General features: G+C 32.2%; 7 protein-coding genes across 10 annotated transcripts in view; 4 read left to right on the forward strand and 3 right to left on the reverse strand.

The window, feature by feature from the left end:
* The first annotated feature begins 1,144 nt into the window (after positions 1–1,144).
* Positions 1,145–12,050, forward strand: LOC111682015. The gene is given in 6 exon segments (XM_046953436.1): positions 1,145–1,270; positions 3,086–3,353; positions 3,356–4,681; positions 4,740–5,306; positions 7,279–7,405; positions 7,469–12,050. Coding segments are annotated over 6 exon segments (2,802 nt in total). The 3' UTR covers positions 7,857–12,050.
* A 4,814-nt stretch (positions 12,051–16,864) lies between these two features.
* Positions 16,865–17,912, forward strand: LOC111682011 (extensin-3). The gene has a single exon (XM_023443922.2). The coding sequence runs from the start codon at positions 17,084–17,086 to the stop codon at positions 17,678–17,680; it is 597 nt and encodes a 198-aa protein (XP_023299690.1). The 5' UTR covers positions 16,865–17,083; the 3' UTR covers positions 17,681–17,912.
* Positions 17,913–22,418: 4,506 nt separating this feature from the next.
* Positions 22,419–34,612, forward strand: LOC111682004 (mucin-5AC-like). The gene is made up of 3 exons (XM_046955303.1): positions 22,419–24,030; positions 34,099–34,383; positions 34,457–34,612. Exons 1-3 carry the CDS (start codon positions 22,650–22,652, stop codon positions 34,594–34,596), a joined length of 1,806 nt encoding a protein of 601 aa, XP_046811259.1. The 5' UTR covers positions 22,419–22,649; the 3' UTR covers positions 34,597–34,612.
* Positions 34,613–38,976: 4,364 nt separating this feature from the next.
* LOC111682009 (organic cation transporter protein) lies at positions 38,977–50,983 on the forward strand. 3 transcript variants are annotated; one of them, XM_046955304.1, is made up of 12 exons: positions 38,977–39,114; positions 45,560–45,919; positions 45,996–46,248; positions 47,077–47,183; positions 47,267–47,866; positions 47,939–48,059; positions 48,117–48,210; positions 48,446–48,466; positions 50,201–50,301; positions 50,360–50,440; positions 50,509–50,619; positions 50,716–50,983. In XM_046955304.1, exons 2-12 carry the CDS (start codon positions 45,777–45,779, stop codon positions 50,854–50,856), a joined length of 1,773 nt encoding a protein of 590 aa, XP_046811260.1. In that variant the 5' UTR covers positions 38,977–39,114; positions 45,560–45,776; the 3' UTR covers positions 50,857–50,983. The 3 variants fall into 3 exon arrangements, with proteins under 3 accessions (XP_046811260.1, XP_023299688.2, XP_046811261.1); XM_023443920.2 differs by lacking the exon at positions 48,446–48,466; XM_046955305.1 differs by lacking the exons at positions 38,977–39,114; positions 45,560–45,919; positions 45,996–46,248 and adding an exon at positions 41,894–42,033.
* Positions 50,984–52,963: 1,980 nt separating this feature from the next.
* Positions 52,964–53,832, reverse strand: LOC111682012 (transmembrane protein 186). The gene is made up of 2 exons (XM_023443924.2): positions 53,721–53,832; positions 52,964–53,665 (listed from the first exon to the last, which is right to left on the reverse strand). The coding sequence occupies exon 2, from the start codon at positions 53,663–53,665 to the stop codon at positions 53,027–53,029; it is 639 nt and encodes a 212-aa protein (XP_023299692.2). The 5' UTR covers positions 53,721–53,832; the 3' UTR covers positions 52,964–53,026.
* A 529-nt stretch (positions 53,833–54,361) lies between these two features.
* LOC111682007 (aquaporin-11) lies at positions 54,362–59,006 on the reverse strand. Of its 2 annotated transcripts, none has more exons than XM_046955544.1 (5): positions 58,800–59,006; positions 55,448–55,663; positions 55,105–55,379; positions 54,909–55,047; positions 54,362–54,791 (listed from the first exon to the last, which is right to left on the reverse strand). In XM_046955544.1, the coding sequence occupies exons 2-5, from the start codon at positions 55,623–55,625 to the stop codon at positions 54,583–54,585; spliced, it is 801 nt and encodes a 266-aa protein (XP_046811500.1). In that variant the 5' UTR covers positions 55,626–55,663; positions 58,800–59,006; the 3' UTR covers positions 54,362–54,582. The 2 variants fall into 2 exon arrangements, with proteins under 2 accessions (XP_046811500.1, XP_023299687.1); XM_023443919.2 differs by having other exon boundaries at positions 55,448–55,666.
* A 6,234-nt stretch (positions 59,007–65,240) lies between these two features.
* Positions 65,241–72,089, reverse strand: part of LOC111682010 — a 19,225-nt gene continuing 12,376 nt past the window's right edge. The window contains exon 5 of the mRNA XM_023443921.2: positions 65,241–70,360. Coding sequence (XP_023299689.2) covers positions 65,553–70,360 — 4,808 coding nt within the window. The 3' untranslated portion in view covers positions 65,241–65,552. The remainder of the gene's footprint in view (positions 70,361–72,089) is intronic.

The raw sequence follows: 72,089 nt of genomic DNA on the forward strand, positions 1-72,089 counted from the left end.
CTATCTATCTATCTATCTATAATGTAATGTCAATTACATATATAAAAATAATACCATAATTATAATTATTTACATTATTCCTCGAATTACCAATGTGTAACCCTAAGAGAGATCACCACAAAATTAAAGAAAAAAATAAAAGAACATCATGAATCATTTCAATTTTTCTTTTTAATTTTTTTTATAATGAACCATTACACGAAATAATTGAAACCAATTTAATAAATAATCATAACAAAGAAAATAACAAACGTTACGGATAAAACACGCAAACTTTCTAAAAGTTGGCAATAAAATAAGATTATCAAACTCCTACTCATCCTTTTTTTACTCCTGCTGCTACATTATCCTTGCAATAATTGTAACTAAAGCGAATGAGAAACAGACTTAAAGAATAATATATTTCATTTACTACGTCTTATCGAAAGTCAATTGTTTGTTGTCTGCACATGTTATACTCGCGTTTCCTAATGGTTACGTGTGCATTTGTATTGACTTTGTAATGTATCTATGTACATAGTTTTAAAGTAGACAAAGATAATTAAAAGTAATAAACTCGTGATAGATGTTTCTGTTTCTTAATAAATAAATAAATAAATAAATAAAATTACGTCATTTTAATATCCTGGAAAATAAATAGCGGCATTCGGAATAGGTTAGGATAGGTAGGTAGGTCGTCCTTGCGATATCATCAAATATATATCGTCCTTGCGATATATATTTGATGCCTTTGTGGTACCTGAAAAGAGAGAAAGCGGTCGGCGTATTAGTACACTTCGATCTAATCACTCTGGTTTTCTAGACCAAACTAGTTTGTCGCACGAATATAGGAATCTATCTTTCGGAAAGCGTTATACCGACCTTTTGTCGGTATGCTGTCTTGCAAGCGTGAAACCTAAGCAAGAGAGTTCCTGATGGTATTACCAGGAATTTGTTGATGTTCTGTAGTGGAATGTTTCGCCATCTCGTTAAGGGATGACCGATGTTTGAGGACTAAGTTTGAACCTTAACGGCTGTCTGACTCTAGGTATAAATTCGAATATTTATGGCTGATACTTCAACCTGAAGAACGCTACATTGGTCGGGAAGTTTGAAGGAGACTTCCGTTCCCGAATGCGCTATGTAGAAGCCGCCGTCTACACCAATGTTTGATTTTGAGACATCGGTGAACACCTTATACGATTCATCATCGTGTTGGATATTCACTGAAAAGCTTCTATCAAAAGACGGTTCGACGATGCGAAGGGCCCCCGTTATCAACGGAGCTGATGTACGAATGATTCCCTCAAAACTTTTGAGGTGTGAGTCCTTCCACCACACAAGTGCACCATACACTTGTATGGGCTTGACTACCATGTCAAGGGTATTGGTATTCTTAGGATTTACCAATTGCTCTTTTCCACGACTATAAGGCCGCTGCCGCTTTTGACACCATAGATTGAGTGTTCACATGCCATGATAGTTTTGAATCCAGGATAACTGCCATATTTTTAGCACTATTTGATAACTTCAATTCTAACCCATTCAATCGTGGTAGAGTGAAGGTGGGTATCTTTTACTTCTTAGTGAAGAGAATAAATTCCGATTTCGATGGATTTACACCAAGGCTACAGACGACGTTCCTCGTGCTGAGTGACTTGAGTGCAGTTTCCATCCTTTGCGATATAGTATCCAGATATTTGCCAAATACTACTACAGACACATCGTCTGCATCCCATAGATCTAAGATCCATGAGAAGTGGGTTCAACGCTAGGTTCCACAGAAGTGGGGATAAGACTCCGCCTTGTGGGGTACCACGATTTGCTTCTTTCGTGATATTTGCTGCTTCCATATCAGAGATAATGATCGGTTGGGTCAATAATCACTTTATTAAAGCCAGTTTATACCCAGACCAGTTAGGGCCGTTGTTATCGACTTAGGGTGAAGTAGTTAGTTAGTAAGTTAATTAGTTAGTTAGTTTATTAGTTAGTTAGTCAGTTAGTTAGTGAGTTATTGAGTTTGTTAGTTTGTTAGTTAGTTAGTTAGTTAGTTAGTTAGTTAGTTAGTTATATACTGCTGTGGTGGTTGACAATCTGCCCTCCTTAAGATTATGTTATTTCATACACACCCTATCGCTCACCTTCCAGTGTATGACAAATATTACCTTCGAGAGTTCGACCTTACAAACACTAGATTCTACATTACCTTTGTAAAACTTTCCACTAAGTTTTAACTGCAAGTAATTTCACATTTGACAATTAAAACATTATTGTCAGCGATGTTTTCATTTTAGTTTACAACAGTTTTATTATATGCAAATAAAACGTGAACATAAAATCCCAACAGTACTGGGTGAGCGTTCCAATATAGAGTTTAAGCATAACATTTAGAATATACACTTTTTACAGGGCCGATTACAAAATGATAACTATGTTCTCAGTATCAAGATTGAGAGACACATAAGTAAGTAAGAATTGACTCTTTGATAAATAACTTGTAATACGTTAAATAAAGATTTGATTAATAAGCATTACTAAAGACTTCTGGGTCTCCATAGTTTTAACTTTTAAAGTGATTTATTGTTATTGTTAAATCGATTAAAGTTTATTTACAATTTTCTTTATTATTTTTTTGGAAACAAATACAAAGAAAAACAGTTTTTAGCAGGTACTTTTGTTGTTGTAGTTGTTGTATTATTAAATAAAGATGACTATTTGATTTTGCTGACTAATGACGAAGGGAAAAATACAAATGTTTCCGTTTTAAAACGCCAACATCAAGGCCAAGTTTATGGGTATTAAAGGGAGGGAAAAACCTTGAAATGTTTATTAAAAGGAATTAAGAAAAAGTGCAAAATAAAAGCAAAGCAATTGACAGTTTGTTAGCAAATAAATGTGGGCGCTTTTGTTGTTGTTGCCTTAATAATAAGAATAATATAAATTAATGTAAACATTTATGCCGCTGCTGGCACAAAGTACCAACAAAAAAAGAAAATGTGTGTAAAAGGAAAAAAGGCCCAATTTTAACAAGACATTAAATTCAAGATAATTTTTGCATTAACATATTAAATAATGTAGTTTCTTTCTTTTTTTGTTATTCTTTAAGGATTCACGGGGATCGATGTACTGCGCGAGTGAACCGGACCCAATTGGTCGAGTCCAGTACCAGTCGGGAGGGATCATTTACTCCAACAACAGCAGCAGCATTGGCCAAGCGACTTTCAACCGCCCTCATTCTGCACTTGAAGGTAATTCCACCGAAATCATTGAAGTCGTCTGTCAGCCACACTATGACGACATGGAGCGGGAACGAGAACGCCCCATTGTTGCCTGTTCACAGCCGCCAGTCCCGTCACTGCTTACCGAGTGCCAGCAGTCAGTGGATCCCTCTTCTCAATTGTTTCAGCACCGCCGGTACCGTTGGCCGAGTTGGATGTCAAGCAAATGGATACGTTGGGTACGGGTCTACAGCCGGGAATTGGCTATGGTCTACAAATGGGCGGTAGTGCACAGAACCCTTTCATTACCGCTCACTCGAATGTTTCAATCGCTGATGCGGCCGCCTCGGCCCCGGGTTCGGCCACGTCTACCATACCCCGGCGTCCGGCCAGCTTACCCATCGATCAACCCTATTGTCCGGCGCCAGCGAGTCGCACGTTGCACGCCAGCCTGCTGGAACATCAGATATCGGAAATTGAAGAAGATGACAATGAAAACCTATTAACGGTCTCGAGTATTACGGCACGGCCCTTAATTGCCAAATCCCGTGAATTACGCTCGAGTCGTAATTTATGCAGCAGTGCCGGTAAACGGAAACGTGGCAAAGGTGGTCATAAATTGCCCGCTGGCATCTCGAATATACCCAGTAATACGGATTCGAGGGCCAGTTCTGGTCATCCGCCATCATCACGTTCTTCAATCAGCACTGATCCGCCAGATGGCGGTTATGGTTGGTTTATTGTATTCGGAGCATTTTCGGTACAATTTTGGGTAGCGGGTTTGGTGAAATCCTATGGCGTTTTATATGTTGAAATCATGGAAACATTTCCCAGTTCTACTGCCACTGTGGCCTCTTGGATACCTGCAATACTATCGGCTTTGTGTTTGGCCTTGGCTCCACTCTCAAGTGCTTTGTGTCAGCGCTTTTCCTGCCGGACAGTTGTTTTTATTGGTGGTCTTTTCTGTGCTCTCGGCATGTGTCTTAGCTACTTTGCCACCAGCCTGGTACATTTACTCTTTACCTTTGGCATACTCACCGGTATAGGTGGTGGTCTCTCCACCACTCCCGGCATTGTTATAGTTTCGCAATACTTTGATAAACATCGGGCTTTAGCCAATGGTATCTGTGTTTCGGGTACCGCCACCGGCAGCTTTATTTTGCCGGTACTCATCAAACATTTAGCCGAGAATTTTGGTTTTCATGGCACCATTTTAATATTGGGATTCTGTATGCTGGACGTGTGTATATCTGCTCTGCTCTACAGACCTTTGGAATCATTTCACACCGACGATGATAAGAATATCGAAGAGGAAGATGCTACCAAGCCTCTGAATGATATAAATCCTAGCAATATTGATATGTTAACTAATTCAACCTATTTGGATACTTGTGATGACGGTTTGAATACTAAGTTCATAGAACATTTATTTATGGAAGAGTCGAAAAATCGTTTAAATGATTACTATAATAATAGATATAATGGTGAGTAGAGAACCAAAAATACCAGAGTAGCTTTATAGTATAACATTTCTTTCTTTAGCTTCTGAAAAATCTGTTCCTAATTGTGCTCAAGAGAGCGATGATGAGGTTAAGGATATTATAGGCGAGACCACTTTTATCAAACCCATTAAAAAAGTACGAAGTTCCGGTATTATGCACTCAGTCGAAGACTTAAGCACCACCTCTACTTGGGTCTATCGCAAGAACTCGGGCACCGATTCAAATCGTGGTTCTCGTCGTCGTCGCAATGTTTTTGCCAACGATGAAATCATTTCTAAAATACAAGCCCATTTGGAAAAACCACTCTCACCCCCCGCCGTTGTTACACGTGGTCTCAGTAAGAGCATGGAAATACCTACACCTGCCAGTAATATGAGTGAAATCAAGTCATTGGAAAAAGAACAGGACGGCAGTTTAGTGGGTGCCAACTCCATAGAGGAAGATGTAGATGATGCACCTTTAACTTGCATTGAAAGGATCGAAATTTATTTGGATATTAGTTTATTAAAGGATCCAACATTTATATTGATGTGCTTGTCGGTGACCCTAATGTCAGTGGGATGTCCCTATATGTTGTATTATTTACCCGCTCATGTTATTTCAATTGGTAAGTATGTTGGCAAATGATAAGAATGTAAAGAAGAAGATTTGGATTTTATTGGGGTTTTGACTCTAAAGTGATAATAAAACTTGGTTCAATAATGACTCGGTACCCGTAAGTAAAATTAGATGATAATGTAACTTACTACGTAATATGCATATACATAAATTTTATTATTGTCCAATTCACAATCAATGTCGTATCGTTGTATGCCATAAACCTTTTTATGAATAAATTTGTTTTAAACAAAAACAAATCAATAATACAAAATTACGATATATGACGATATAACTGTACAAAACCGATTGTGAATAGAACATATATATTTAGAATCTTTTCGGAAATTATAAAATTTCTTACACAAATTTTATTAAAACATAACACTATACACTGTGTTCACAAAATGTACCATAGATTGGACCATAAACCTTGCCTAAATACTGGACTATGTATAAGCTAAACTAATTACTAATGGCTAGCTTTATAGACAGGGATATATGTTAAGTATGGCCTGATGTAAATATCAGGTTAACTATTATTATACATATACTACGAAATATATATGTATAGATAGTAGTCTAAAGTACAAATGCGACCACAGACTATATTTTATACTAGACTATACTATAGACAATACCAGAATAGACTACATACCGTATGATAACCTATACTATATAATAGACTATAGACTAGACTATGGAATAGACTATAGACTGGAATATAAAAAAGACTATACACTAGACTACACTAGACTAAATATTAGATTATAGATAAGACTAGACTATAGACAGACTAAAATATAGATTAATATATTGCCTATACTATAGACTAGATTAGACTATTGACTAGGCTATAGACTAGACTATAGACTAGACTATAAACTAGACTATAGACTAGACTATAGACTAGACTATAGACTAGACTATAGACTAGACTATAGACTAGACTATAGACTAGACTATAGACTAGACTATAGACTAGACTATAGACTAGACTATAGACTAGACTATAGACTAGACTATAGACTAGACTATAGACTAGACTATAGACTAGACTATAGACTAGACTATAGACTAGACTATAGACTAGATTGTACAAATTACTAGTCTATACCATGACTAGGGGGACTATATCGTGACGCGCCAAGACTAGCCTGAAGACTTGACAATAGATTAGTCTATAGACTAGACTATAGACTGAACTATAGACTATACAGTAGACTGGACTATAGACTAGACTATAGACTAGACTATAGACTAGACTATTGACTAGACTATAGACTATACTATACTAAACTATAGATAAGTCTATAGACTACATTACTGACTAGACTTTATAGTCTAGTCTGATTATACAATTGACTTGACTATACAATGACTTGTGGAGACTATACCATGATTAGCCCAGACTAGACTATAGACTATACTACAGACTAGACTATTGACTATACTATAAAATAGACTTTAGGCTAGACTATAGACTTGTCTTTAGACTAGAATATACACTAGATTATAGACTAGACTTTAGACTAGACTATAGTCTATTCGATGACTAGTGTATAGACTGGACTATACAGTCTATAGACTTAAGACTATAGGCTAGACTGAAGACTAAACTATTGTCCAATCTATAGACTAGACTATAGACTATGCTATGGACTAGACTATAGAGTAGACAATAGACTATAGATTGGGCTACAGATTATACTATAGACTAGACGATAGGTTAGACTACACTATAAATTGAAGACTAGAATATAAACTTAACTATAGACTCAACCATGACTAGACTATAGACTAAACTATGGACTTGATATAGACTTTAATGTGACTAACTTATAGATTAGAAAAGACTATTCTGGAAATACAAACTTGGCTATACACTAGTCTAAAGACTAACCAAAATTATACAACCTTTTGAGATTTCTATTACTTAATTGTTTTCTCTAATTTCATATTTTTCCAAACTTCCTTTGCAGGTTATAATAAAAGCGAAGCTGGCTATTTGGTAACCGTTAGTGCTGTTTTAGATCTTGTTGGACGCTTAGGTCTAGGATGGCTTTCCGATTTGCAATTATTCGATCGCAGAAAGACTTATATATTTTGGTAAATATAAGAATATTTTTAATTTGATGTATAATTTAACATTTTTTTACTGTTATAAATTAGTATACTAGGAGCTGGCATTGCTGTACTCACCATACCCTCGGAATACACTATTTATCTGGTGGGTCTATCGGCAGCCATTTATGGTTTCTGTTTAGGCAGCTGGTATGTTTTGATGCCAGTTTTATTGGCTGATATCTTCGGCACCGATCGCATAAGTTCCAGTTATGGTTTAGTGCGTATGTTTCAAAGTATTGGTGCGATATCAGTGCCACCTTTAGCCGGATTCCTAAGAGATTTATCGGGCAGTTATGCTATTGTATTTTATTGTATGGGCTCCTGTATGGTCTTAGGCTGTTTGCCGCTATTAGTTTGGGCCATTTTAGATTGTCGGGAGCGTAAACTATATGAAGATAATGATAATAATGAGGATACATCATCAGTATCTTAGATTGTTTAAGAAACAGATAATATTTGGTATTATTTGAAATTAAGTTATATATTTTATTTTAGTAATTAGCATGTTGAGCGTATTAAGTTATTTAATTAATTTTAGACACAGCAGCAAATACTACAGTTTGTAAACCCATTTCATATGTATTTAAAAAAAAAAAACTTAGTGGAAATTGTTAAAAATTAGTAGTTTGCAGTAAAAAACAAAAGATATAATTTAGTTGTTGCTACCAATACCAAAACCTATGAACTTATAGATTTTAAATAGCATTTATCTTTATTCCAGCTGATTTATAAGACTATATGGGAAATTTCAAGTATTTTTATTTCGCAAAGAGAGGATTCGCAATAAGTTTTGATAATTAAAGGAATTTTGTGAAAAATACTTACTAAACATATATAGCTTTATGAAGACCAACGTTTGTGGTCTCAATAGTAAAACAAAACATAATATAACTTTGTTTAGATTTCGTTATAACCCCGATTTAGTATTAGTTTTTTTGCATGATAAACTAAATATTTCGGATTTACAAATACCTTAGTTAATACCCAGCGTATAGTGGGTAATATAGTTGTTTACTCCAATCGGAAGTTAGTGACCATTTATAGTTAAAATATGTTGGTCAAAAGCTATAATTTATTTTGGAGAAAAAAATACTATTGTTTAATTGAATTAAGAGTAAATATTTATAGTTGTTTAAATTTAAGAGAAAAAATAGGTCGCTGTGTTAAGTGCCTGCCATTTTTTTTGTATATCATATCTCCCCTCTCCCTACCTTGTATTGATATTTATCAAAATTCCTATAACGTATTTCATACAAAAATCTTGAAACATACTATCGATGATTTCTGGATCGTTTTCTCACTAATAAGCCAAAAGATTTATTTTTTGGTAGTTCAAATTTTATAGTTTTTATGTTTTTTTTAATGCCCAGAATATTGGATCTTATACCGACTCCCCTCATAGCCTTTAATGCTTAGTCCACACACCATTTCCCTATGTATACAGGGTACAGAATATTAACTGAACTATTGTCTACCTGTCTAAGACTATAGATTGTACAATAATCTACTTTAAGTCTAAACTATAGACTGTACTATTGTCTAGATTATAGAATGAACAATTGTCTTTGATCTTCACTATTGGCTGGGTTAACGCCTATGCAATAGACTTGTCCAAAGTCCAGGCTAATTCTAGATTAAACTATAGACTATAGACTTAACTTAATTTAAAACTTAAATCTATATATAACTCAAATAAAGACTTAAGTCTATAATAAAGCTTTGAGTAAAGTCTAGACTATAGATTTGACTAAAGTCTGGACTATAGTCTAGAAGTTTTGACTATAGTCTATACTATAGACTTGCATAAAGCCTAGATAAAGTCTTAACTAATGTTTAGAATATAGACTTAACTAAAGTCTATATATTAACTAAAGTCTAGACTATAGATTGGACTAAAGTCTACACTATAGTTTAGAAGATTTGACTAAAGTCTAAATACAGATTTGTCTAAAGTCTACACTATAGTCTAGAAATTTTGACTAAAGTCTAGACTACAGATTTGACTAGAGTCTATACTATAGACTTGCATAAAGCCTAGATAAAGTCTTGACTATAGACATGACTAAAGTCTATATATTGACTTAAGTCTAGACTATAGATTTGATTAAAGTCTATATGATAGATTTTTCTAAATTCTACACTATAGTATGGACTAAAGTCCAAACTAAAGTCTTGACTGAAGTCTAGAAGTGTTGGACTATAGATTTGACTTAAGTCTAAACTATAGAACTGACTAAACTCTTGACTATAGATTTGACTTAAGCCTGGGCTATAGACTTTACTTAATTCTGTATTATAGAATTGACTAAAGCCATGACTACAGTTATATAAAGTCTAGATTATAGACTTTAGTTATATAAAGTCTAGATTATAGACTTTAGTTATATACAGTCTAGACTATAGATTTGACTAAAGTCTATATTATAGATTTCCCTAAACTCTACACAGTATTATTGACTAAAGTCCGAACTACAGTCTTGACTAAAGTCTAGAAGTTTTGACTCAAGTCTAAACTATAAACTTGACTGAAGTCTGGTTTGACTTAAGTTTAAGTCTAGATTATAGAACTAAATATAGTCTAGATTATAGAATTGACATAAGTTTAGATTATAGTATGAGTTAAGTCTAGACTTAGTATTACATACGCCCAGACTATAGTATGACTAGACTATAGGCTTCAATAAAGTATAGACTTAATTGACCAAAGTCTTCATTAAAGTTTAGACTATAGACTTGACTAAAGTGTAGGCTATAAACATGACTAAAGTTTAGACTATAGAATTGACTAAAGTCTAGAATATAGACTTGATAAAAGCCGTGACTATGTCCAAAGTCTAGAATATAGTTTGACTAAAATCTAGACAATAGACTTGACTAAAGTCTAGATTATATACTTGACTAAAGTCTAGATTATATACTTGACTAAAATTTCGACTATAGAATGGTACTAAAAACTCGTCTATAGACTTGGCTAAATCTAGGCTATAGATTGGACTACAATCTATAGTGCAGTTCATAATACAAACTTTTGTCTGGACTATAGTCTAGACTGGACAATATTCTAGACTATATGGACTTGTTGAATGTTTACACTATATATAGTGAAGTTCATAGTGTTGATTTCACTTGACTATTACATAGACTACAGATTGGTGTAAACTATAGTATGAACAATAGTCTAAAGAGATAGTCTAAGAGATATCCTTATCTAGACTATATAGAGTAGCCAGCTTTTGTTTAGTCCATTTTGGCAGCAAGAAAAGACGGATTAACATAAAAAGGCCTATTCGGAATTGTAAATTCCCGGGGAGTTTGTTTCCTCTCCTATACATTATGAATGTAAAAGAGAATAAACTCCCGGGGTATTATTGTTTTTAATTGGCCAGAAAGAGTTGCCTTTTGAAAACACTAAATCTTGCTCACACTTTCTTCACTAATCTGCATTAGATTATGAGGCTGTGGTAGTCCCAAAACAGGGGGTTTTTATCGATATATATAAATCCAATACCCATAGTTCAGAGAGGAGTTTAAAGGTATCTCACTGCTTCAGTTTTCCCCAGATCTATGATCACATTGCAGTCGCTAAATGATACTGGCTTACAGAAACAACCAACTCAACAAATTGCGGCATTTGTTGTGAGAGAGATCTCCGGAGATTATGACGACCCGATATAGAAAAACTTTTCTTTTAAATCCTTTTGTATTTTCCTAAAAAAAATCAAAGTTTCCAATTACAGAGTATTCCTAAAGGCGGGTAAAAACTTATATTTAAAATAATAAAAAAGGCTTCACTTACATATTTACTATTCCACTAATGGATCAAATTAATGTTTAGATATCGTAAGACCTGTTATAACAAGTACCTGTGACCGATATAAAGAATTTTCTTTGGATTTGCTGTAAAATCTTCATAAAAAACAAAGGTTTCCTTTAAAACATATTTTGTCGATTGTTATTTGATAAACTAAAACTTTGAACGATTGTTTTATTATTAAAAAATATTAATAAAGAACGGATCTATGTTCAAAATCGTTTATTAAGATAAATTCAAAATTTCTAAATATTCAAAATTTAAACATTTTGCTTTCATTTTAAGAGATTTGTTTTTCGAAATCTTATAAAATGTTTAATCTTACAAGGGTCTAAACTTAAACATACATTGTCATAAACCAAGTAAAGGTAACATGTCTAAATCTAGACCCATATAAATTTAATTACAAAAAAAACTCTATATAACTTTAATTGTCCTCGCTTAATGCCTTTAATTTTTGGTTTATTTATAATAATTTAATTTGAATTATTTAATTATTATTAAAAAAACAAAAACCCAACAACAACTTAAGCACTAAAAATGCGCAAAAGAACTGAGTTTAAAACAACAAAGACATTAAGAATTTTTTCCAATTAGTCTAACACTGCCAATCGAAGAAAATCAACGCTGCTTTTTTAAAAACAGAGTTGCATTCTGCCCCGCATATTGGCAAACGTTTAGACTGCTGGTGAAAATTGTTATACAAATAAAATAAATGATTATTTTTAAATTGTAATATGAAATATTAACATAATATTTATAAACAAAATATTACGAGAAACAACAAAATATATTATTAACACCTGCATTATAAAAAATTATACAAAAAAAAAAAAAATAAAAAAAAAAATAGTTTTTAATCAAATAAGACAGAAAAAAAATAAATAAATTCGATAAAAATTATTAATATTTAGTATAGTAATTATAATACAATTATTCTGTTTAGTTGGTAAAAAATAATTGAGAAAAAATTTAAATGTTTAACACAAATAAAAAGTAGTAATTACAACAAACAAAAAAAAATTAATTAAATGTGGAGAAATAAAGTTTAAAAACATGAAAATGTCTTTTGAATTTAATTACTTAAATGCAGCATTTCATTTCAGTTCTAGTTCTGTTGTAGTTCAGTTCTAGTTCAGTTCTAGTTCAGTTCTAGTTAAGTCTAGTTAAGTTCTAATTCAGTTCTAGTTCAGTTCTAGTTCAGTTCTAGTTCAGATCAAGTTCAGTTCTAGTTCAGTTCTATTTTAGTTCTAGTTCACTTCTAGTTCAGTTCTAGTTCAGTTCTTGTTCAGTTCTAGTTCAGTTCTAGTTCAGTTCTAGTTCAGTTCTAGTTCAGTTCTAGTTCAGTTCTAGTTCAGTTCTAGTTCAGTTCTAGTTCAGTTCTAGTTCAGTTCTAGTTCAGTTCTTATTCAGTTCTAGTTCAGTTCTTATTCAGTTCTCGTTCAGTTCTAGTTCTAGTTCGGTTCTAGTTCGGTTCTAGTTCAGTTCTAGTTGAGTTCTAGTTCAGTTCTAGTTCAGTTCTAGTTCAGTTCTAGTTCAGTTCTAGTTCAGTTCTAGTTCAGTTCTAGTTCAGTTCTAGTTCAGTTCTAGTTCAGTTCTAGTTCAGTTCTAGTTCAGTTCTAGTTCAGTTCTAGTTCAGTTCTAGTTCAGTTCTAGTTCAGTTCTAGTTCAGTTCTAGTTCAGTTCTAGTTCAGTTCTAGTTCAGTTCTAGTTCAGTTCTAGTTCAGTTCTAGTTCAGTTCTAGTTCAGTTCTAGTTCAGTTCTACTTCAGTTCTAGTTCAGTTCTTGTTCAGTTCAGTTCTAGTTTACTTCTAGTTCTAGTTTACTTCTAGTTCAGTTCTAGTCCATATCTAGTTCAGTTCTTGTTCTAGTTCAGTTCTAGTTCAGTTCTAGTTCAGTTCTAGTTCAGTTCTAGTTCAGTTCTAGTTCAGTTCTAGTTCAGTTCTAGTTCAGTTCTAGTTCAGTTCTAGTTCAGTTCTAGTTCAGTTCTAGTTCAGTTCTAGTTCAGTTCTAGTTCAGTTCTAGTTCAGTTCTAGTTCAGTTCTAGTTCAGTTCTAGTTCAGTTCTAGTTCTGTTCTAATACTGTTCTAGTTCTGTTCTAGTTCAGTTCTGTTCTATTTCTGTTCTAGTTCTGTTCTAGTTCTGTTCTAGTTCTGTTCTAGTTCTGTTCTAGTTCTGTTCTAGTTCTGTTCTAGTTCTGTTCTAGTTCTGTTCTAGTTCTGTTCTAGTTCTGTTCTAGTTCTGTTCTAGTTCTGTTCTAGTTCTGTTCTAGTTCTGTTCTAGTTCTGTTCTAGTTCTGTTATAGTTCTGTTCTAGTTCTGTTATAGTTCTGTTCTAGTTCTGTTCTAGTTCTGTTCTAGTTCTGTTATAGTTCTGTTCTAGTTCTGTTCTAGTTCTGTTCTAGTTCTGTTCTAGTTCTGTTCTAGTTCTGTTCTAGTTCTGTTCTAGTTCTGCTCTAGTTCTGTTCTAGTTCTGTTCTAGTTCTGTTCTAGTTCTGCTCTAGTTCCGATCTAGTTCTGTTCTAATTCTGTTCTAGTTCTGTTCTAGTTCTGTTTTAGTTCTGTTCTAGTTCTGTTCTAGTTCAGTTCTAGTTCAGTTCTAGTTCAGTTCTAGTTCAGTTCTAGTTCAGTTCTAGTTCAGTTCTAGTTCAGTTCTAGTTCAGTTCTAGTTCTGTTTTAGTTCTATTCTTGTTCTGTTTTAGTTCTGTTCTAGTTCTGTTCTAGTTTTGTTCTAGTTTTTTTCTAGTTTTGTTCTAGTTTTGTTCTAGTTTTGTTCTAGTTTTGTTCTAGTTTTGTTCTAGTTCCGTTCTAGTTCTGTTCTAGTTCAGTTCTAGTTCATTTCTAGTTCAGTTCTAGTTCAGATCTAGTTCAGATCTAGTTCAGTTCTAGTACAGTTCTCTATAGTCTGTACTATAGATTAATCTATAGTCTGTGCTATAGATTACTCTATAGTCTGTACTTACTCTATACTCTGGACTATAAATTACACTATGATCTGGACTACAGAGTACTCTATAGTCTGGGCTATTGTCTAAACTATCGACTAAAAAATGGTTTATTAATTTTTTTTAAGCTTAATCAGAATTGTAATGAGTTACAAACATTGATGCATCAGAAAATTCAGTAAAATGGAAATTCTGCTGTAGATGAACGTCTCCCCCGGGGGCATGTTACCTTGGCGAGACCTCCGCCTTGGTGTTTTTGCAATCCCGGGGTATAAAGAGGTGGCCAATACCTCCGGTCTGACCGGGACTGAAAAAATTGGTTACAGTCTACTGCTTGGCTTAGTCCTTGCATAGATTGCCAGAGGTCAGACCAGAGCACCACATAATCTGGTACTACGGGTGGTTAGTTGCCCGCAGGACTATGTCCTGGCTGGTCAGTTGGTTGTGGTTCCTTCGGGATCCACGTAGTGACTGTGGTTTAAACCCAAATTCGCGGAGAGAGTATGTGGCGGTTAAAAACTGATGCATGGTAATAGTCAATATTTCGGGATGAGTTATGTCCTGTTGCCGAAAACAACAGATACCCCACAGAGGAGTGACTGTGGGACTAAGCGTTGGAAATGGGTTGGAGTCAATTGTATATGATACGGAATGAATGTAGAGGTATGCGGGCCTTACCCCACCCGTATACATAAATGAGTGTGTCGTATGTTTTTCTCTATGAATGTGTCGAATAAATGAGATGTGTGCTGGGTTGAATGATGATGGATGAAAGGTATCATATACAAGTGATACCGATTAATTTTCCTTCCTTGTCCAGATATGTTCAGAGTATACTCTGTTCATATCAGACTTACCACAGCGTGTCACTGTGAGTAAGAACAATGTCTACGGCTTATTGATGGATCGTGCTTCTGTCCACCGGTTACGTCTCTAGGTGCTGTTACCGAATCAACAGAGCCATAGTAGTGTGGTTGTCTTTCAACGTGACTACTTTGGCAAGAGATTAGATAGCTCGAGTACTCCAGCAAAGTACTTGCGCATGGACCGGTCATAGCCAATGTGCAAAAATGCCACCTGAGTCTTCATTGAAGACAAAGGGGCGATGGTAGACCGTTCTCAAGTCTACCCTGTGGATGAAAAAGACCACCGTGGGATAAGGCCGACACGGCAGGTGCTCACGTTAAAACTCTCGACAGTCTGTAGATGAACGTGCAATAAGGAGTAGCAAGTTGAAAATTTCAATTAACAAAGTCATAACGATAGCTTTTTTCCGGTTGCATTCTATTAAATATTTACATCTTTTAAAAATGACACCATAAATTGTTTTAGTCCTTTGTTTGTCTTCTTTTCACTTCGACAAATTTTAACTAACTAAAAAACAAGCTCAACGGTTTAACACCCAACTATTTTACCAAGTTAAAAAGAATTTTCAAATGATTACAACACTTTCCAAAGTGGACCTACCTCAAAGTTTAGTCGTATACGGTTTGTGTGTGTGTGTTTGGCAAGTATGTCAGCTAACGAAATTTTGAGAAATCAATCAAACCATTTTGACCCTAACCCAAATACGGGTTGTTGTTTTTATTATTATTTTTTAATTTTATAGTTTTAAGTACTGCAATTACAAAAAATATTTTATTAAGGTAATTTGATGACAATTTTAAATCATACTCTTGTTCACAACAGAGACAGAGAGAGAGAGAGTGTGTGTGTTAGATTAATAAAAGTTTAAAATCACGCTCGCCCCCAAAAATAATAATGTTTATAGACGTACGAGTACGTAAAAATTTTACATGTTTTGCATTTTAATTTTTTTTCATTCTCAAAATTCACACAAACAAATTTTATAAATTTTAAAGTTGCTATTTGTTTATTTATTTAATAGACACATGATTTATGTTACTTGTTTTTATTGTTGTTTAAACAATAACATTTCAATTAGTAAGTTCATTAAACTTGAAAATAAATCCAAATATTCTTAAGTTTGCTAAAATTTTCGCATTTTTTTCTCAGCGTTAAATTTTCTTCAGTGTAATGTTTACTATTTAGGCTTTAAGGTTGCCATATTGTGATTGACAGGTGTGTAAATAGTTAACATGTTGCCAAGTAAGATTCTGTTTTGAACTCAATGGTATTAAAAATTATTTGATAATTTATAGTTTTAATGGTGTTTGCATTAATAAATACGCCAATTTTATTTTAATTATTGATCACACAAACAAATATTACATAATTTTGTTGTAAAATGATTGGTCAAAATTGCCACTACTACTTGTGACTTTTTTTTTTGTTTTTGGCAACACTCATACTCACACATACTGTCCGTTATATTCCGAAATGCCGGGAATATTGCGTTATTAACAATTCGTGCTTACATGGTTGCATTTGCTAGAGAACAACAACAAACAAACTTGAAAAATTTGTACAGGCGTTCGATTAGGGCGGTTAATTTATATTCAAAACACATTCTTGGCTTAATCGTAATTGTTTTATTTTTAAGTATATACAATGATTGGGTACTGCAAACAATTTGAAAATTATGCAAAAAAAATTAAAAACCCCACTATGCTGAAATTTCATATTGACAAAAATATGTATGAAGTGCAGACAGTTAGTCCGTCCAATACTACGTCCGTCCGTCTGTCCATTCAATAAAAACTATATTTACTAAAATTGAAAATGAAAACGAAACCGATAAACTACAAAAAAACAAAAAAAAAATGTAATAATACAACAACAGCAAAATGAAAAATTCAAAAAAAAAATTCAAAAATGAAACTTCCGTTGTGGTATAAAATCATTGTTTGTTCCCAGAAAAAGTATCACATAGCATTCATACCTCAAACAATTAACAACTACTTGAACTCAGGATTATTAACCAAAGTTAAAAAAACTATTCAATATGAAATTATTCATTGTATTGGCCTGTACATTGGCGTTGGTAGCAGCCAGACCCGAACCACCCAAGACTCGTTATGGTCCACCACCAGCACCACAAAAGGAATACTTGCCACCCAACAAACCAGCTGAACAATATTTACCTCCTTCGGCTGCCCAACAACAACCTGCTCAACCCTTACCTGTCTATGGTGCTCCAGCACCCTTCTATGGTCCACCCGCTGAAGCTGTGGTAACCAAAAATGTCTATGTTCATGTGCCACCAGAGGAGCCTGAGGCCTACCCACCACCAGCACCCATCCAAACTGCTGTACCCAAGAAACACTACAAAATCATTTTCATTAAGGCACCCAATCCACCCACTCCCATCCGTCAAGTTGTTCCTCCTCCCGTTCAAGATGAACACAAGACTTTGGTCTATGTTTTGGTTAAGAAGCCCGAACAACAAGAACCTTTGGTTATTCCCTCTCCTGCTCCTACTGAACCCAGCAAACCTGAGGTCTACTTCATTAAATACAAGCAACAACAAAAGCCTGCCGAACAATACGGTCCTCCCGCTGCTCCTGCCTCCGAATATGGTCCACCCGCTGAGAAATTCTAAATCTAAATTTGGTTTAGTTCTTCATAACCTCATATACTCACTTAAATCATTTCACGTCATTCCTCTAAACGGAATGTGTAAATATTTCCTTTTAACGAAATCATTACTTTAAAATGTCGTCGACATCCATCCATTTTAATCAGTTGTTATTTAGTACAATGTTGTTAAGTTTATTGAATAGTTAAAACGATTTTTATTAAATAAATAAAAAAATAAATTATTTTATATAAAAAGAAAACTTTTTATTTTTAAATTAATTTTAGATTGTGGTAGATCCTTATACAATTCTGATAGCAACACTCTTTACCCGAAACTTTGTTTCATTCTATACAAAAAAAAAAATAGTCTCTCAATGTGAGTTATATACTTACATAGGGAAATATTTATACAGGGTTTTGTGACATATAGACCAGACTAAAGTGTTGACAATAGACTAGACCACAAGCTTGACTATAAATCAGACTATAGTTATATAGTCTTAACATGTTATAGCTATGATCTAGTTTTGATCTAGTTTAGTTCCACTTCAATAAAAGATCAGCTCCAATTCAATTCTAGTTCAATTCCAATACAGTTACAGTTCATTTTCTGTTCAGTTCAAATTTAGTTATAGTTTAGTTATAGTTCAGTTCTAGTTCAGTTTTACTTCAGTTCTAGTTTAGTTCTAGTTCAGTTCTAGTTCAGTTCAGTTCTAGTTCAGTTCAGTTCTAGTTCAGTTCTAGTTCAGTTCTAGTTCAGTTCTAGTTCAGTTCTAGTTCAGTTCAGTTCAGTTCTAGTTCAGTTCAGTTCTAGTTCTAGTTCAGTTCAGTTCTAGTTCAGTTCTAGTTCAGTTCTAGTTCAGTTCTAGTTCAGTTCTAGTTCAGTTCTAGTTCAGTTCTAGTTCAGTTCTAGTTCAGTTCTAGTTCAGTTCTAGTTCAGTTCCATTTCAGTTCTTGTTCAGTTTTAGTTTAGTACTAGTTCAATTCTAGTTTATTTCATACAGAGATTTAAATGTTATATGATTCCTTATAATTTTTAATTTCGTCTGATCGAACATCTGACACACATATTATCCCCAGAATCTGCAAACATTTGTGAGACATTATTCGCATTATTAAGAAAAACCATAAATTATTTATAATATTTATACATAATTTTTGCCAATTCAGAAAAAATATGTATATAACACATTTTCCAATTATAAAAAAAATATGTACTATAACAATTTTCGATTACACGAAATCACACTTTATGTATATTCTGAAATCTATATAGTCGCGTATTTTTCTCACATGAAAAGAATTAATCACATTTTTGTTTTTTTTTCTGAATTCCATTGAACAAGTGGAAAGTATGTGAGTGCAAAATTCATTTTCTTGTCAATTAATACAAAAATATCTCATTGGTTTACTAGTGAGAAACACGCTGACAATAATTTCAGTAAAAACTGTCAGTACAACAGCCAGAATTCGTGCATTCAACTTTGTCTGTGTCATCGAAAGAGATTCTTACAAATCAGCTTATAAAATATCCTACATCCACAAGTATTTAACAAAAAATCATAAACTTAAATGGGCCAAAGAGATATATTAATTCAAAAAACACCCAACTTTACGCATAGATACACATCATCATATATATATGTAAATACATATGTATGTGTGTATGTATGTTTACATTTATTCGAATGCGAATTCGCAACAGCTAAGATACTTTCAGATCTAATACATAGTATTTAATGAAAAACAAACTAATGGATGGGACACCTAATCAAAACAAAGAAAACGACAATAAAAACAAAGTTAAAACACTTTAAAAATACAACAATAAAAATACATGCATTTTTAGAAAGAAAGAACGAAAACTCGTCATACATTTGTACTCATTTGAACGTTAATGACAGTGAGGCGAGACAGACGCGCGACATTCATACAGACGTACCGAGTTTGTGTACAAAAGAAAAGAACAAAAAAAATACCTACTAGTGATCGAAAGACTACACAATGACGTTTAAATTGAGTAAAAAACGAAGATGAATAAAAAAGGTGAATTGGTTTTGCGGTACGATAACGACTAGACTGTGTTCACACTACAAAAATTAAATTTGTGAAATTTGAAACGAAATTTCTATTTAGAAGTTCAGTTCTAATTCAGTTTTAGATCAGTTCTAATTCATCTCTAGTACAGTTCTAATTTAGTTATAGTTCATGTCTGTTCTAAATCAGTTCTAATGCAGAATTAATTCAGCTCTAGGTTATAGTTTAGTTCTAGTTCAGTTCTAGTTCAGTTCTAGTTCAGTTCTAGTTCAGTTCTAGTTCAATTCTAGTTCAGTTCTAGTTCAGTTCTAGTTCAGTTCTAGTTCAATTCTAGTTCAGTTCTAGTTCAGTTCTAGTTCAGTTCTAGTTCAGTTCTAGTTCAGTTCTAGTTCAGTTCTAGTTCAGTTCTAGTTCAGTTCTAGTTCAGTTCTAGTTCAGTTCTAGTTCAGTTCTAGTTCAGTTCTAGTTCAGTTCTAGTTCAGTTCTAGTTCAGTTCTAGTTCAGTTCTAGTTCAGTTCTAGTTCAGTTCTAGTTCAGTTCTAGTTCAGTTCTAGTTCAGTTCTAGTTCAGTTCTAGTTCAGTTCTAGTTCAGTTCTAGTTCAGTTCTAGTTCAGTTCTAGTTCAGTTCTAGTTCAGTTCTAGTTCAGTTCTAGTTCAGTTCTAGTTCAGTTCTAGTTCAGTTCTAGTTCAGTTCTAGTTCAGTTCTAGTTCAGTTCTAGTTCAGTTCTAGTTCAGTTCTAGTTCAGTTCTAGTTCAGTTCTAGTTCAGTTCTAGTTCAGTTCTAGTTCAGTTCTAGTTCAGTTCTAGTTCAGTTCTAGTTCAGTTCTAGTTCAGTTCTAGTTCAGTTCTAGTTCAGTTCTAGTTCAGTTCTAGTTCAGTTCTAGTTCAGTTCTAGTTCAGTTCTAGTTCAGTTCTAGTTCAGTTCTAGTTCAGTTCTAGTTCAGTTCTAGTTCAGTTCTAGTTCAGTTCTAGTTCAGTTCTAGTTCAGTTCTAGTTCAGTTCTAGTTCAGTTCTAGTTCAGTTCTAGTTCAGTTCTAGTTCAGTTCTAGTTCAGTTCTAGTTCAGTTCTAGTTCAGTTCTAGTTCAGTTCTAGTTCAGTTCTAGTTCAGTTCTAGTTCTAGAGTTCTAGTTCAGTTCTAGTTCAGTTCTAGTTCAGTTCTAGTTCAGTTCTAGTTCAGTTCTAGTTCAGTTCTAGTTCAGTTCTAGTTCAGTTCTAGTTCAGTTCTAGTTCAGTTCTAGTTCAGTTCTAGTTCAGTTCTAGTTCAGTTCTAGTTCAGTTCTAGTTCAGTTCTAGTTCAGTAAATAGTTAGTTCTAGTTCAGTTCTAGTTCAGTTCTAGTTCAGTTCTAGTTCAGTTCTAGTTCAGTTCTAGTTCAGTTCTAGTTCAGTTCTAGTTCAGTTCTAGTTCAGTTCTAGTTCAGTTCTAGTTCAGTTCTAGTTCAGTTCTAGTTCAGTTCTAGTTCAGTTCTAGTTCAGTTCTAGTTCAGTTCTAGTTCAGTTCTAGTTCAGTTCTAGTTTTCTAGTTCAGTTCTTTCAGTTCTTCAGTTCTAGTTCAGTTCTAGTTCAGTTCTAGTTCAGTTCTAGTTCAGTTCTAGTTCAGTTCTAGTTCAGTTCTAGTTCAGTTCTAGTTCAGTTCTAGTTCAGTTCTAGTTCAGTTCTAGTTCTAGTTCAGTTCTAGTTCAGTTCTAGTTCAGTTCTAGTTCAGTTCTAGTTCAGTTCTAGTTCAGTTCTAGTTCAGTTCTAGTTTAGTTCTAGTTCAGTTCTATTTCATTTCTAGTTCAGTTCTAGTTCAGTTCTAGTTCAGTTCTAGTTCAGTTCTAGTTCAGTTCTAGTTCAGTTCTAGTTCAGTTCTAGTTCAGTTTAGTTCAGTTCTAGTTCTGTTCTAGTTCTGTTCTAGTTCTGTTCTAGTTCTGTTCTAGTTCTGTTCTAGTTCTGTTCTAGTTCTGTTCTAGTTCTGTTCTAGTTCTGTTCTAGTTCTGTTCTAGTTCTGTTCTAGTTCTAGTTCTAGTTCTGTTCTAGTTATGTTCTAGTTCTGTTCTAGTTCTGTTCTGGTTATGTTCTAGTTATGTTCTAGTTATGTTCTAGTTCTGTTCTATTTATGTTCTGGTTCTGTTCTAATTTTGTTCTAGTTCTGTTCTAGTTTCGTTCTAGTTCTATTCTAGTTTTGTTCTAGTTTTGTTTTAGTTTTGTTTTAGTTTTGTTCTAGTTCTTTTCTAGTTCTGTTCTAGTTCTGTTTTTGTTCTGTTCTAGTTCTGTTGTATTTATGTCCTGGTTCTGTTCTAGTTCTGTTCCATTTCAAGTTCTGTTCTGGTAGTGGTTCTAGTTCTGTTTATTTTTATTGTTCGTAAATCGGCGCATACTCCATTAGGAATAATGAAATAAATACAAGACCTAATTAACTTAGAATAAGTTCTATGGTTCTAAATTTTGAGAAATAAATTTTCTACTTCTATATCAAAGATGTGACAAGCCTAAAATACCGATTATCTTCAACATAGGGCACATTCGTACACACTACATATTTATATGAGAGTTTAATGATTTCAAGATAAACTCCCGACAACGAAAACATATGTATATAAAAAACCCAAAAACAAAACCTCAGCCGAAACAATAAAGAGAAAGAGAGAGTAAATATCAATTAAGTACGACAAAGAGTTAGAGAGTTGGCGAATACCGAAAAGTTTTGTATCCATGAAGATTGTTTATGGAAAAAATATCCGTACTTTAGTATTTCGCAAGACGGCTACGTGAGTTGAACGATCGTTAAAAAGAAAAATATTAAAGAAAAAAAAAAGAATAATAAAAAAATACATAAAGGAAATAATAAACGATAGTTAAGTGAACAAAAAAAGAAAATAACAAAACGTTCGATATACAAGAACAAATAATACATATTTAACGAGGGCAAATTTTAGTTAATAATTGAAGTGTTTTTATAAATAAAATATAAAAATGAAATGGTTCAAGTCCAGCAAGAAAGAAGAGGAGGAGGAAGAGAATAATGCACGAGCTTTAGTGAGACAAGATCCCAGGACTAATGTTAAGACCACCACAGCACAATCGGAAACCACCAATACTACCACACAAAATTCCACCATATTTAATAATAACAAAAATACCGTTACTTATCAATCCACCAAACAAACTGTAACATCACGTCAAACGGCTCGCATAACGGAAATTACAAGTAGACGAACCCCCACCCCTGAGGAAATTGAGGAAATGATGCGTTTGCTGCATTTAAATAAAAAACCCGAAACTAAAACGTTTACCACAACAACAACCACATCGAGTGTTCCGGTTAGACGTAATCGTCCGGGTAACTTGCCCGCTTTACCCTCTTCTCAGCGTAACTCACAAAATGGCATATCACCCAAAAGTGCTACAAAATTTAAAAATACTGTTTCGCCAGTATCACGTCTTATCTTTAACTATGAGTCATCTTCACAAGGGGCCGGTGGTAGTGCCGGTGATGCCTCTTCGAAAACCCCTAAAACACCAACAATAGTTAAAACTTCGTCAACAACAGTGACAGAGAAAAATGGTCGTACCATAACACAGCGTGTCGAAGAGCATCGCATTAAGTTTGATGTTAAAAATTTCAAATTATCGACGCCAAATTCACCGTTAACAAAGAATTTTTCTAGTGCCGAAGATAGTTATAAATTTGATGCCCGACCCATGTTGCCAGCCTTGCCAGCAACCTCTCGTTTGAGTAGCAGTAGTATTGGTAGCAATAACAGCAGCACTAGCTCTATTTTTAATAAAACCACGATCTCAAAACCTACCTCAACATATGCCACAACCTATACCTCGCCCTATAAACAAAGGGAATTGAATCGTGTGCCTAATACTACCACGACATTTTCTTCCAGCACCAAACCTTCCTTAACTACCAAAACTGCTACAACAACATCTGCCAAACCTAATACTAGTTCCAGTTCCCTATTCACCAACACCACCACTAAACCCAACTCAATATTTAGTTTAAGCACGCCGAAAACCACAGCCACCACTTACACCTCCAGCATAAGTAAACCCACACCACTTTTCACTTCCTCGAGTACTACTCGAACCCCTACCACCACAGCAAGTTTAAAGAACTTAACACCCACTTTGGTGGTCAGTGGTAAGACGATTACGACACCTTTAAGTAAACCTGGTTATGCCTATATCTTCAATAATGTTATCTTCGATAATCCCAATAATGAGGAACGTGTGGGCAGTGCTGAAGATGTTAAGGCTTTGGTGCAAACTTTTGAATATTTCAAAATGAAAACTACGGTTATAGAAAATGCCAAAGTGGATAAAATACGCAAGACAGTGGAAAAAAGTAAGTAGAGAAATCTTTTTTTTTTAACTTTAAAACAACCGGTTAGTTATTTCAGAGTTTTATTTTAACTTTTTTATACCCTTCATCTTCGTGAGAAGGGTATATATGATAAGTTTGTCATTCCGTTTGTAAATTCTATAAAATAATTTTCCTATAAAGTATATATATTCTGGATCCTTATAGATAGCGGAGCCTATTAAGCCATGTCCGTCTGTCTGTTTGTCTGTCCGTCTGTCTGTCTGTCTGTCTGTCTGTCTGTCTGTTGAAATCAGTTTTTAGAGGTCCCCAGAAATCGGCGAGATCCGAATCTTCAATAATTCCGTTAGACATGCTTTTGAGAAGATCGCTATTTAAAATCAGCAAAATCGGTCTATAAATAACGGATATATGAGCAAAAATCCTTCACCTTTGTGAGAAGGGTAATTTCTATAATATAATTTTCCGACCCTATAAAGTATATATATTCTGGATCCTTATAGATAGCGGAGTCTATTAAGCCATGTCCGTCTGTCTGTCTGTCTGTTAAAATCAGTTTTTAGAGGTCCCCAGAAATCGGCGAGATCCGAATCTTCAATAATTCAGTTAGACATGCTTTCGAGAAGATCGCTATTTAAAATCAGCAAAATCGGTCTATAAATAACGGATATATGAGCAAATATCCGAGACAATCTCTGAAAATTTCATCAAAAAAGCTACATTCTTTTCATGCTTTGTTAAAAAAGCAACAACAACACTGTGAATTGGATAAAGATGTACATGTGCGTGTGGAGATGTATTTGGTTTTATTCAGCTGTGTATTTTTTTTTTTTGTATGTTTACATGCTGTTCTGTTCTCACGAAGGTAAGAACATGGAGATAAAGCAGTAATATGTTGGTAATACAGCTCATATTTGTTTGAGGGTGGTAATACAGTTTGACGGTGGTATTACAGTACAACGGTTAATATTTCTTTCTGCAACAGTTTATATTTGTTTGTGTGTATGTTATGTGTGACATGTGTGCAGAGATACAAAATAAATAATAAAAACTGTTTTTTAAAACATACTTGATGAAGGGTATATAAGATTCGGCACAGCCGAATATAGAAATATTACTTGTTTTTTTTTTCCTTTCAAGCTAAATGTTAATTACCATTTAGTTCCAAGAATTTAAGTAAAAACAAATTTGATAACTTGACTCTCTGCTTTTGTTATTGTATTTGTTTTTATCAATCTATAATAATTTCGATTTATGATTATTATAAAAACACAAAACAAACAGAATATTTTGTTTGTTATTGAACTTGCTAATACCTCAAATAGATACGATATGAGTACAATTTTTTTTTTTCAATATTTAACAGAAATAGCCAACCACCAACTATATAAGCGTGTGTTGACTTGATTCTTTTTATAACTTATGGAAGTAATAATAACAATAATTGAAATGAATTTAATTTTTTAATTATACTCTAGTCTAAATAGTTGTATCTATTATAAAGTTAAAGCAATTATTTAAAAAAAAAAAAAAAACTCGTCTAACGAAAGGTCAAATTTATAAATTTTACCTTTAGAAGTCCGATGTAAATGAACGATAACCATGAGTCATGATTGTATTTTAAGTAGAAGTTGTTTTTAGGAATTGCCATCGTTGCTTATGAGTTATAATTTATTATATGTTAAGGGCATTTCACACGATCACACTTTACGTACGTAAAGTCTAATGAAATAGTTAAATAAAATACGATTGGTATAAAACAATAACAAAGTAAGATGGAAACAGCTGTTTCACTCTTTTCTATGTGTTTATATAAAAATACATCCCTGATCTAATGCCACCTGCTTGTTTTTTTTAACATTTAAAAAATTGAAGAAAGCCATACGACTGTAAAGCTTTTCATCCGTATTATCTCTTAATGTGTGATGGTATAACCTTGTCCACACTATAGAACCTTTTGTTGAGAAACTTTTTCTTAATTCTCTTTTAAAGTTTTCTTAATGTCCACACATAGAAACAATTTTTAGAAACTACGTGTTGATTGCATTGATATGTTGTTGTACGAATGAGAAGAATAACAAAACAAAACAAGATTCCGAGAAAGGGAAACTCCATACCGCGAAAGAGAAATGAATGATATTCTTTCTCTCTCAGGCAAAATCAAAAGTTGTCTAGTGTGGACCGGCAGTATCATTACATATTGCGTTTAGACGATCCCATCCGAATTAGGGTTCTATAAATCGACTTTCGAATAATCGACTTTTTGTCGAAAATATTCGAAGTGTACTATTTCGAAAAATGTCGATATTCTCTATGAAAAAAAGTCGAATAGCCGACTTTGTAAATAAAAGACGGAAAAAGTCGAAAATAGTTGGAAATAGTCAGAAAAAGTCGAAATTTGTCGAATAATCGAAAAAAGTCGGAAACAGTCGAAAATTCGAGAAAAGTTAATAAGTCAAAAAGTCGACTATTTATAAAATATTAAAAGGTGAGTTTTAATTAAATGAAAAAGGTCAAATCGTCATTTCATAAAATGCAAAAGTCGTTTCAACTACAAAACCCTAATCGAAAAGTCGGAAAAGGTCAGAAAAAGTCGAAAATAGTCGAAAAGTCGTAAATAGTCGAAAAGTCAGAAAAAGTCAAAAATTAAAAATTCAATAAAAGTCGGAAAAAGCGAAAAAAAATTGTTAAAGTCGGAAAAAAGTCAAAAATCCGAAAAAATTGAAAATTCAAAAAAAGTCGAACAGTCGACTATTTATAAAATACTAAAAGTCAACTTTTAATTAAATGAAAAAGTAGAAAATTGACTTTTCATAAAATGCAAAAACTCTAAAAACTAGAGAATCATAATCTCTACTCTTCTAGACAAAATTTCGACAGATCATATTACTTGTGTGATCGTGTAAAGCCGGCTTTACTTAAGCTTCCATCACACAACTGCCGGTCCACACTAGAAAGCTATTTTTGGGAAACTTTTGATTTTGCATGGGAGAGAAAGAGAAGGAATATCATTCATCTCACTCACGGTACGGAGTTTCCCAATAAAGTACTGAAAAAGACCCGAGGAAGTGAAGATTTTGATACAAGCTTTTAGTCTAAATTCACTACATCTAAAGTCATTCTTAGGAAGTATTTTTTTTTTTTGAATTTTAAACAAAATTGTATTCCTTTCGCTTCTTTAAAAATCAATAAACATCACTTCCATAAAATGTAAACTATTTTACTTAGTCCTACTTTTTAACTGATGAACTGATGATAAATGTTATTCTTTTGTTTTTGCTGATATCCTCTTTCGTAGTTTAGTAAAAATTTAACCTAAATCGGTAGCTCTTTAAACTTTGTGTTAAAAATAAAATTTTTTTAATAATAATTTCATAAGTTGTACAAATTGGATCATTGGTGTTCCATTGCATTTTTGAATATAGAATTATACCAAAAAAAAGTACCATTGTACCAATTTTGCCAACCCTGATTGACGCCATCACACACACACTGGGAGAAAATACGGATGGAAAATTTGACAGTCGTATAGCTCTCTCTTCATATTTTGCAATGATTCAAATAAACAAGCAAATCGATTTAGCTCAGAAATGTATTTTTACGTAAACACAAAGGAAAAACCACCTGTTTTTATCATACTTTGTTATTGTTTTATATCAGTCATGGGCAAACACATACCACCATGTGTATATTTGTGTGCGTTAAGCAGCAGAGAGACGTCTGCACGTTATAACAAAATGGTGGTACACTGAGAAAAGTTTTGAAATTTGTTTTCTATTGCAAATACTTTTTACGACGAGAAAAACTCATGAACTTTTGGGCATTTTAAACAAAAATGGAATAAAGGGAAAGAGTTTTTAATTTAAGAATAGTAGTAGTATTTTTAAAAAGTAGTATTAAATAAAACTACTGAAATATCATTAAGAAAATCACGACTTTCTATTCGATTTCGAACTTTTAAGGGATATTACCGAGATATTAACTGAACTTAATTTAAAGTTCAACTAATCTATCCAAATCAATGTTTCCTTAATATGCAATAAGTCACCAATGTGTTGATCGGTTAACCTATTCCGCAATTTACTTAAAATCAGTTTCATACTTGAGAATGCCACCTCACAGTTATATGTGGTGCCAAACATGGAATATAGCTTATATATTTCGTTTTTTAAATTGAAATATTTTGTATCATCTATCTCTTGCCAAAATTTTTCCCCAGATTCCATAGGAACTTCAAAATCATTACGCATTTTATGCAATTCTTCGTGAAGAAAAGCATCTTGCTCTTCTATTTCACATCTAAGGGGATTATCATGTATTTCTATTGTTTTTTTTATAAATTTTAAGTCTTGAAATCTGTCATTGTAATTCTTTTTTATGGACTCAACTATTTTGGCGTATTTCTGAATACAATCAAACGTATTAAAATTAAATTCTATGAATATTGATGAAGTTTTCTTAAGATTTGATATACTATGACTTTTTAATTGATTTATTAAGAGATCTAATTTTGTACTAAATTGGTGAATAATTCTATTCAAATAAAATATTTTTATATTTTTACCTTGCAGGCATAAATTAAGGTCATTTAATATCTCGGTAATATCACATAAAAATGCGAAATCTAATAGAAAGTCGGGATTTTCAAGACAATTAGTAAGGTGTTTTGTATCTTTATTGGATAAAGTTTTTAAAAATTCGAGTACTTCTTTTCTTAAATGGAAAAATCTTTCCAAACTTTTGCCTCGACTTAGCCAACGGACTTCGGTATATAAAAGTAAATCTCCATAATCCGAATTAAGGTTTTCTAGAAAATCTTTAAATTTTCTGTGTGTCAGAGAATTGTGCCCCCCTCTTATTATATTTATTATTTTCATAATGCCTTTTCAAAAAAAAATAAAGCTTTTCTACATATAATTTTATAACATACGACGCATTGTGCCTCACCGTCCATGTTTCTATAAAAAAGAAATCATTTTCCCAATTTATATCAAACATTTTGCTAGGTGTAATAAAAGAGAAAAAATCATAAGCATAAAAAAATCCGCAACGTGATCTTGCTTCTACAAAAGCTGAACAGCAACTGATTTGATTTTGATCTCTGAGATCGTAACAAAGCAACAAACAAGTGGTCATTTCAGTAAAACACAGACACACTAATACACACAAGCTTATAGTGTAGGTGTGGCAACAAAGCGTCAGCAGTATTTCTTGGCCTATGCACGCGTGCATTAGAATTTCAGTTTTGCTCGTGACTGTTTTATATCAATGCATACTATACATAAATCATACGATTTCCGCGGATAGATAGTACACAAAAATTAAAATGTTTGATTTATCGATTAGTTTAACTTATGGGGAATTCTTTTGATTTAAATTTAAGTTTTCATAAATATCCATATTACATTTACAATTGTCTTCTTCTTTTTTATAAAACATGCATTGTTTTGATAACAAACTGTGCTTTTTCTATTGTTTTGTATGGCAACACGGCGAATTTTAATTTTGTACACAAAAACATCAAGGGGGATTAACATCAAAAATCTATTTATTTTTAGATTTACTAATCTTATTTTAAATATAGTGAAGCTTATTTATGCCAACATTAATCGGATACTAATGGGTTTGTTTCCATTTTTAAATTACCATTGTTAATACATGTTTTCGTCATCATTTAAGGCGAATATTTTATTAAATGACAAATGAAATGTCTAACGGTACAGTGTTCACCTCTTTCTGGTGACTTTACGATTTAAAAGGTTAAAATTAATAAATTATCATTGTAATTTTTCTTTGAATTTAATTTAAAGAAAGTTCTTAATTTTATTTTTTTTAATTTATCATTTTTTTATTTATCATAAATTTGTAATTTTTCAATTGTTTGTTTTTACATAGAATTTAGTTATTACAACGAAAACTAATTAAAATAAAAAATGATGATCAATTAAGCAACAGTTATTGTAAATATAGACAATAACAAAATTAAAAGTAGATAAATTCTTGAACTTTCCATCTCTGGTTATTATAACAGTGCACAGTGGTATAGGAAAAAAAAGAGGGAAATAATTCGGTAACTTCTAAACGGTTAATCCGATTTTAATGAAATTTGGTATGTACAAAGAGGAGGTGTTGTCAAGTTTAGGTTTTGAATTTGGATCTTATAGGCCAACCAGGGACCCGGCGGGGGGTCCTTAAATTAGGACACCTCGGCTATGTTAAATTTTTAAAACGATCTTATTTCTTTATTTGAGTTCCGATTAAAAAAAAAATTTCGTATATAGAATCTCCTCATCAAGCACTATAAAAAATGTAGCAGCAAATTATCTCTTATAGTTTAGGAGATATTCGCATTTGAAAATTAAAATTTTAAAATTTTTACCGTCCTTTCTTTAGTTTTTTGATAATAGCGGGTCCAAATATTCTCGATTTTTCATCAATATATGTAACAAATTTAAGAGTTAACCTTATGGATGAAAATAATAGTGCTAGGTAAATTTTCTAAAAGATGTTGAGTTTTCCCTAATTAATTTGTCACGTAAAAAAACATTAGGTAGGCATGTTATATATCAATGGAAAGGTAATTTTGTCCATTTTTTCAAAACTGTATATAATTTTTGAAAATTAAAAAATTCGCGGAATACTTTTTAAAAAACAAAAATTAAAAAATGTTTTTTATTCAGTTTTTGCGAAGATACAAATTTTTCAAATTGCAATAAAAATTTTATTTATGAATATTTTTTGATGAAATTTTACAGTTCGGTAGATTTTTTTACTCAAAATCCAAAATTAAATAAAAATTTCGAATTTTCTTAATATAAATCCCGGAATTCCCAAAAAAGTTTTAAAAAATCCCAAAAATGGGATTTTTTGGTTTTTTGCCTATTATATCCATACCAGGGGCGGGGTTATCGAAACCCGTTACAAAATGATTAAGAACATATTGGGTCATATAAAACAGGTCACTATAATATGATATCGACTATTAGATCTGAGAATTTTTGCTCAAAATTGAATTTTCCATAAAAAATAGGGTTTTTTTTGGATGGACCTTGTCGCCTCGGTATCAAAAATTTTTAGGTTTTGTTTCATTTATCGTATTTTATTTAAAGTCAGCTTTCCAAAAAGTATAAATTATATATACATCTTCTTAGAAACATTTTAGATAACTTAAAAAGAAAAAGATACTTTTTCCCAAAAAATGGCAAAAAATCGCCTTTTTTAATTTTTTAAAAATGCCTATAACTTTGGACTCAGTCATGATTTTTACATAATTCTTTCACTGCTTGATATATAAACTTGTTGTTAAGCGAATAAACAAAAAAATGGCAAAAATCGGGAATATTTGGACCCGCTATTATCAAAAAATGCGAATATCTCCTAAACTATAAGAGATAATATAGAGACATTTTTTATGGTGCTCGCTGAGGAGATTCTCTATACGATTTTTTTTTTTAATCGGAACTCGTTTTAAAAATTTAACATAGCCGAGGTGTCCTAATTTGAGGACCCCCCGCCGGGCCCCTGGTTGGCCTATAAGGTCCAAATTCAAAATCTAAACTTGGCAACACCTTCTCTTTGTACATACCAAATTTCATTAAAATCGGATTAACCGTTTAGAAGTTACCGAATTATTTCCCTCTTTTCCTATACCACTGTGCAGTGTTGCATTTGAATAGATCAAAGTTTAAATGAACTATATATAGGATTTTCCTAACATTTTTTAGAAAAAAGTTTCTCTACCTATTATTCAAAAAAAATTAAAAGTAAATCCCCTTTTTATTCTAGATAAACAACAAAACTTGTGCAAACTTTTTTTCAAACAATAAACACTTAATTGTGTTTTGGCTTTTTGCAAAATTCTCTTCAAACAATCTAAAAATATAGAAAATTTTTGCGATAACAACACACATTCGTTTATTACTATTATTTTCAAAATTTTTGTTATCACACATATGTACATGTGCAGCTATTTACATACATACATATGTTAGAATTCTTAGTTAATATTTATTTTTTTCTATTATTTAATTTAAATAGTAAAAACTTTGTATACAAGTTTTTGTATTTGTTATTTTATCTTTAACGATTATAGAAAACTAATGTAGCTGAAGTCGTCATTAGTCATTTTATAGATTTTTTTTAAACAAACAAAACAAATGCAAAATCGACACAACCAAACGATTTCTTATCATCAATAAAATGCTTAACATTTTAATCAAAATTAAATAAAATGACGACAAGCACAAATTCTCACTGCTATGTAATGAGAAAACTTTATGATTTATAGATCTAATACTTATTTTAAGAGATTACGTGTTTTTAATTGTAATATACAAAATTGTTGTTTGACCCAATTAGCTTAGATATAAACTAAACTGTTTTTAAAAAGTTTATAAGTTATAATAATTCCATAGTCCAAACTACAGATTCGACATTAATCCACACTTTATTCTACAGGCTCAACCATAGTCTTAACTGTTAACTATAGACTAGACTATTCACTAAAGTAAAGATTACTAAACTATAGATTAAACTATAAACTAGATCAGATTATCGATTAGATTATAAACTAGACTATAGACTAAACTATACTATACACTAGACTATAGAAAATACTATGAACTAGACTGTAGACAACACTAAAGACTACAATAGAGACTAAAATGTAGACTAGACTATAGACCAAACTATAGACTAAACTATCGACTAGACTACAGAAGAAAAGTATATGCTAGATTATAGGCCTACTAGACTAAAGATTAGACAACAGACTAGACTAAACTATAGACCTGACAATAGACTAGGCTATAGGCTAGACTATAGGCTAGACTATATACTAGAAAAAAGACTTCACCATAGACTAGATTATACAATAGACTATTCAATAGACTAGGTTATAAGCTAGACTATAGGTTACACTATAGACTAGACTAGAACATAGACTAGACTGTAGACTAGACTATAGACTAGACTATAGACTAGACCATAGACTAGACCATAGACTAGACCATAGACTAGACTATAGACAAGACCATAGACTAAACTACAGAATAGACTATAGACTAGACTTTAGACTAGACTTTATACTAGACTAAACTTTAGACTAGACTTTAGACTAGACTATAGACTATAGACTATACTATAGTCTACACTATAGACTACACTATGGAATAGACTATAAACTAGACTATAGACTACACTATAGAATATACTATAGAGTACACAATGAAATAGACTAAAGACTTTACTATAGACTACACTGTAGACTTTACTATAGACTACACTATAGACTACACTATAGACTATACTATAGACTACACTATAGACTGCACTATGCTATATATACTATACCATAGATTACACCATACTAGACTAGACTATAGACTAGACTATAGACTAGACTTTAGACTACACTATAGACTATACTATAGTCTACACTATAGACTACAGTATGGAATAGACTATAGACTAGACTATATACTACACTATAGAATATACTATAGACTACACAATGGAATAGACTAAAGACTATACTATAGACTACACTATAGACTACACTGTAGACTATACTATAGACTACACTATAGACTATACTATAGACTACACTATAGACTAAACTATAAACTAGAATTTAGACTAGACTGTATACTATACCATGACTACACTATAGACTAGACTATAGACTACACTATAGACTGGACTGTAGACTAGACTGTAGACGACACTATAGACTATACTATAGACTACACTATAGACTATACTATAGACTACACTATAGACTAGACTATAGACTAAATTATAGACTTTACTATAGACTTGATTATAGTGTAGACTATAAACTAAACTAAAAAGTAGGTTTAGAAAAATACTGTAGACTAAACTAAAAACTAGAATATTAACTACACTAAAGACTAGTTTTAGATTATACTATAGACTAGACTATACAGTAATCCAGAGTATAGTGTAACATATTGTGAGAATTGTAAATTTCATTATAGCTTAGATTATAAACTAGACTATAGTCCTACACTGTAGACTAGATTAAAAATTAATAAAAAAATATTATTAATCTTAATTTTTTTTCCTTTCCAGTTCAAACGAAAGACTTTAAAGAAAATGCTTGCCTTGTCATTGTCATACTAAGTCATGGTACTAGACATGAAGAAATTGCCGCCAAAGATGGCCACTATTCCATAGACGATCATATACTATTTCCCATTTTACGAAATCCAACATTAAACGACAAGCCAAAGTTATTTTTCATACAAGCCTGTAAAGGTTCGATGGAGACAAATGGTTATTATACCGATGCTGTACCCTTTAGCAGTCCACATGGTAGTGCTAATGAAATTTTAAAATGTTACAGTACATTTGAGGGTAATGAAAAAAAAAACAAAATTATATTATATATGTTTTCTATCTTATTAACTTTTATGGAAATTCTTTAAAGGTTTTGTTTCCTATCGCACCGAAAAAGGTTCCATGTTTATACAGGCCCTGTGTCAGAATCTTAAATTATTTGGTAGCACTAAAAATATCAAAGATATAATGGAATTGGTGACGCAAATTGTTAAACAACAATCACAGTAAGTAGTTGTGTTAAGAACTATTAAAATTAAGACTGGTACTATAATTATTTTTATTATTTACTACTCATCATTAAGTTTATTTTCTTATTCTGTTTGTAATTCATATATAATAAGATTCATATACATATACACATGTACATAAGTATATAATTTTTATTACGAGTATTCTGATTCAGTAGAAGTAGACAAATTTTTGAAACGGTGTTGCTTTAATAAAACTAGGCTATAGACTAGATTATAGACTACACTAAAGTCTTGTCTATAGAACAGACTAAAGACTAGACAATAGACTAGACTAAAGATGAGACTATAGACTAGACTATCGACTAGAGGCCATAGACTAGACTATAAACTAGACTAAAGAAGAGACCATAGACTAGAGTACAAACTAGACTATAAACTAGACTAAAGAAGAGACCATAGACTAGAGTATAAACTAGACTATAAACTAGACTATATACTAGACTAAATAAAAGACTATAGACTAGACTATATGCTAGACTATAGATTAGACTATAGACTAGACTATAGACTAGACTATAGACTAGACTATAGACTAGACTATAGACTAGACTATAGACTAGACTATAGACTAGACTATAGACTAGACTATAGACTAGACTATAGACTAGATTATAGACTAGACTATAGACTAGACTATAGACTAGACTATAGACTAGACTATAGACTAGACTACAACTAGACTATAGACTTGATTAGACTATAGGCTAGACTATATACTATAGACTAGACTTTAGACTGCACTATGGACTAGACTATATACTAAACCAGACTAGACTATATACTAGTCCACAGACAAAACTATAGACTAGTCCATAGACTAGACCAAAGACTAGACAATTGATTAGACTATAGATTAGACTAAAAACTAAACTATATACTAGACTATAGACTGAACTATAGACTTGACTTTAGACTAGTCTATAGACTAGACAAAGACTAGACTATAGACTAGAGTAAAGACTAGACTATACATTAGACTATAGAGTAGTCTATAGACTAGACAGTTTATAAATTTAAAAAAAAATCTAAAATATTCGTTACAGTTGACCTTTGCTGGGTTTTAGTAAATATTTATATGTAACTTGACCTATAACCTTGCGATTACCTTTGAGACGAAATAGTTTGTTAATAAAATTACTTATGAAAAACATGTGCAAATAAATTAGGATTTTCCCACAACTTTTCTATATAAAAAATTGTAAATGTTAATTTATGAATAAAACCCATTTATTTCTCATTATTAATAGTTCACTAATGAATGTTTTCAATGCTAGGAAAAATATTTAAATCTTATTATATAACATTTTTTTCAAAAATTAAAACATTAAATCTTGTTTTACGCTGTTAGAATTGTCTTGTCAAGTTCTTCTAGCGATAGGAGTAAAGAAAGCTAATTTCGGATCTTCATTTCGAACTTGTAAATTGTTTTTAATTGTTTTATTTATTTTTTTATTTCTTTATTCCTTTTTTTATTAAATATAGTTTTATATTATGACAAATGATGTCGGTAAGATATTGTTTACATTTATGCATAAATAATTAACAAATCAGTTTGTTGCATGCAATTTCATCTAAATTGATCGCAGTTTACAAATAATAAAGTGACAACCGCAAACGATTTTATTGCGATCCATGAAATGCTTTTGTTTTTTCCCCCAAACAATTAATAATTACATATACAAAAAAAATTTAATTAAATAATTACAAGAATAAAAATTTGTTTTTCCTATGGGCCATTTGTATGTCAATTATAAGAAACTTTGTTTGTAACAAATAAACTTTTTTGGAAATTTAAAATTTTTCCATCTTGAACCACTGTACAATGTAAATATTTTACTTTATTCATTCCAAATAAACCACATTTGATCAGTTGAGTATGAGAAAATAATTTGATGTTTATTTAAAAAACACAAATTTTTACCACTTAGCGAGAGTATGATTTCCTATAAGTTATCGTGTCAAATAATTGATCAACAAACTCACTTAATAGAAACAAACAAAAATAAAAACAACAACTATAACCAAATCAAAAATTTCAACCACTAAGGGAATTACTTTGTCGAGATTTTACAGATGAAAAGATTTGGAGTTATGACTAAGTTACTTGGAATACCCCAAAATAATTGTGTTTATCATCAGGTATGGATAATTGAAATTTCAAAAAGAGTACTTTATTAGGATTACTAAGTGCTTGTCTTGTCTAAAGTCTAGTATATATAGTATATATACACTATAGTTTAGTCTATAGTATTTAAACAATAGTCTACTCTATTGTCTATAGTCTAGTATATAGTCTAGTCTATAGTCTAGTCTATAGTCTAGTCTATAGTCTAGTCTATAGTCTATTCTATAGTCTAGTTTATAGTCTAGTCTATAGTCTAGTCTATAGTCAAGTCTATAGTCTAGTCTATAGTCTAGTCTATAGTCTAGTCTATAGTCTAGTCTATAGTCTAGTCTATAGTCTGGTCTATAGTCTAGTCTATAGTCTAGTCTATAGTCTAGTCTATAGTCTAGTCTATAGTCTAGTCTATAGTCTAGTCTATAGTCTAGTCTATAGTCTAGACTATATTTTAGTCTATTGTCTAGTACATAGTATAATCTATAGTTTAGTCTATAGTCTAGTCTATAGTCAAGTCAATAACCTAGTCAATAGACTAGTCTATAGTATAGTCTACAGTCTGGTGTATATGTTAAGTGGACTAAATAATTTGCAACAGAACTGAAGACGACTAAAAATGTAGTTAGAGAGCTAGTCTTAAATTTAAACTATTAAAACGAAATGAGAGATTCCAGAGCTAAATAGGCGATAAAAAGATAAAATGTAAAAAAATGTATTCTAAAAGTTAAGAAAATTTAAGAAAAATGTGAAATTATATAAGCAATTTTAAATTAAATATAGTAAATGTATACGATATTCAATAATTTAAGATATATATGCATAAGAATAGTTTTATTAGAGTATTATACATAAATAAATAAATAACTAATTAAAACAACTAATTAATTTGCCTATAATTTCCCCAATTTAAAAAAAACTATAATGATTAAATCTAATTGGTAGCCCAGTCTAAAGATTTGTCTATGGCCTTGATTTTAGCGTAGTCCATAGTCTAATCTAAATTCTAGTCTAGAGTCTATAGTATAGTCTATAGTATAGTCTATAGCCAGTTTATAGTCAGTCTGTAGTCTAGTTTATAGTCTATTCCATATTCTAGTCTATAGTATAGTCTAGTCTATAATCTGATCTATAGTCTAGTCTATAGTCTAGTCTATAGTCTAGTCTATAGTCTAGTCTATAGTCTAGTCTATAGTCTAGTCTATAGTTTAGTCTATAGTCTAATCTATAGTCTAGTCTATAGTCTAGTCTATAGTCTAGTCTATAGTCTAGTCTATAGTCTAGTCTATAGTCTAGTCTATAGTCTAGTCCATAGTCTAGTCTATAGTCTAGTCTATAGTCTAGTCTATAGTCTAGTCTATAGTCTAGTCTGTAGTCTAGTCTATAGTCTAGTCTATAGTCTAGTCTATAGTCTAGTCTATAGTCTAGTCTATAGTCTAGTCTATAGTCTAGTCTATAGTCTAGTCTATAGTCTAGTCTATAGTCTAGTCTATAGTCTAGTCTATAGTCTATTCTATAGTCTAGTCTATAGTCTAGTCTATAGTCTAGTCTATAGTCTATTCTATAGTCTAGTCTATAGTCTAGTCTATAGTCTAGTCTATAGTCTAGTGTATAGTCTAGTCTATAGTCTAGTCTAAAGTCTAGTCTATAGTCTAGCCTAATCTATAGTCTAGTCTAGCCTAGTCTATAGTCTGGTCTATAGTCTAGTCTATAGTCTAGTCTATAGTCTAGTCTATAGTCTAGTCTATAGTCTAGTCTATAGTCTAGTCTATAGTCTAGTCTGTAGTCTAGTCTATAGTAAAGTCTATAGTCTAGTCTATAGTCTAGTCTATATTCTAGTCTATAGTCTAGTCTATAGTCTAGTCTATAGTCTTGTCTTTAGTCTAGTATACAGTATAATCTATAGTCTAGTCTATAGTCTAGTCTATTGTCTGGTCTATATTAGTCTATAATATATAATATAGTCTGGATAGATTTAGTCGATATACATTTATACACTCTGTAACTTTTTAACTAACATTTGTTCTCGAGTGTTTTATCACTGTTAACAGTACAATATTAACAGTAAAACACTCTCTATCTGGCTTTAACATTTACTGTTGCAAATTTCTCTAACCAAATGAAATGGGGATGTTACAAATCTGATTAATGCATGCTAACGACCACCACCAATGTTTACGGTATTAACCGAAAAAATTGCAAATAATTAAAACACTTCGTAAAATATTGTACTAGTCGGAGGAAGCAGCAGTCTATGCACATTAATCTTTAGTGCCCGGACTAAAAGCAACGTGATAAGACACCAAGTGAAATGAAGCGAAAAAATAACAATAATAAATTAATACAATAAAAAAATAACTTAAACTGCAGTGAAAACAAGTAAAAGAGTTCAATTAAATATTAAATAATAGTTAAATAATTTATTACAAAAACAACAACAGCAATCAATGACAACAAAGATTAATAGAAAACCTTCGCAGAAAGTAAATAAATATTTTAAATAAAAGGAATTAAAGTTTATCCATTGAAGGATACTGGATTGTGATTGAATACATGTTCATAGCAACAAAAATATAAACAAAACGTTACCTGATGAAATCATATGTTTATGCTAAATGAGCAGGAATGGCAACATTAAAAAGTAATGTAAACATAAACAACATTAGAGCTGCCAGACATAGTTTATAGGAAAATCGTTAAAATATGTGGAAAAATTAACGAAAAGAATTTAATTTGTTTAAAAACTTTTCAGTCAATGATAGTTTTTTTTTAATATCAGTAAAATATTTCCGTAACCCATAAATATATTGGTGAAAATTCAATCGTATTTTAATAGGAAATTCAAAATTTTAATAATACATTTCAAACGTCATAAGAACCACTTTTTATCATGTGTTTTAGGTGTAATCTTTAGCTAACAAATACATATTTTATTTATATCAGTTAATATAAAAATTATACTTTTAATCCAATAAATCAATCGACATCATAATAAAATTTAAAAATAAACGGAAATATCAAAATTTTTGAATCAAAATGTGATACAAATTCTTTAAAATTAAAATAAAATTAAATGAGTTTCATTTACCCATCCCAGAATCACTCGTACAGACAGGGTCTACCTTCAAAACGGAATAAACGATTCCGTTATAGTATCGAATATAAGGGAATATTTATGTCAATGTTTGCAAAAGCCTAGGCTATAGACTAGACTATAGACTAGACTATAGACTAGACTATAGACTAGACTATAGACTAGACTATAGACTAGACTATAGACTAGACTATAGACTAGACTATAGACTAGACTATAGACTAGACTATAGACTAGACTATAGACTAGACTATAGACTAGACTATAGACTAGACTATAGACTAGACTATAGACTAGACTATAGACTAGACTATAGACTAGACTATAGACTAGACTATAGACTAGACTATAGACTAGACTATAGACTAGACTATAGACTAGACTATAGACTAGACTATACACTAGACTATAGACTAGACTATAGACTAGACTATAGACTAGACTATAGACTAGACTATAGACTAGACTATAGACTAGACTATAGACTAGATTATAGACTAGACTATAGACTAGACTTGACTATAGACTAGCCTATAGACTAGACTTGACTATAGACTAGACTATAGGCTAGACTATAGACTAGACTATAGACTAGACTATAGACTAGACTATAGACTAGACTATAGACTATACTATAGACTAGACTATAGACTAGACTATAGACTAGACTATAGACTAGATTATAGACTAGACTATAGACTAGACTATAGACTAGACTATAGACTAGACTATAGACTAGACTACAACTAGACTATAGACTTGATTAGACTATAGGCTAGACTATATACTATAGACTAGACTTTAGACTGCACTATGGACTAGACTATATACTAAACCAGACTAGACTATATACTAGTCCACAGACAAAACTATAGACTAGTCCATAGACTAGACCAAAGACTAGACAATTGATTAGACTATAGATTAGACTAAAAACTAAACTATATACTAGACTATAGACTGAACTATAGACTTGACTTTAGACTAGTCTATAGACTAGACAAAGACTAGACTATAGACTAGAGTAAAGACTAGACTATACATTAGACTATAGAGTAGTCTATAGACTAGACAGTTTATAAATTTAAAAAAAAATCTAAAATATTCGTTACAGTTGACCTTTGCTGGGTTTTAGTAAATATTTATATGTAACTTGACCTATAACCTTGCGATTACCTTTGAGACGAAATAGTTTGTTAATAAAATTACTTATGAAAAACATGTGCAAATAAATTAGGATTTTCCCACAACTTTTCTATATAAAAATTGTAAATGTTAATTTATGAATAAAACCATTTATTTCTCATTATTAATAGTTCACTAATGAATGTTTTCAATGCTAGGAAAAATATTTAAATCTTATTATATAACATTTTTTTCAAAAATTAAAACATTAAATCTTGTTTTACGCTGTTAGAATTGTCTTGTCAAGTTCTTCTAGCGATAGGAGTAAAGAAAGCTAATTTCGGATCTTCATTTCGAACTTGTAAATTGTTTTTATTGTTTTATTTATTTTTTTATTTCTTTATTCCTTTTTTTATTAAATATAGTTTATATTATTGACAAATGATGTCGGTAAGATATTGTTTACATTTATGCATAAATAATTAACAAATCAGTTTGTTGCATGCAATTTCATCTAAATTGATCGCAGTTTACAAATAATAAAGTGACAACCGCAAACGATTTTATTGCGATCCATGAAATGCTTTTGTTTTTTCCCCAAACAATTAATAATTACATATACAAAAAAAATTTAATTAAATAATTACAAGAATAAAAAATTTGTTTTTCCTATGGGCCATTTGTATGTCAATTATAAGAAACTTTGTTTGTAACAAATAAACTTTTTTGAAATTTAAAATTTTTCCATCTTGAACCACTGTACAATGTAAATATTTTACTTTATTCATTCCAAATAAACACATTTTGATCAGTTGAGTATGAGAAATAATTTGATGTTTATTTAAAAAACACAAATTTTTACCACTTAGCGAGAGTATGATTTCCTATAAGTTATCGTGTCAAATAATTGATCAACAAACTCACTTAATAGAAACAAACAAAAATAAAAACAACAACTATAACCAAATCAAAAATTTCAACCACTAGGGAATTACTTTGTCGAGATTTTACAGATGAAAAGATTTGGAGTTATGACTAAGTTACTTGGAATACCCCAAAATAATTGTGTTTATCATCAGGTATGGATAATTGAAATTTCAAAAAGAGTACTTTATTAGGATTACTAAGTGCTTGTCTTGTCTAAAGTCTAGTATATATAGTATATATACACTATAGTTTAGTCTATAGTATTTAAACAATAGTCTACTCTATTGTCTATAGTCTAGTATATAGTCTAGTCTATAGTCTAGTCTATAGTCTAGTCTATAGTCTAGTCTATAGTCTATTCTATAGTCTAGTTTATAGTCTAGTCTATAGTCTAGTCTATAGTCAAGTCTATAGTCTAGTCTATAGTCTAGTCTATAGTCTAGTCTATAGTCTAGTCTATAGTCTAGTCTATAGTCTGGTCTATAGTCTAGTCTATAGTCTAGTCTATAGTCTAGTCTATAGTCTAGTCTATAGTCTAGTCTATAGTCTAGTCTATAGTCTAGTCTATAGTCTAGACTATATTTTAGTCTATTGTCTAGTACATAGTATAATCTATAGTTTAGTCTATAGTCTAGTCTATAGTCAAGTCAATAACCTAGTCAATAGACTAGTCTATAGTATAGTCTACAGTCTGGTGTATAGTCTAGTATATAGTCTAGTCTATAGTCTAGTCTATAGTCTAATCTATAGTCTAGTCTATAGTCTAGTCTATAGTCTAGTCTATAGTCTAGTCTATAGTCTAGTCTATAGTCTAGACTATATTCTAGTCTATAGTCTAGTACATAGTATAATCTATAGTTTAGTCTATAGTCTAGTCTATAGTCAAGTCAATAACCTAGTCAATAGACTAGTCTATAGTATAGTCTACAGTCTGGTGTATAGTCTAGTATATAGTCTAGTCTATAGTCTAGTCTATAGTCTAATCTATAGTCTAGTCTATAGTCTAATCTATAGTCTAGCCTATAGTCTATAGTCTAATCTATAGTCTAGTCTATAGTCTAGTCTATAGTCTAGTCTATAGTCTAGTCTATAGTCTAGTCTATAGTCTAGTCTATAGTCTAGTCTATAGTCTAGTCTATAGTCTAGTCTATAGTCTAGTCTATGGTCTAGTCTATAGTCTAGTCTATAGTCTAGTCTATAGTCTAGTCTATAGTCTAGTCTGTAGTCTAGTCTATAGTCTAGTCTATAGTCTAGTCTATAGTCTAGTCTATAGTCTAGTCTATAGTCTAGTCTATAGTCTAGTCTATAGTCTAGTCTATAGTCTAGTCTATAGTCTAGTCTATAGTCTAGTCTATAGTCTAGTCTATAGTCTAGTCTATAGTCTAGTCTATAGTCTAGTCTATAGTCTAGTCTATAGTCTAGTCTATAGTCTAGTCTATAGTCTAGTCTATAGTCTAGTCTATAGTCTAGTCTATAGTCTAGTCTATAGTCTAGTCTATAGTCTAGTCTATAGTCTAGTCTATAGTCTAGTCTATAGTCTAGTCTATAGTCTAGTCTATAGTCTAGTCTATAGTTAGTCTATAGTCTAGTCTATAGTCTAGTCTATAGTCTAGTCTATAGTCTAGTCTATAGTCTAGTCTATAGTCTAGTCTATAGTCTAGTCTATAGTCTAGTCTATAGTCTAGTCTATAGTCTAGTCTATAGTCTAGTCTATAGTCTAGTCTATAGTCTAGTCTATAGTCTAGTCTATAGTCTAGTCTATAGTCTAGTCTATAGTCTAGTCTATAGTCTAGTCTATAGTCTAGTCTATAGTCTAGTCTATAGTCTAGTCTATAGTCTAGTCTATAGTCTAGTCTATAGTCTAGTCTATAGTCTAGTCTATAGTCTAGTCTATAGTCTAGTCTATAGTCTAGTCTATAGTCTAGTCTATAGTCTAGTCTATAGTCTAGTCTATAGTCTAGTCTATAGTCTAGTCTATAGTCTAGTCTATAGTCTGGTCTATAGTCTAGTCTATAGTCTAGTCTATAGTCTAGTCTATAGTCTAGTCTATAGTCTAGTCTATAGTCTGGTCTATAGTCTAGTCTATAGTCTAGTCTATAGTCTAGTCTATAGTCTAGTCTATAGTCTAGTCTATAGTCTAGTCTATAGTCTAGTCTATAGTCTAGTCTATAGTCTAGTCTATAGTCTAGTCTATAGTCTAGTCTATAGTCTAGTCTATAGTCTAGTCTAAAGTCTAGTCTATAGTCTAGTCTATAGTCTAGTCTATAGTCTAGTCTATAGTCTAGTCTATAGTCTAGTCTATAGTCTAGTCTATAATCTAGTCTATAGTCTAGTCTATATTCTAGTCTATAGTCTAGTCTATATTCTAGTCTATAGTCTAGTCTATAGTCTAGTCCATAGTCTAGTCTATAGCCTAGTCTTTAGTCTAGTCTATAGTCTAGTCTATAGTCTAGTCTATAGTCTAATCTATAGGCTAGTCTACAGTCTAGTCTATCATCTAGTGTATAGTTTAGTCTATAGTCTAGTTTATAGTCTTGTCTATAGTCTATTCCATGGTTTTGTTTATAGTATAGTGTATGGTCTAGTCTATAGCCTAGTATCTAAAGTATAGTCTATATTACAGTCTAGTCTATAGTATAGTTTAATCAAAAGTCTCTACCTGTAACTACATAGACAACTTGCTGGCCTAGGACTTAATGTACTGAATCAATTCACTGATCATTTAAGTACTCAACTAATCAGAAAAAGTACAATTTTACTGAATTTTCCATCCCCATGCCATTGTGTATTTAATATTACTCAATCACTTTCTATTTTTAAAAATTTCTCTTAAATAAAAAAGACTTCCGCAATCTGAAAAAAATCAGGAATGGAACATTGCGAACTTAAGTTCTCAATAAAAAATCTTTTGCTTTAAGACTTTTAGAGATTGAGACCTCTTTTCATGGTGAGCTGCAACATAAAAAATATGCAAAACTTTATGGTTTAGTTCTTTCTGTAAAACCATGGCGAGTAACTCCCGATTTGAAAACAATGAATTTTACGGCAATTTCATTAAACGTTTTGAAGATCAGAAAGGAAAATTATTCTATCATGGAATGAATTTTTCAAAAATTCATTCCATGATAGAATAGACACAAAAGAAGATCTTAGCGATCACTGCAAAACAAGAAACGTACTTAAAAATGAAATCAAAAATTAATCTAACTTTGAAGCAATCTATAGCTGCAGTTTCTATCATCGATGTAAAAGATACTAAAAAAAGTGATCGCGAGTATTCCAAAATAAACTAATATCATATTAATTACAAAAAATTCTAATTGTCACAATATAAAGTCACAATTTTTCATTCCTGTAAGAGATATGTGTGAGAGATAATAGAGAAAATCACAGAAATGACAATAATTTATTTTCGATGATCTCTTAATAAATCGATGCGTGATGTTGTAAATAGAAGAGAGAGAGAGAGATAGGAGGCGAGAGTCGCTAGTACATCATAATATCTATTTGTCTACATATTAATGTATACGTCTAAATGTCTGTCTCTCTATTCCCATTCACGACACAGTTTATTGCTATTGTTGTTATTGTTTAATATATTTTACGAATCACCTCAAATACAAATATTTATAAATAAAATAAATAAATAAAAAACTCTTTTGTGAAATTTCATTTCAGTACAATTATTCTCAACAGAACAGTGAGTTGTGACAAACGTACCTAACGATCTCCTGTAAAAAAAAAATACAAACAGCTAATAAATTGTAATAAATAATTAAATTTTCACAAATCACGGAAAATTAAATAAAACAAATTAACAAAGAAAATGTGCTAGTCTTTTAATAATAAAATAAAGTATAAAATAAATGAATTAAATTATTATTGTTATTTTAAAATGGATTTCGATCAAGTATTAGAAGAAATCGGTGAATTTGGCCGCTACCAAAAAACTAATTATTTATTAATATGTCTGCCGGTCATGTTTGCCGCAGCTAATAGTTTATCGTATGTTTTTACTGCCGGTTCACCAGCTTATAGGTAATTTACATCAAAATTACCTAAAGGAATTCTAACATTTTAAAATGAATTAAATATATAATTGTGTATTTTAAAGATGCTTAATACCTCAGTGTGATGACTTGCAACAGCAAGAATTATATCCTCATTGGTTGGCTAATGCTACTCCGGGTTTTTATGATAAAAATGGAGTTTTCACTCCAGAATCCTGTTATCGTTATCGAGTAAATGATTCAGCAAGTACGAACAGCTATAGGCAAGAGTGTCCTCGCGATATGTTTTATAGCGACTTAAAGGAACGTTGTTTTGATTGGGTTTTTGATGAAGAGGAAAGAACAATCGTACAGGAGGTAAGTGATTGAAATTATTCATAAAGCGATTATAGTAAGTAACTATAGACTAGTCTATAATGTAGTCTATAGTCTAATTTATGGTCTAATCTATAGTCTGGGGTACAGTCTAGTCTATAGTCTAGTCTATAGTCTAGTCTATAGTCTAGTCTATAGTCTAGTCTATAGTCTAGTCTATAGTCTAGTCTATAGTCTAGTCTATAGTCTAGTCTATAGTCTAGTCTATAGTCTAGTCTATAGTCTAGTCTATAGTCTAGTCTATAGTCTAGTCTATAGTCTAGTCTATAGTCTAGTCTATAGTCTAGTCTATAGTCTAGTCTATAGTCTAGTCTATAGTCTAGTCTAGTCTAAAGTGTAGTCTAGTCTATAGTCTAGTATATAATCTAGTCTATAGTATAGTATATAGTCTATTCTATAAAGTAGTATATAGCATAGTGTATGGTCTATTCTATAGTTTAGTCTAGTCTAGTCTATAGTCTACTTTAGTCTATATTCTAGTCTATAGTCTAGCCTATAGTCTAGTCTAGTCTATAGTCTAGTTTATAGTCTAGTCTATAGTCTAGTCTATAGTCTAGTCTATAGTCTAGTCTCTAGTCTGGTTTATAGTCTAGTCTATAGTCTAGTCTATAGGCCAGTCTATAGACTTGTCTATAGACTAGTCTATATTCTAGTCTATAATCTAGTATATAGTCTAATATATTGCCATGTTTATAATCTAGTCTATACTCAAGCATTAGACTATAGTCTAGTATATAGACTAGTCTAAAATACTCAAGTCTAAAATATAGCCCCACTCTTAAATATATTACATTCTTCTTTCCATTTTAGTGGGACTTAACTTGCCAAGAAAATGCTTGGAAATTGGCATTTGTTGGTACAATGCATTTTGCGGGTCTGGTGGTTGGCACAGCTGGCTCTGGCTATTTTGCAGATCGGTAACTAATACAACTATAAACAGTTTATTCTCATTTATCATTTATATTAAAAAATCAAAACTTCTTTTCTTTTTGAACACCAGATACGGTCGCAAAATCATCTTTATCGTTTGCATTATATTCATGGCAATAACGGGTGTGGCACAGGGTTTAGCTTGGGATTATAATAGCTTTTTAGTATTTGCATTTCTAAATGCTGTTGGCACATCGGGTGTTTATCCTTTAGCATTTATTATTGGAGTAGAAATGGTAGGGCCCAAGAAACGTGAAATGTCGTCAATTGTCTTAAATTATTTCTATGCTGTCGGTGAGGCGTTAGTGGGTCTAACGGCCTGGCTCTTACACGATTGGCAATTGTTGCAATATGCTCTCTCCATACCACCATTATTTTTTATAGTCTATTATTGGCTTGTGCCGGAATCAGTAAGATGGTTGATAGCTCGCAATCGTAAAGAGAAGGCGGGTCAAATTATACGTAAAGCGGCCCAGGTTAATCGTAAAGAGTTATCAGTGGCCTTATTGGCTAATTTTCAAACGGATAATTCAAGTGAAACTAATAGAAACAATGGCGATATGAAGCTGGGTAAAGAGAAAGCTGAAAAATATGAAATCTGGTTGGCGGTAAAGGCGGTCTTTAAATCAAAAACTTTAATGTTTAGATATACGATCATGTTGTATATATGGTGAGTTGGTATTGGGTAGTTGTTTGAAAATATTTACTTTTTAATGAGTAAAGAGATTTTCTTGTCATTTAGGGCTATTAATGCAGTGGTTTACTATGGACTTTCCCTTAACTCTACTAATTTAAGTGGCAATAAGTATTTCAACTTTGCTTTAGTATGTCTGGTGGAAATTCCCGGCTATACCTTGGCCTGGGTAAGTTTGTTTATTCGTTTTTTTAAGTAATATGTCTGATTTAAGGATTTTTCTTAGATTTCACTTAACAAATTTGGTCGCCGTCTATCGTTAACTGGTTCATTATTCCTTTGTGCCATAACATGTGTAGCTGGCGGTTACATCACTAAAGGTAAGTTTTCAAGAAATATAGTCTTTAAGAATTTTATTTAACATGCGTTGCTTTCATACAATTTTTTTCTTAAAAACTAATTTTATATTCAGATCATAGAGTTCTGAAATTTTGGATTAGTGCTTTTATACTATGTAGATTACAGCTTTTGCTTCTGTACCTTACATGTTTTTATTTTAGTTCTATTTAATTGAAACCTATTTCTTCTTTTTTTATTTTATTTTCCACTAATTAGTTCAACCTAACATGGAAACACGTAAAATTTTAAAAAAGAACAAAAATATTCTTTATCACTATAGTCGACGAAAATTGGAAATAGTCCTGGGCCAATTTCTGATATAAAAAAGCGAACGGATTCAGCGCAGTTCAATCCTTTAGAAAAATAAATTGTGGTCTATAACTGCTTCAAAAACAACTAGTTATATCAGTTAGTTAGTTAGTTCGGCAGGTAGTATGTTAGTCGATAGTCTAGTAGTCTAGTCTATAGTCTAGTCTATAGTCCAGCCCATAGTCTAGTTTACAGCCTAGTCTATAGTCTAGTCTATAGTCTAGTCTATAGTCTAATCTATAGTCTAGTCTATAGTCTAATCTATAGTCTAGTCTATAGTCTAGTCTATAGTCTAGTCTATAGTCTAGTCTGTAGTCTAGTCTATAGTCTAGTCTATAGTCTAGTCTAGTAGTCTAGTCTATAGTCTAGTCTATAGTCTAGTCTGTAGTCTAGTCTATAGTCTAGTCTACAGTCTAGTCTATAGTCTAGTCTATAGTCTAGTCTATAGTCTAGTCTATAGTCTAGTCTATAGTCTATTCCATAGTCTAGTCTATAGTCTATTCTATAGTCTAGTCTATAGTATATTCTATAGTTTAGTCTATAGTCTAGTTAATAGTCTAGTCTATAGTCTAGTTTAAAGTCTAGTCTAGAATCTAGTCTATAGTCTAGTCTGTAGTCAATTATATAGTCTAATCTATAGTATATTCTATAGTCTAGTCTATAGTCTAGTCTATAGTCTAGTCTATATTCTAGTCTATAGTCTAGTCTATAGTCTAGTATATTGTCTAGTCTATAGTTTATTCTATAGACTAGTCTATAGTTTATTCTATAGTCTAGTGTATAGTCTAGTCTGTAGTCTAGTCTATAGTCTAGTCTGTAATCTATTCTATAGTCTAATCTATAGTCTAGTCTATAGTCTATTCTAAAGTCTATTCTATAGTCTATTCTATAGTCTATTCTATAGTCTATTCTATAGTCTATTCTATAGTCTATTCTATAGTCTACTCTATAGTCTAGTCTATAGTCTATTCTATAGTTTAGTCTATAGTCTAGTTTATAGTCTAGTCTATAGTCTAGTCTGTAGTCTAGTCTATAGTCCAGTCTATAGTCCAGTCTATAGTCTAGTCCATAGTCTAGTTTAAAGTCTAGTCTATGGTCTAGTCTATAATCTAGTCTATAGTCTAGTCTATAGTATAGTCTATAGTATAGTCTATAGTCTAGTCTATAGTCTAGTCTATAGTCTAGTCTATAGTCTAGTCTATAGTCCAGTCTATAGTCTAGTCTATAGTCCAGTCTATAGTCTAGTCTATAGTCTAGTCTATAGTCTAGTCTATAGTCTATTCTATAGTCTAGTATATAGTCTATTCTATAGTCTAGTCTATAGTCTAGTCTACATTGTAGTCTATAGTCTCGTCTATAGTCTATTCTATAGTCTAGTCTATAGTCTAGTCTATAGTCTAGTCTATAGTCTAGTCTATAGTCTAGTCTTTAGTGTAGTTAGTAAGTTAGTTATTTAGTTAGTTAGTTAGTTAGTTAGTTAGTTAGTTAGTTAGTTAGTTAGTTAGTTAGTTAGTTAGTTAGTTAGTTAGTTATTTAGTTAGTTAGTTAGTTAGTTAGTTAAGAATGTGAAACTGGGACAAAAATTTCGACTCCAACTATTGTGATAAAGGACATTTCAAAGGTTATTCAAATTTCATTTAAAACTTTATAACAATATTTCAGGTTCCAATTGGATTATTATTTCATTATTTTTGATTGGAAAACTAGGCATAACCTCCTCCTTTGCTGTAATTTATGCCTACACTGCCGAAATGATGCCCACGGTAAATATAAGATACTTAATACAAATCTAAAATAAATGTCCTTAAATCTCTCTTTCAGGTTATACGTAGTGGTGGTGTTGGTGTTATGTCCACCTTTGCTCGGTTTGGTGCCATGCTAGCGCCATTTGTGCCATTATTGGTAGGTGTTTTTTACACTAAAATTCATTTTAAAATCGTACTAAAATTATTATTAATTTTCTTAATTAGGGTCTCTATTATGAAGCTTTGCCTTTGCTATTATTTGGTGCCTTGTCTTTATCTGCTGGCATATTGGCTCTATTGTTGCCCGAAACATTTGGCAAAAAATTACCTGATACGGTTTGTTTACCTCCTTTTTGATCTTTTTGTTTATATTTTTATTATATGTTTTATGTGTAATTAAATATTGTTTTCTTCTTTATTGCATTATATTAGGTTTCAGAAGCAAAACAGTTGGGTAAATCGAATAAGTACTGCGACAGTAGTGAAGTGTCACAAAATAATGCGTCGTCTAGCGATCACAGCAACTGCTTTGAAAGCAATAGTAGTAATAATAATCATTCAATAGGTCAATGATTAATGTTGATTAATAATTAAGTTCAAAGAAGAATTTATATGTAGGTAATTTAAGTATTAAAGTTTGACATATTTTTGTACTAATAAAACATATTTTTTATAAAAGAATTTAATATAAATATGAAAAGAACTATTTTTGTTTTCAGCTGAGTTTAAATATAATATTAAAGACCAGTATTGAAATGAAACTAAACGATTGAGGAGACGAAACTTAACACAGCTATAATTTGACATGACTTTATAAGAGTTTATACACTAGAGTATATAGTCCAAACAATAAAAGAATTTTATACGAGATTACACGTGATTGAAAGACTTGATTACAAAAGAAACTACTGACTGGTTTAGAGGTAAGACTTTTATAAAGTCAGCGAATATATATTAGACAAGGTAAGTAACAAGACTTTAGATATGTTCAAAGAATTTCTTATGCACAGAAACGAGATCCTTTTATCTGACCATCCATTTATCCATCTCTCTATCTATCTATCTATCTATCTATCTATCTATCTATCTATCTATCTATCTATCTATCTATCTATCTATCTATCTATCTATCTATCTATCTATCTATCTATCTATCTATCTATCTATCTATCTATCTATCTATCTATCTATCTATCTATCAATCTATCTATCTATCTATCTATCTATCTATCTATCTATCTATCTATCTATCTATCTATCTATCTATCTATCTATCTATCTATCTATCTATCTATCTATCTATCTATCTATCTATCTATCTATCTATCTATCTATCTATCTATCTATCTATCTATTATAACTACTATATACAATTTTCTTCTACTTTCTATCTAAGACTTTTATCTATCATCTAAGATATCTTAGACAATCTATCTATCTAGACTATTATCATATGTTAAAGAATCTTCTTCTATCACAGAAACTATCTTCTATCTATCTATCTATCTATCTATCTATCTATCTATCTATCTATCTATCTATCTATCTATCTATCTATCTATCTATCTATCTATCTATCTATCTATCTATCTATCTATCTATCTATCTATCTATCTATCTATCTATCTATCTATCTATCTATCTATCTATCTATCTATCTATCAATCTATCTATCTATCTATCTATCTATCTATCTATCTATCTATGTTATAACGACATTATACAATTTGTTGTACTTTTAGAGGTAAGACTTTTATAAAGTCAGCGAAGATATGTTAGACAAGGTAAGTAACAAGACTTTAGATATGTTGAAAGAATTTCTTATGCACAGAAACGAGATCTTTTTATCTGTCCATCCATTTATCCATCTCTCTATCTATCTATCTATCTATCTATCTATCTATCTATCTATCTATCTGTCTATCTATCTATCTATCTATCTATCTATCTATCTATCTATCTATCTATCTATCTATCTATCTATCTATCTATCTATCTATCTATCTATCTATCTATCTATCTATCTATCTATCTATCTATCTATCTATCTATCTATCTATCTATATTATGACGACATTATACAATTTGTTGTACATTTGCATATTTCGTCGAATATACATCAGATATTTTTCATAAAATTTTGTCACAGGAACAATAATTTTATATTCGGTTAACATCTAAAAATAATTATTGAAAATGAAAATGACTGAATAAAAAACGGTTACAAACTGTTAAGAGTTCCAGCATCGCGAACCTATCTCAACTAGTTCCTTATATATTAATTAAATTACAATAAATAATAAAAACAATTAAACTCACCGTACTGAATAAAAACTTGCTCGGAAGGAATACAATTAACTGCACTCCTTTCCAGTTTAGTCTCTCGTTCAATGATTTTTATTATCAACTTTGGAATTGATTGTAGTAATATACATATTTCAATACTTTTTTTTAATTTTTACATTCCAAATTAGTTTTAAAAAACGAAAACTACTTCTTCGGAATTGATCTACAAGTTTATATTTCCGCAATATTAGTTTGAAATTGTTAAAATTTGAACAAGCTATAATGAAAAAATAAAAAATATTTTTAGTAGGTTCCAGGAATCTGGGTTACGGAATCTTACTTATATGTTATTCAATCAGTCTCTGATTTCAGATAAAACGTATTTTTAAATATGTTATGTTTATTAATATAATCACACTTTTATTGCAAACTTCATAAAACAATAACAAAAACGTATTTACTCTCCAAATATCGTAACAAATGTCTCCGGATCCTCAATACTACCAAATCTCTGCAATAATTTATAATTCACTTTGTCATCACTATACAAACGTAACGATTGATAGAAATCAAATTTAGCGGGTCTTGATTTCTCCGACTCTGGTATAACATCATCCACGTTAAAACAAACATCATGCCTCTTACCCCAATAGTCGACATAGGCCAATTTCATTTTATCATTACTGTCATTTACATAGATAATACCAATTAGATTGCGCACGAATAGACTACTAATGGCCAATGTACACCAGCTGGTTAGACCAACAGCACTTATAAGCATAGCCGTAGTGGGTGGAAGCTGTGAGGCCTGTTCCAAAGCAAAAGCAGCCGGTATGGTAAGACCATTTAGTATTCCATAGGGTATTTTGACGCGATTGAAAGCGGAGGCTAAACGTATGAGAGGTAAACGATAAATAATCCGCCATTCATCCTGGAAAGCAGGAGTATTTGTTGTTTTACTATTAACTTTTGTTGCCATACATTGTGCTAAGGGTATTTGTAATGGCGAATTCCTTAACAGATTTCCATAGTTTTTCACTGTTGAAGAATATTTTAATGAATTTCCAAGCTGCCTTAAGGCTAAAACTGAAGACATCTGTAAAGTTTACATTAAGATTGATGATTTTTTATTAAAATTTCTTAAAATGTACCTTTTATTTTATTTTTGTTAAGAATTTGTCCAAAAATGCTTGCACAACACAAAACTGTTCCCGCCCGGCAACTAGCTTTATTTATTTTGTAAACATTAAACAGCTGTTGAGTTTGACATTAGAAAAACAACGTTGCCAGGTCTATGTTTTTATTCGATTTTCGAACATTTGATTTTGTTTGGTTTACCGTTTTATCTGTTAAACGTTATATTTGAAAATTGGGTTTATTATTGATATGTTATTTAAAATACAAAATACATCGCATCTGTAAGGTCCGTATACAGAATGAAGAATGTAAAACAATAGTTGAAATTTTGTGTAAAAACACTAACAAGAACTGAGTAGTTTTCATATAGAATTTTCAAAAAATATATAGAGAGATAGATAGATAGATAGATAGATAGATAGATAGATAGATAGATAGATAGATAGATAGATAGATAGATAGATAGATAGATAGATAGATAGATAGATAGATAGATAGATAGATAGATAGATAGATAGATAGATAGATAGATAGATAGATAGATAGATAGATAGATAGATAGATAGATAGATAGATAGATAGATAGATAGATAGATAGATAGATAGATAGATAGATAGATAGATAGATAGATAAATAAATATCAAAAATTGACAGTTATTTAGAAAAAAATCAACAAATATTGTCACTTTATTGTCATTCTTCTATGAAGTACATGATCCACATTAATAACTAATTAAATTAATAATTCTGAGTATTTAGATTAATATTCCTCTAAAACTTAACACTTTTCTCCATTTTACAAATTTGATAAATAATAAAAAATAAATAACAATTAACAAATCTTTTCCAATGCTGCCTTAATTTCAATTTGAAACTTATTCCTCCTTCTTCTTTTCCAATGATTCAGGACCCAGCAAAAATTTACGTACTGCTGGTAGCTTAAAGATAGGTACCGAAAGTACAGCACCCACACAAGCACCAATCCAATAGACAATGATATGCTCTAAATTGGTATGACCACGACAGCCCCACTTGAGAGCGGTGGCCAAGACAGGATTAAAATAACCGCCGGAAAAGTTAAAAGCTGAAAACATAACATAATTAAAGGCGTAAACTGTATTTGAGAACTATACAAGTGTTCCAGGCAGGCGTGAAGAATATACAAGGGGTTAGTAGTTGTAGTTAAAGGCAAAAAACTTACCAGCTACCACCAGACTAGTACCGATAAACGAATCAATAATGCTACAAAATTTGGGATCCTTTTCGCTAAGGGTCTTCGAAGCCAAGCGACACAAGAGGGTGGCGAAACCCTCAATGGCGGCGCCCATATAAGGATTAACCTGAAACGTAGTTAACAAAAGATGACACTAATCTATTACTCATTTATCTTCAAATACCTGTAAATCAGCGTTGCATTCTTCAAAGGCACGACCAGCATGTGTCTCGGCAAATTCAAACCACCAGAATACCTGAACTATGCGATATACACAACAGCCACCCATTAATTCAGCCCAGGTGCGCAAAGCCACTTCTTTGAGAGTTGTTTTACCCTCTAATAAATCCTCCATATGCGTGTAGGGGCAGGCGGAAGCATCACCCCATACTTTACCCCACCAAACGGTGAGCAGAAAGAGAAAAACAGCGTAAGCTGCCACACCAAAGTTATCAGCCACTAAATGGAAAAACTTTCATTAACATAAGTTCCCAAAAAAGACATATATTTTGCTTGTCGTTTCTTACCTATTATAAGCTCAAAACAACAGGCACATAATTCTGCGGCAGCTATAGCTTCATTCATCAATATCGGTACAATGCCTTCATCTTTTAAAACATTTTTCGCTACCCGTCGAGCAATTTGTGCTGCCACACAACAGCCCACCATAAAGGCGGTACTAATACCCAAAGCTGTCATCGACATTGTGCAAAGAATTTAGTTTTCAACAAATTGATCAGTTGCTTCTTTGGAAAAAAAAATTAAGAAAAGATTACACTATTTCGAAATGTAAGAAAAATGTAATGTTTTTTTAAATTACCTATTCTGAATATTTGCGTTCGATCTTTAGTCCTTATAAAAGGACCAACTAACTATCTAACTGTAGTTCTTAACCAGTGCTAGATTATATACTATAGGCTAGATTATAGAATAAACTATAGACAAGACTACAGACTAAACTATAGACTAGAATATAAACTAGACTATAGACTAGACTATAGACTAGACTATAGACCAGACTATAGACTAGAATAGAGACTAGACTATAGACTACAATATAGACTAGACTATAGACTATACAATAGACTATACTATAGACTAGACTATAGACTAGACAATAGACTAGACTTTAGACTAGACTGTAGACTAGACTATAGACTAGACTATAGACTAGAATATAGACTAGAATTTAGGCAAGACTATAGACTAGACTATATACTAGACTATAGACTAGACTATAGACTAGACTATTGACTATAGACTAGACTATAGACTATAATATAGAATAGACTAGACTATTGACTAGACTATAGACTAGACTATAGACTAGACTATAGACTAGACTATAGACTAGACTATAGACTAGACTATAGACTAGACTATAGACTAGACTATAGACTAGACTATAGACTAGACTATAGACTAGACTATAGACTAGACTATAGACTAGACTATAAACTAGACTATAGACTAGACTATAGACTAGGCTATAGACTAGACTATAGACTAGGCTATAGACTAGACTATAGACAAGACTATAGACTAGACTATAGACTAGACTATAGACTAGACTATAGACTAGGCTATAGACTAAACTATTGAATAGACTATAGACTAGAATATAGGCTAGACTATAGACTAGGCTATAGACTAAACTATTGAATAGACTATAGACTAGAATATAGGCTAGACTATAGACTAGACTAGCCTATAAACTAGAATATAGAGTAGACTATGGACTAGACTATAGACTAGACTATAGACTAGACTATAGACTAGACTATGGACTATACTATAGACTAGACTATAGACTAGACTATAGACTAGACTATAAACTAGACTATGGACTAGACTATAGACTAGACTATAGACTTGACTATAGACTAGGCTATAAACTAGACTATAGAGTAGACTATGGACTATACTATAGACTAGACTATAGACTAGACTGTAGACTAGACTGTAGACTAGACTATAGATTAGACTATAGACTAGATTATAGAGTAGACTATAAACTAGACTACAGACTAAACTATAGACTAGACTATAAACTTGACTATAGACTAGACTATAGACTAGACTATAAACTAGACTATAGACTACACTATAGACTAGACTATAGACTTGACTATAGACTATACTATAAACTAGACTATAGACTAGACTATAGACTAGACTATAGACTAGACTATAAACTAGACTATAGACTACACTATAGACTAGACTGTAGACTAGACTATTAACTAGACTATAGACTAGACTATAGACTAGACTATAGACTATACTATAGACTAGACTATAGACTAGACTATAGACTAGACTATAGACTAGACTATAGACAAGACTATAGACTAGACTATAGACTAGACTATTAACTAGACTATAGACTATACTATAGACTAAACTATAGACAAGACTATAGACTAGACTATAGACTAGACTATTAACTAGACTATAGACTATGGACTAGACTATTAACTAGACTATAGACTAGACTATAGACTAGACTATAGACTAGACTATAGACTAAACTATAGACAAGACTATAGACTAGACTATAGACTAGACTATTAACTAGACTATAGACTATGGACTAGACTATTAACTAGACTATAGACTAGACTATAGACTAGATTACAGACTAGACTATAGACTAGACTATAGACAGGACTATAAACTAGACTATAGACTAGACTATAGACTAGACTATAGACTAGACTATAGACTAGACTATAGACTAGACTATAGACTAGACTATAGACTAGACTATAGACTAGACTATAAATTATACTATAGACTAGACTATAGAATAGACTGCAGACTAGACTATACACTAAACTATACACTTGGCTATAGACTAGAATAAAGACTATACACTATATAATAAACTAGACTAAAGAATAGATAATAGACTAGACCATAAATAAACCCTTTTCTAGTCTATTGACAAGGATATAAATTGTATTTGTAGCTCAAAAGTCATAATAATAAATTTTTACAAATAACTTTTATGATAATGAATTACTTTTCACTTTTTAAATTATTAGATAATTAATTCAACACAAACAGTATTCTGGCTTGAACAATTAAAATAAATAAAATATTTTTATATTAATTAAAATATTAACATCAAAATTAACAAACAAAAAAATTAAATATTATTGAAAGTGCTATCATAATTTTAAATATGTAAGTGGCGGGAAGGAGTTAACTAACACACAAACACTCTAATAATAATAATTATTATTATTATAATAATATTGTCCATAGCCCATTTTGGATATAAGCTTTTGGTTAAACAAACCATTTTTTTCATTATTATATGAACTATTAAATAATATTTTACAAATGCCGGTATTTAATATGTAAATTATTATAGTTATCTTTTAAATATTTTATTTTTTATTTTTATATTTGTTTGTTATTGTTTTGATCTTATTTTGATTTGAGTTAAAAACAAAATTTTCAAAATGTTTTTCTCCCTTTCTCTTAAATGAAAATAAATAATCAAGCGAACAGATGTAAATATTGAAAATGTTTTATTTCTATATATCTGGTTGGCGGGTTATCCATTTAAAATTTTCCCATTAAACATTTCTTAAAAATATTCTCTTGTATCTGAATAACACAAAAAGTACTCGCGAAAAATATATAAAAAAAAAACAAAAAAAAATCATATTAAAATTAATTTTCACCGAACCAAATGCAGCTAAAAATAGTTGAGTTTTTTCACTTTTTTGGTCATTAAAGAAAAATTCAGTTCCTTTTATTTTTTTTTTTTTTTTGTGATGACTAAATTTATAGTTTTGATTTGAAATCTGAATATTTTTTATGCAATATATTTAAAATATTGTTTAAATTTCCAAAATTTTGTTATACCTTTTTTTATTGGTAACTTTTAACTTTTTGGCGTTTATGGAAAGAAATTAACACTTCATTTAAAGGTGTGAAAATTATTGTTGAAAACTATTAATTTTACAAATTTTCAAATTTTGAAAGATGAAAAAAAACTATTTTAGCCTTTTACTGTGGCGTTTTAAACGCCCAGCACGAAAAGCACTTCAAAACCGTTGAACAAACGCGTAACAACTGAAATGCTCTTCACAGAAAAATCGAAAAAAAATATTTTATATTCTATTTGTGGTTTAGAGCACTTACAATGTACAGTATGCTCTCATTAAGTGTGGCAATGTGAAAATAACAAACAAACAAACTAACTAACTAACTAATTAGCTAACTAACCAACCAACTAACTAATTAAGTGTTGACTATAAACTGATCTATAGTATATATTATAGACTATTGATCAGTTTATATAGTCTAGATTATAGTTCACATCATATATCCATCAATAGTCCAGATTTAAGACTAGACTATAAACTTATCTATAGTCGAGATTATACTCATCTATAGTACAGCTGTAGTGAGCTATAGTCAAGACTGTAGACTAAGCTATAGGCAAGAATATAGACTGTGCTTTAGTCCACATTATAGTCTGATCTATAGTCCAGCCTCTAGACCGATCTATATAGTTCACATTATATAACGATCAATAGTCCAGATTTAAGACTAGACTATAAACTATATATATTATAGACTGAGCTATAGTCTGATCTATAGTCCATTCCAGACTATAGACTGATTTATAGTCCAGAATATAGAATTATTTATAGTCCAGACTACAAATTGATCTATAGTCCATACTTAAGACAGAGCTGTAGTCTATACTTTTGAATGATAATTCAGACTACACAATGAACTATAGATCAGACTATACACTGATCTATAATCCACACTATAGTCTGATCTATAGTCCAGGCGATAGACCGATCTATAGTCCAGACTATAGACTGGTCTATAGCCCAGACTATAGTATGATCTATACTTCAGACTATGGGTTGATTGAAAGATCGAGCTATTGTCCAGACTATAGACAGCTCTATAGTCCAGATTATAGACTGCTCTGTAGTCCAGATTATAGAATGATTATATTTATATAGAATTATCTACATTCCAGACAATAGATTGTTCTACAGTCCAGACTTAAGACTGAGCTGTAGTCTATACTTTTGAATGATAATTTAGACTATACACTGGACAATAGACCAGACTATACACTGATCTATAGTCCAGACCATAAACTTATCTATAGTCCAGGCTATAGACTGATACAGGCTATAGACTGATTTATAGTTCAGACTATAAACTAATCTATAGTCGAGAGGATAAACCAAGCTATAGTCTGAACTAGACTGAAGACTTCAGATTGAAAGATTGTGATTCGAATTAATGAAGAATAAAGAACAAAAATGTTAGAGAGAAGACTGAAAAGTAAGATAGAGAGTAAAAGTGAGAAAAGTAAGAATTTCCTACCCCACCCCTCCCCCCCTCCAGAATTACAGAAAGAAAGTGGAAATAGAAGGAAAATCTCCATTGCCCGTCATCTGAATAAGCAAGATATTCGCCTGATGAAGCCTAATATGTCGCCTAAGTCACAACCTGCTACATCTCCCAGTTCATCGTGAAATCTTCTACCTAACCATTTCAGTCTGAGACTCTGTACTCTGGGACAGCTGCATATATACTGTTTCTAGTTCCCCTTCGTTCTCACACAACCTACAAAAATCCTGCGTGTTACCGACCTAGTTGCCCTTAAAGGCCCCATGAGTACCCTTCTATATTCTGTTTCCCCAATTTCCTTCTCTTCTTACACACTGCTCCAGGGATTACTGTTTCATTCATCCAATACTACGTTTTCTTTTAGTTGTTTTTTTTTTTTTTTTTTTTGGTTTTCAAATTGATTTGTTGCTAGGTTTTTCATTTCGACGATCACAGTAAATATAAAGAATTATTATACTCTTTTATAACAACAAAAGAGACAACTTTTGTATGCTAAATACAAATTATTTTGTCTCTCCTAATTATCGACGATATCAAAGCCTACACTTAAAAATATATGTAAATAAATATGTATTACTATTTGTATATAGTATTAACAATGACGTCGTCATAATGTTTTTAATAATTATAGTAAAAGGCATCTGACTCGACTGTTGCTATTAAGTCAAATGACAACAAATGTTTTACTACAGTATGATAGTTAATTATAAGGACAGTGCTAAAATTGAAGACATATTTTCATTCATCGAGAAACTTTTATTAAAGTTATAGTGAAACAATTAAGAAAATATAGTCATAGCAAATACCCGATCTTTAGTTATAATTAAGTGGTTCTACATTGCAAAAAGTTTACATTAGAGAAAGTTTAGTTTTCGGAAGACACCCATTATAGGGACTTCAATAATTTATGACCTTACAGAGTTGGATAGACAAATTTATTATTTCCAAAAAGCCTAAGGAGTGTCTGGATTTACAACATTCACTTTACTTTTGTGGTCAATTATGAAATCAAGTCGAAGAGTTTAACGTAGTAATTGATTTCTCCCAAAATCTCTGAGAATTGTCCATTTTGCAAATCGTAAAACAAAAGCTCAACATGACGTTATTAGACTATTGTTTCTCAATGAGTTGTCGGGTTATATGTATATCTAGGAAATGTTCATTTAACAGACTTACCTTCAGTAATGATTGATTCCAAGTGTACATCAATTTTTAGTGTTTTCAACAGGAAAGGGTGAATTTTAAATCTTTTAGTCATCGGGAATCGGCGATTTATTTGAATCAAAGCTGTTGAACTATATCTTATATCTATTATGGTTTCATTACATACATATTGTGTTTAGATGATCCCATTCGTATTCTTCTACAAAAAATTTTGACAGATCATATTATGTGTGATCGTGTAAAGAAGGCTTTAGCATCAGCATAGATTCGTTGTTAAGAATAACGATGTTTCTTCAAGAACCTTCGTTGTCTGATACTTTTACGAATAACAGTTTCTAAGATAAGTGTTGCAGAACTTGTCATAAGTAAATAATCGACTTCGTTTCTCTCAGCGGCGCCAAATAGTCATTGTTAAGAACAATGATTACGTTTCTTCAAGGATCTTCGTTGTCCGATACTTTTACGAAAAGCGGATTCAGAGATAAATGTTGCAGAACTTGTCTATAGTAAATATTTTACTTCGTACGTGTTGAGTCAAAACTTTTTACTAGTTCCCAGTATTTCTTATTAAAATATATATGTGCAAGATTATGTTATTCATGCCGCTCATTGTTACACTTAAATCTCTGTCATTTTTTGACACCATCAATATTGTAGTTCTCAGTGTAACATATTAATTAATAAAATTGCCCTTTCACACGCGATTAAGTTAAATGAATATTAACACTTTTATATAAAAAGGTTTGGTCTGCTGTTTAGCAAAAAATGAAACTAGAAAGATGGCATTTTACTGTTTTTTTACTGTCCTCTTCCCATGTTCAAGAACATGAGAACATTCTCATGTTCTTGTGTTGTATAGTTTCGGACATCCAAGGAAACTTTTTGGCGTGCTCCTTTAAAGGTTACCCCTTAGGATCTAAATCTCTTCACTGTCCTCGCCACATGCTTTAGATTCATCTGAATCCGCAATTTTGTATAGATGTCCTCGTTATGATGTGTGTCCACTCAGAATACCTATCATCATACTAACTATTGTCATCAGGGTCACGCCATAGGATCTTTGTAGTTCTACCCACCGTTTCATAAATTGAGCTTTTGTTGCATCGAATGGTTTTACGTTTGCAAGGTTAACAACCTCGAGCTTCCTTTCTTTTAAAGCTGTTACATTCGCTCTTTCGTTGTCGACTACTTCGCCTGAGAACCGTAAAGCAGTTAAAGCTTTCTTACAATCCAATACGCTCTTAGATTTACTTCTATCAACTAAAATCGACAAATTTAGCCTTCTGGTTTCCGTTAAATATATTAAGGGCTGTAGCCGCCATATTTATTCGAATCCAATGAACACATTCCCTTATTGCTCGGACTTCTGCCGCAAAGCTTATGTTAGGTAAACGGATCTTTAATATATAAACCGCAGGCCCACATTATTCCCCAATTTAGAGCCATACATGTAACAACGGATTCCTGCTGGTATTTGCTCTATTCTCCTCTTCGCCAATTCTATCTGGGATCAGCGTTTTAAAGTTTCCCAAATATTCTGTGTCTTGTATGGGATCAGACACGTCCGATGATTGTGTATAACCTTCCAATGTGTCCAGTATACATTGATGACGTGTTCTATAACCGCTTTTGGCCAGTTCGCCTAAAGTAAAAACCCTTTCGCTGATAAGCGCCGCCACATATATGGTTGAAGTAGTACACATAGCACTCCTACATATCGTCCAGCACCGATGTGTCTTGTTGATCCTAACCTTTATGTGGTGTCTCCGGTCGAGGATTACACATAAGTACTTAACTTTCTCTGTCACCGGTATCTTTTTGCACAGAAAGCAAGGTTCAGTATAAGTAGAAATGTTTGTCTTTCTTGTGAAAAAAAAGATTTCCGTCTTCGCCGGGTTAACATTGAGGGATCTCTGGTTGAGCCCAGGGCCGTATTAAGAGCATCCTTAGCTCTTTTACACATGTAATTTGGTCCTTTCTCTTTTCTTTTTCAGTTAGATTTCATAGGAGACTATTAAACGTGGTAATGATCAGCCAGCATGTGTTATACTGCGAAATACCATTTATCTGAATGCTATGTTCTTTAGTATGTAGTTGGTAGGTTTCGGTCCAAGTTTGCAACGGGTGGGGGATAACCTCCCAGTAGTTTACTATCGCTGTGGGAATTGATGGCGACTTTTACCGCCTTCTGGTGGAGAGTATTCAAAGCTGTCCAGTATGAGCTCTCATCATATATCTTATCCAGGTGTTCTTGGATGTCGCTCTCATACAGACAAACTCTGGGTGTCCGCACTGGCGCTGCGTAGTTAATCACCGACCGGCCAATCGTTTGGTAGGTAGTTAACATGGTTTCTTTATCCATTCCCCGAGTGCTGCCGGCTAGAGACCGAGAGAATACCTTGTTTCTACTTCGCATCTTGTTGCATATTGCTATCGAATGTGACACCAAGTATTTTGGGGTGATTTACTTCCTTAGTCCAAGTGGCAAAGAGAGTTGCTGAGGATTTTTGTTGACGATATTTAGCCGATAGCCACACTGGAAACTAGTATTTTTATTAGATAGATGGTATTGCTTCTATATTTCTGTTTCTGTGTTTTCAATGTAGAACACCAGGTCCGTTTTGGTCTCCAATTAAAAAGCGAATTTTCATACGTATTTGTTTTAATGTTCTTTTTGACCATTTGGTATCAATGTTTCAAAATTCATGGTAACTGCTTTGACAGCATGATGTTGTGATTTCCATGACTGAAACATGCAGATGTTCTTCAGTCGTCATTTGAATGCAGCCTGTTACCATTGGAGCTTCTTCCATTATGTGTGTCGCTAACTCTAGGTGTCCACACTGATGCTGCGTAGTTTATCACTGACCGGTCAATTGTTTGGTAGGTAGTTAACAAGGTTTCTTTATCCATTCCCCGAGTACTGCCGGCTAGAGACCGAGACTGACTTGTTTCTCTGATTTACCGTCGAAATTTTTACACCATTGACTGTCACGTCCAGTTCTAATTTCTACTTCCTTAGTCCAAGTGGTAAAGAGAGTCACCGAGAACTTTGTTGGCGATATTTGGGATCAATGTTTCAAAGATCCTGGGAACTGTTTTGACAGCATGATGTTGTGTTCCATGACTGCAGGTGTTCTTCAGACGTCATTTGAATGCAGTCTGTTACCGTTCTAAGGGCTGCGTTTTGACAGCTTTGGAGCTTCTTCCATTGTGTGTCGCTAACTCTGGACATGACTTGGTGTGACACCAAGTATGTTTTGTTTCAGCCTTTTTGGGATATCTTGTCGTTGGCATTTTTACGCCATCGACTGTCACGTCCACTTCTGCTTCCTACTTCCTTAGTTCAAGTGGTAAAGGGAGTTGCTGAGGATTTTGCTGGCGATATTTAGACGATAGCCACACTGGATCAATGTTGCAAAGTTCCTGACTTATTCTGAGTTTGATAGTCGATTGGACACATTTTGTACTCCTATATAGAGCCATCGCCATCGGCCACCGTTATCCTTTTTACCTAGAAACCAGGGTTATATATATTAAGGAATTTTTATCGTTCTTATAAAAAGACAGATTACAGAGTTAACATTCATTCTATTGAGCCCAGCTTAGGGCTGCGTTTAGCACCTCTTCAGTCTTTCTGATCTCAACATTATCTGTACGTTATTCATCACTTTTGCATAAATTAAAATACATATTAATTGTTATTAATTACAAAATAAAGTTTACTTTATTTTTTGATTCTTAAAAATAAGCGAAAATAAAATACTTTTAAGAAAACATTGTGTTTTTGCAATTACAATTTAAAAGTAAAATAATAAAACTTTTTAACGATTTAATATATGAAAATTCAGATTTTAGTCAATTTCAAGCAAAATAACAAAACTGTTTAACGATTTAATTCATTAACTCAAAAACAAAACGAGTATTTTTAAACAAATCTTTTCAATTTTAAAATAAATTCCTGGAGATATTTTTAAAAATATTTAAAGAAAAAACAACTTAAATCTGTAAGAATTTTAAAACTAAACTTAACAGTATTTCTTAATATTATAACACTTTACGTTTCATTCAATTATTACGCTTACGTTTACGTTTGCGTGATATAAACAAATTGATAACATTATCGGAAACTTTTTCAAAACGATAATCTGCGGCACCCAAAGATATATGTTTCACTTCGCTGCCACTTTGTATAGCCGTTGTATCATTTAAAGTTGAGTTACTGTCGTTTAATTGGGTCATATTTACAGAACTTTGATTTATAACGGAATTGCAAACCGATATTTCATTAAGACTGCTAACTGCGTCAGGAGGTGGTAGTATGGTTAGATTTGATGAATCCACTGCAGCTGATATTCTATAATCCACCGTATATTGTGGTGATTGAAAAATTTCATGTAATTTTGAATCGATTTCCCTAAATTTGTTGTCATCTTGTTGATTTGGTGTCATGGCAGCAAATTCTGTACATTGTGTGGGAACTTCTGTATCGAAAATGGGATGATTGGGTGAGGTGAGAGGCGAGGTTTGACCGGAAGATAGCTGAGAACTATTTGTTGTATTGGTGACTGGCGACTCCATAGAGCTGCTTAAAACTTTAACTATACGTTTCTTACGTGATCTGCTTTTGGGTGCAGTTGTTAAAGGAGTTTTCAGTTCGCTTTCTATCACAGTTGGTTTTTTAATCAATGGCTCATTGTCATCGCTGCTGGAATCTAAAACTCTGAGTTGATTTATTGACTTTCGTCGTATTTTAATGGATTTGTGTGGTGTCAGTACTAAGGAAGAGTCGCTATCAACATCCTTATTAGGTTCTGTGCTTTGTATTTTCTCTTTGCTAGTGGATTCTTTAGTTTGTATCTGATTTGTTGACTTTCTTCTCATTTTCATGGAGGATGAGGAAGACGTTTCAGTTTTTTTATTGTTTTCTGTTTCAGAAATCTCCTCTTCAGTCTTATTGACTGGTTTAGATGTTATGGATTTTGTAGATTCTGCTGTTTCTGGATTAACTCGTTCAATAGTAGACTTTCTACGCATTTTAATTGATTTTACTGGCATCGCAACAACTAGGGATTTGCCTTCTGTATCCATTTGCTGACTGCTTTCAAGATTAGTTCCTATATCCTCTGGTTTTTTAGTTTCTTCTGGTTTAATTTCCATTGTTTTTATTGAATCTTTCTTAGCTTTCTGTTCAATACTGGAAGTGGAATTTCTTGGTTGGTTTGTAGATTTTCTGCGAGCTTTAATTGTTTCAGAAACTGTTTCTGTTTGTGGTGTTTCAATTTTTAAACTTATATCTTCAGATATCTTCTCTTTATCTTCTTTAGATTTCTTAGAAACTTCTAAAACTTTCTTACTTTCCCTATCGGGACTAAAGGAATCTACAGTTTGCCTTTGATTCGTAGATTTTCTGCGCATTTTTATGGCTTTCATTTGAGACAATACATCGGGAGATATGGAGTCCGAACCAATGTTAAGTTTACGACGTTTACTTTCAGATTCTTTCTCAAGTTCATCTTCTGATAAGAGTTCCTCATTGTTGAATGCAAAATTGTGTCGTTGATTGTTAGATTTTAGTGGCATTTTATTGGATTTTTGCTGCTCCGTTAAGGAATCGGAATCTGCAGCAATTTGTTGTTTTCTTAAGGAATCTACTTCTTCAGAGTTGTTTGTTGTATTTGTGGTCATACCACTTGATTCAATTGCGGCATCAGAATCTATATCAGTTTCTTCTTTGTTCTTCACGTCAGGCATAGTTTCCTCAACCTTTTTCTTATTTACCAGTTCGGATTTCTTTAAATCTCTTGAATCCTTTTCAATTTCTTCATTCCTTAACGAGTTTCTTTCCAAATACATAGATTTCCTACGCATTTTGAAAGAAGTTATAGGTTTTGTTGTTTCCTTTGAATGTTCACAAAGACTTTTTGACGGGTCAATAGATTTAGAATCCTTTATAAGTTCTTCAATTTTAGATGCATTCAGTGAACTGGAAGACTTATCTATGAGGTTTTCTGTTTGGGGTTTTGATATGTTTAAAGCTTTCGAGTCTGCATACATTGATTTCCTGCGCATTTTAAAGGATTGTATGGCTTTTGTTGGCTGTAGTTCCTTGCATTGTTGATCATTACAATTCTCCCTTAGTTTGGACTTGTCTACATCAGTTTGTGGCTCTTGAACAAGTTTAGTTTCTGAACCAGCTTTAATGGATTTGTTCGTTTCAATTCCTTTAGTTTCACTTTCCAATAGAGCAGGACTTTCAATGTACACTGATTTTCGGCGTATAGGTTTAATGGATCTGTCTGCTTTAATCTCTTTAGGGTGCGATTCCTTATCACACTGTTCACTACAATTCTCAGTTAATTTGGAATTGTCTAGCGCTGTTTGAGGTTCCTGAACCAATTTAGTATCTGTGCCATCTTTAAAGGATGCGGCAGGACTTTCAAGGTACATTGATTTTCGGCGTGTGGCTTTAATGGATTTGTCTACATGCGATTCCTTGCCATGCTCTTCATTACATTTCTCAGTTAATTTGGAACTGTTTGGCGCTGTTTCTGCCCCAGCTTTAAGGGATTTGTTAGCTTCAATTCCACCATTATCACTTTCCAATGAGGAAGGACTTTCAATGTACATTGATTTTCGACGCATGACTTTAGTAGGTTTGTTTACTTTAATCTCTTTGCATTTCGGCTCCTTTCCTTGCTGATCATTGCATTTTTCCGTGAATTTGGAATAGTCCATCGTAGTCTGCGGTTCCAGAACTTGTTTGGCTTCTGCAGTAGCATTAATAGATTTGTTCATTTCAATTCCCTCGTTTTCACTTTCCACTGAGGCAGGACTTTCAATATACAACGATTTTCGACGCATGGCTTTAATAGGTTTGTTTGCTGTAACCTGTTTAGACTCAATAGGTATTGTTCCTATACTTAGGGGTTCTCCTTTATTAGTTTCAGTCACTTTATTTGTTTGCTCATCCGCGCCAAATGCTTCTAATTGAGTTCTTTCTACATACATTGACTTTCTTCGTGCCGGCATATTACGTTTGATGGTTACACTTTTCTCAGTCTCAACAGCTTCCTTTGTAGTGCTTTCAACATACATGGACTTCCTTCGATTAGTTTTACTGGCTGTTTTAGTTTCCTCTTCAGTAACCACTGGTTCCAATGGAGTTTCTTCGACATACATCGATTTTATACGTATGGGTCTAATACGCTTGCTTGTTTCACTTTCCTCAGACTCGACTGCTTCCTTGCCGGAGCTTTCCACATACATGGATTTCCGTCGACTTGTTTTGATTATTTCCTCTTCAGTTTCAACTGCTGCTATTGGAACACTTTCAGCATACATCGATTTTCGTCGTGCAGGTTGTTTATTACGTTTGATTGTTTCACTATCCTCAGATTCAACTGCTTCCGGAGAAGTCCTTTCAATATACATTGACTTTCTTCGTGTAATTTGACTTATTTTCTTTATTTCACTTTTCTCGGATACAACTGTTTCTTTGGCAGTGCTTTCTACATACATAGATTTTCTACGACCTCTTAAAGGTTTTTTAGTTTCCTTTATAAATGATGAAACAGCCTGCTTTTCTTCCTTTAAGCTTCTTTCATTTCCTGCTTCAGTTTTTGAAGTTTTGCTAGTTTTAGCAACTTCTTCTGAAAGTTTTTGAACAACATTTGTTCCTGCTGTATTGACCTCATCTTCCTCACTACTGGAATCTAATATTCTTCTATGAATATTAATCGACTTTCTACATGGTTTTGTACTCGTATTAGTTGAACTTGTTTCTCCATTATCTAAGTTTGCGGAGACTTGACTAATGTCCGAAATTGTTTTGGAGAAAATTAAAGATTTTCGTGTGAATTTTACCGGATTAAGTTCGTGAGTTTCGCTTAGGTATTGACATTGTTCTTGATAGATTTGTTGACTGTTTTTATCTTCTGGTATTTCTAAATTTTCTGCCTTTTCGCTTTCATCATACAAGTCAGGACTAAATAGTTTCCTTTTGCCAGTTTTCGTTTTATTATCAAATTGGATGATATAATTACCAGTTGTCTTGGAACCATCTTTACTTTGGGATTTATTGTGGGGCACTTGTGTGGTTTCCTTTTCAAAAGGAAACTTTTCTGCTTTTTGGATAGTTTCTTTAACACAATTAATCTCATGTGCTTTAGATGTTTTAGGTCTTGCTGACGGCTGCTTGTCTTTGTCTTCCTTTTCATTATCACTCCTTTCTTTTGCTATATTTCTATTGTCCTTTTCATGTTCTGCTGCCTCTCTATCTTTCTCTTTATCACCTTCCTTTTCCAATTCTTCATATGCTTCCAATTTCCAAGAGTCATCAATGGATTCTTCAGTATCTTTCTTAATTTTGGGTATTTTAAATGACGACAAGTGACCCTTAAGTGGTCTCACTTTAATGCCTATATCTTCTAAAGATATAAATGGCGCTACTTTATTTTTCATTTTTGATTTCAATTTCTTTTTCATTAACATTTTGGTTTTTGATTTTAGAGATTTCTCTTTCTTTGATTTTACTTTTTCTGACTTCCTTTCTCTAGCAATTATAAGGCGTTTCTCTTGAGCTTCTCTTGAGCTAGTTGTAGGGATTTCAATAAGTTTTATAACCGGCTCCTTAATTATAGAGGCACTTAATAAATCAGTCTTGCGTTTTTCTTCGGCTTCTCTGCTACCGGAGCGGTTTGTTGATTCTGGTTTATTTTGTTTCTGCGCTTCTGTTGAGGAATAAGCTATTGCAGATATATTAATACTTTCCCTTGAGGAGTCTTGTTTTTGATAAATCATAGATGTATTAAAGGCATCTTCGTATTGACTTTCCTCCATTTGTTTTTCAAAGGTTTTTCTCTGTTTTGAAGAATCTGAAATATTTTGCAAATTTTATTTAATTATTTTTCTTTTAGAATTGTTTATTAAAACTCATCTCGTTTGGGCCTTTCAAAGAAATGATTCTAATTTTAGTAAAAGTAAAGAGATCTTCGAAAGAAGAAACAATTGGATATTTAGTTTTAGTTAATGGATTACTGTTAGCTAAAAGGTTTACATACGAGTTCCTAAAAAGACAATAGATTCAGATATCAAAGTGTAAAAGGTTATCCGAATCTTCACTGTAGATAACTAATTGAAAAAAAAAGAACGGACTCTCCAACTCGTAACGAGGAGCTTAGAAGTAAAAAGTCTTAATCCTATAATTGGAAATTATACTGGGAACTTAATGCTAACCAAGAAGACCTACTTTGTACAAGATTTTGTGTGATCCTTGTGCTCATAGGAAACAGACATATCATTGTCCATCTAAAGAACCTTTAAAGCTAAATGAGGCATTACTTTAAGCTTTCTTAAATAACTTCCTATTACTTTCTGCTCTAAAAGCTTTTCACTAGGTGTACAACCATAATAAATAATTGATTTCAGTCATAAACATCTCTCCGCAGCAACATTCCTCTTAACGCAGTAATCCCTTGAACGTCAGTTGATAGCTCTGCTGTTAAACATGCAGGTTATGCACTTCACCAGGAAGAACTCCAATGCAAGTTACTTTGGTGAACCGCCCATCACATTAGTGTTATTGCAATCCGCTGTGCTCGCTAAACATTGTTTCGCATTGCACGGTGAAATATTTGGGGATAAATTGGAAGTTTTTACGAAGAAAACAAATTGTTGCCGACAATATCTCTCAGAGGATTAACTGAGGAACTAAGAATTGTTGGAAAAGAGTTGTAATAAAGTGAATGGAATACAGAATGAAATAGGAGTTTATGGAGCTCACCGCCCCCACATACCTAAGTGAATATATCGATTGGTTTTCTCTACTAATCTGGTGGATAATAGAGTTCTGTAGGTGGCTGCTTAAAGATAAAATTTCATTCTATATGGGGGTATGTTCCAGATTCAAACTAGAATTACATCAGTGTAGTCGTCTGTGAGAGATGAACGAAGTCTAGGAGATTGTTTTTCGTTCTACAAAAAAGTATCTAGATTCTGTTGGCGAATCAACAGATTTAAATGATTCCAAAACGTTCCTAAACGTTGGTGAGCTATGCGATTGAGTGAATGGTTATCTCAGAGAAATACAAAACTTCTTCACTGGACGTAGCCTGAAACTATCACCAGCGAAGTCTTCAGCTACACTTTTTAATACCTGGACGAAGGAAGTAAACCTGAACCTAGGCGTCGTAGTCGATGGAAACCGAATACCAACTGTGAACCATCCAAAGATTTTGGGGGTCACCTTTGACAGCCTGTTCTACTTCCTCAGCTCATGCCACTGCAATTACGCATAGATTGCGAAATAGAAACAAGGTCGCTAGGCGGCAGCACTTGGGGAGTGGACAAAGAACACTTGTTAGGTACCTATAAAACAATTGGCCGGTCAGTGGTCAATTTTGCTGCTCAAGTGTGGTCTTCGCAGCTGAGTGATATCCAATCGAGAAATATTCAAAACTGCCAAAATGCTGGCCTACGGACTCTAACGGGCTGCATGCATATAACCTCAGAGCACCATCTACACGAGGAAACGAAGGTCCTCCCAGTCAAGGAACGTAATGTCATGCTGACTAAACAGTTTCTCCTGGGATGTCACCGGAAGAG

The sequence above is a fragment of the Lucilia cuprina genome, chromosome 6, assembly GCF_022045245.1.
Source record: "Lucilia cuprina isolate Lc7/37 chromosome 6, ASM2204524v1, whole genome shotgun sequence".
NCBI lineage: Eukaryota > Metazoa > Arthropoda > Insecta > Diptera > Calliphoridae > Lucilia > Lucilia cuprina.

What these genes read in the sequence shown, in the direction of transcription:
- LOC111682004 (XM_046955303.1), top strand. Translation starts at nt 22,650, where the DNA reads ATGAAATGGTTCAAGTCCAGCAAGAAAGAAGAGGAGGAGGAAGAGAAT. An exon ending in ACGCAAGACAGTGGAAAAAA is followed by an intron (nt 24,031 to 34,098) that starts GTAAGTAGAGAA and finishes TTTCCTTTCCAG; the next exon opens with TTCAAACGAAAGACTTTAAA. An exon ending in ATGTTACAGTACATTTGAGG is followed by an intron (nt 34,384 to 34,456) that starts GTAATGAAAAAA and finishes AATTCTTTAAAG; the next exon opens with GTTTTGTTTCCTATCGCACC.
- LOC111682011 (XM_023443922.2), top strand. Translation starts at nt 17,084, where the DNA reads ATGAAATTATTCATTGTATTGGCCTGTACATTGGCGTTGGTAGCAGCC.
- LOC111682009 (XM_046955304.1), top strand. Translation starts at nt 45,777, where the DNA reads ATGGATTTCGATCAAGTATTAGAAGAAATCGGTGAATTTGGCCGCTAC. An exon ending in TCTGGCTATTTTGCAGATCG is followed by an intron (nt 47,184 to 47,266) that starts GTAACTAATACA and finishes TTTGAACACCAG; the next exon opens with ATACGGTCGCAAAATCATCT. An exon ending in CGCCATTTGTGCCATTATTG is followed by an intron (nt 50,441 to 50,508) that starts GTAGGTGTTTTT and finishes TTTCTTAATTAG; the next exon opens with GGTCTCTATTATGAAGCTTT.
- LOC111682012 (XM_023443924.2), bottom strand. Translation starts at nt 53,665, where the DNA reads ATGTCTTCAGTTTTAGCCTTAAGGCAGCTTGGAAATTCATTAAAATAT.
- LOC111682007 (XM_046955544.1), bottom strand. Translation starts at nt 55,625, where the DNA reads ATGTCGATGACAGCTTTGGGTATTAGTACCGCCTTTATGGTGGGCTGT. An exon ending in TTGTTTTGAGCTTATAATAG is followed by an intron (nt 55,380 to 55,447) that starts GTAAGAAACGAC and finishes TTTTCCATTTAG; the next exon opens with TGGCTGATAACTTTGGTGTG. An exon ending in TACTAGTCTGGTGGTAGCTG is followed by an intron (nt 54,792 to 54,908) that starts GTAAGTTTTTTG and finishes TTATGTTTTCAG; the next exon opens with CTTTTAACTTTTCCGGCGGT.